At 32.4% G+C, this 72,089-nt stretch overlaps 2 protein-coding genes across 2 annotated transcripts; one reads left to right on the top strand and one right to left on the bottom strand.

Annotated features, from left to right (window-relative positions):
• Positions 1 to 18,173: 18,173 nt before the first annotated feature.
• LOC143053597 (large ribosomal subunit protein uL10-like) lies at positions 18,174 to 31,785 on the bottom strand. The gene is made up of 10 exons (XM_076226386.1): positions 31,750 to 31,785; positions 28,835 to 28,930; positions 26,002 to 26,101; positions 24,810 to 24,885; positions 23,992 to 24,079; positions 21,589 to 21,735; positions 20,837 to 20,945; positions 20,367 to 20,443; positions 19,259 to 19,399; positions 18,174 to 18,413 (listed from the first exon to the last, which is right to left on the bottom strand). The coding sequence occupies exons 2-10, from the start codon at positions 28,886 to 28,888 to the stop codon at positions 18,258 to 18,260; spliced, it is 948 nt and encodes a 315-aa protein (XP_076082501.1). The 5' UTR covers positions 28,889 to 28,930; positions 31,750 to 31,785; the 3' UTR covers positions 18,174 to 18,257.
• A 63-nt stretch (positions 31,786 to 31,848) lies between these two features.
• On the top strand, positions 31,849 to 47,613 carry LOC143053596 (putative thioesterase PNKD). Its single transcript, XM_076226385.1, has 10 exons — positions 31,849 to 31,945; positions 34,247 to 34,368; positions 35,562 to 35,668; positions 37,516 to 37,574; positions 39,697 to 39,789; positions 40,530 to 40,693; positions 42,499 to 42,585; positions 43,499 to 43,566; positions 46,773 to 46,820; positions 47,293 to 47,613. Exons 1-10 carry the CDS (start codon positions 31,875 to 31,877, stop codon positions 47,473 to 47,475), a joined length of 1,002 nt encoding a protein of 333 aa, XP_076082500.1. The 5' UTR covers positions 31,849 to 31,874; the 3' UTR covers positions 47,476 to 47,613.
• The last annotated feature ends 24,476 nt before the right edge of the window (positions 47,614 to 72,089 follow it).

The raw sequence follows: 72,089 nt of genomic DNA, 5'->3' as shown, positions 1-72,089 counted from the left end.
AATAATTTGAAATTAGTCCTTCTTTCATATCTTTTCCAGAAATTGTAGCACCCCATTTGTAACCTGACGAATCGGTTGATATTTCTAAAATGAAATGTCGGTCTGAGACCAATAAATATGGTTTATCCCATGTATCTAAAAATTCCCAGTACATGATTTCCGCCTTAATTTCATAGTCTATTAAAACATTAGAGGAATGTAGAATTGCGTTAGATATAGCTTGGTTAGCAGCGGATGTATACAATTTTGCACCTGGAATTGCAAGACACTATTAGTTACATAGTGTGCTAGTGACCTAATACGGTATATATGGAATTTTCTGACTCCATATATACAGTATTAGGTCACTAGCACACTATGTAACGAATTTATCTTACCGACTATCTTAACGTGTGAAATTTAGACTAGTGACCTATCAAAATGAGCAAGTCTTCAATACTGTTAGCATTTAGAAACTATATATACGTCCATTGATTCTACAAAACAGATACCAACAATAACAACTTGTTAGGTTTAAATGTGTTTTATGAATTTATTACAATCTTAATCATCAATTTCTTCGTCTGTTGAAACTTTTAGGATTTTTTCTCAGTACCGTTTTGTTTTTATAAAGGGACGTAACACCACTACTAACGTGTATGAAATAAGCCCCGCCTCCCTACTACCTTATATGGTATATAAAGGGACGTAACACCACTACTAACCGTGTATGAGATAAGCCCCGCCTCCCTACTAACCTAATATCGAATATACACGGTTTGCACGCGGACGCTTTTAACCAATCATATTCTTAGAAATGTATATGAGGTAAGATAAATAGATATACATAAACCTGTAAACTTCTGTATTGTGGTAACTGGAACCCTCTGACTCTGTAAAATTTCAATTCTAAGATTTCTTAATTTTAATTTTCTTTTTTGTGTGACAAAAAACGATTGCCTTTTTGAGTTAATTGTTATTCCAAGAAAAGTAATGCATTGTACTGGCGTGAGCACCGATTTACTTATGTTAAAAAAAATAGCCTAAGTTAGAGAATAAACTAACCGCCAAATGTATTGAAATCTTAGCCCGAGTCATGGGGTTATCTAACTCTTTGGGGAATGGATCGTTGAACTCCCCGACGAGACGGTCATCAATGTATAATAGACAGGACACAGATAACTGTCTTAATAACGATATAGCCGTCAAATTTAATGTGTTATATACGAAAGTAGAATTGTTCCACCCAAAAACCAAGGTGTTACATTGAAAATAATGACCCCCCCCCCCCCACTGAAAACCTAAAAGTGTTCTTGAATCTTCTGAGACCAGTACGTTGTCGTGACCGGAGTTATCGTCAAGTTTTGTCAGGAAACTATCTTTCTTAACCATCTTAGGAACATCCACTAATGTATCTAATTTAAAAGGTGTGTCTCTCATAAAACAGTTCAAATACATAAGGTTTATACATAGTCTTGGCTTTAATGGTTCAATGGTGGTAGGTGAAACTATATGGGGTGAATGAACTTCTCCAACTTTTCCAAGGTAAGTAACGGCACCAGATTTAATACGTTCAATTAATTCAGAATTCATAAAATCCACAAAGTTTTCACAATTGCAAGCATTTTTGAATTGCCATGCGGGTGGGAATTTGTCATCATAATGCATTCCCCAAAATTCTCCTTTGTAAGGTTGCATAAAATCATGAATGTTAACTCCTTTCTCAAGCCATTTCAATTGTTCACTATTAGAATCAGCAATTATAGAACGCCACTGATTAACATGACTATGTAAATTTCCTGCAACAAAGTAAGTTGGATCATAAGCAGCAAGGGATCTTGGAGAATCATATTTACATCCAACGGAGTTGAATTATGATAGAAGTTCGGTAAATAAACGACAATTTTATCATCTTCAGTTACTAGTCTTGGAGGAAGACACCGTTTCTCTACTGTCCATGGTTGAAAAGTATGCATATATTTCCATTCATTCGGTTTTACAGTCGTTGATGCAGATGAAATCTACAAAATAAGTCGTCACTATTTACGTAGACAGTCAACTCTAAAATGAGACAAATCGCCACAAATATGACACCCATTATAATTGAGACCAGGCCTCATTCTTGAGTTACCACCCCCTCTTCTGTTTTGGTTATAGTATGACCTTGGTGGTGCTAAGTTGGGAAAACGAGGCATAAAGTGGTGCATCATTTGGAACATAGGTGTGAATTGATCTAAAGAATTTGAAGCATTTTTCCTAACATTATTTCCTTCAACCTTTGATGTTGATTCATTCTCTTGATTGATATTTCCATTCAGCTTTAAAAATTTCTGTTCTTTTTCGTATATTTTTGACTCCGATGCGGAACATAATAAGAATGTAACAAGATGGCCAATTATGGGTTGCGATTTATTGCACACAAAAAAACGTTGCAATACCAAAGAAAATATCTCTTTGTCATTGTGGTCATATCTGCGACCCATCTCATCTAAATGCATGAGTTTCATTTGCAGACTATCAACATTTATCTCTCCCGCTCTAGCGGCGTACTCCTTAACTTCACGTAACGCTTGCGCTACTGTGTCCACACTTAAACTCTTTTTCATCTCGGGTTTTGTTAGTTTTATGGATTTGTATTCTGTAAAGCGGTTTATGACGGTATACTAATGTTGCTTTTATTTATGCACATTCCTTTTTTTTAATTTACCTTAGACATGTTAGAGTTTTGTAGGGACAATTTCCCAGAATTTTCTTTCATGATTGCTTGCAATTAGCTGTTCATAATGAAGCAATGAAACTAGGGTTTTAGATGGCAGTGTTGAATGTATTCTTTCAAAAGTTTTATCGATGCCATCATCATTCGGTTGACGGTCATCCACAAACTTTGTCGATTATTACCAGGCAATTGTCCCTTCACCTTTCCATCGTGTGATACTACGTACCTAATTTTATTCGAACTTGGTAACACAGCGGATGACAGTGATAAAGCAGATGAATGTACCATTATGTGATTCTGAGTTTAATCAATTATTGAACTCTTAAGCAAAGATTTTTTTATTGTCGCAATTTTAAGTTTCGTTTCAGCCATGACAATATTTGATTTTCCCCTATAGTATACTCCTGCTGAAAATATGAAACCTAATAAGAAAGATTCTCAGTCGTTTTATTAGGACTAGTAATTGAACGGATTGATATATGCACAATTAGTTCTGTTAGTTGTAAACATCCAGTGGTCGATATTGAAAAAATAAATAAAAAAATACATATATTTTCGAAACACAGTGACTGTTAGATGATCTATTAATATCTAGGAAAACAGTAATAAAGTTAGTGACGGACAAAAATCAAGTTGTTAGATAATACCAAGTGGCAAAGTCAACTATTTATAGATCATATAGACATTAAAATGGTAACATACTTTGAACGCACAGGTTATTCAAAACTAACAATTATGCCGATACATATACATTCTATAAATTATACCACGCTCGTACAGACGTACTCTATCTAGCCTTGTTCCGGTCCGGGCCGGTTCGCTCCTGTTAGCCATCAGGCCGCCTACAGCATTAGAAGTAGACTTTGTAAATTGTGTTCCTTAAATAGTTTTGTATCTGAATCTTTGAAATTGTTCCTTATGTGATGACATTAGGTTTAAGTTGTTCGAATGTTCAAAATATATTGACAATAATTTATCTAAAAGTTAAATGATGATGTTAATTAAGCTCTTTGAAATAACAAAATGTTCCGAAATTCAAAAATGTCTAAGCAAATGTTTACCCAAGAGTTTTATGAGACAAAGATTATTTTCTTAATTTTATAACTAATAAATAATATACTAGTAGTAATTAAGAGTCTATTCTAAAGTCATGTTAATTAATTTATGAAAAGATAATAAATTATGTAAATTGTTAATTCTATGATAAAATAACATAAAACTCGAAATATGTATTTTAATCTGTTTTATTTATTTTAAGTTATACTTTTTTAAACAACATTCATTTCAGGCTTTTTTAATTTTTTTTTACTTAAAATATATATATGCTTTTAAAGGCATAAAGATGTTTTAATTTTTTTTTTATTATATGAATTTTACTGTGAAACTATATTGATATGTACATAGCATTTGTTAAGGGACTCATAAGTCAAAATTGATTGTTTTATTTAATACTTTGATATGTAAATATTCTGTCATTCAATATGTGACACTATAATAAAATGAATATTTATTTATTATTAAAATATATCATTTTGTATATATTGATCTGCTTATCCTTCTGGAGCACATGATTTGATGTTTTCAGTTAATGTTTCACTAAATTAATGAGTTTCATTGCCCATAGAATCGTTCACCTTTTTTCATGTCTTTTAAACATGTTAAAGTAGTGTCTAGCAATCTTGTAATGTGATACGTACACATTACTTTTGTATTTACAAATAGCTCGAAGTTCAATCACAATTTACTAAATGTTTATCATGATTGGGTTTCGTAATTGAGTATCTTTTATTTCAGATAAAAAATGTCTATGTAAATCAATATTTTAAAAACATAGAATAGTCTTTTAATTTATAATTAAAGGACCGTATACAATTACTTCCTTACGTGCTAAAATTTACAGACAGTTTTGAATTCAAACCAAATGGTTCAAAGAATTGAAAACAAAACTCATCAAAGCTAATAATTTAGTACGCTAGACACGCTTTTCGTCAACAAAAGACTCATAATAACAAAAATATGAACTCGGATTAATTCAAGAACAAATATTTGCTGATGTACACATACAGTTTATTATGAGATTATCTTTTGATATATACAGTATATTATGATTTAACTTTTGTTTTATAATTGCTTTTTGAAAATTTGTAAATACTAGTTCCTTTTAATTCGTCTCTCATAATTCTTTTAGAATGGCATTAATAATTTTAAAAAGGTTTACTTTTATAATGTGAAATATGTATACTGTATTATTGATGGTGAGACGTTAATAAATTATTATTGTATTGTATTGTATATTGTATATAATAAACACACAAATTGCAGCGAGGTATTCTATATAAACATGCATGTGAATACTTTAACCTATTATAAGGTGTAAAAGTTTATCAAGAATATCGACATCAAATGTAAATTCAAGGAGGTAAAAGTTCCTTAAGGATGTTCGCTGTCATGTTTTGGATTTTTTGTCAGATTTTCGGAATCATCTGGTTTTATTCATTTGAATGCATATAAAATGTTTGCCCATTGACACCCATTTTTTTTTGTAAATCTTTTACATGTATAATTATAAGCCATCTGTCAAATTCTTAAAAACTTTTGGTATTTTTTAATCTAGTTTTTCTGCACTTTAACTTGTCAGTGTTAAAGCAACGAAAAATCACGAGAAAAAATATTTTCCCACCAAAATTTCAATGGCTAATATCTCGAAAACAAATAGTTGATTAATTGCTTATAGTATCTAAGAAACAAACGCAACCATGAAAACTTAACATTGACCAATGAACCATAAAAATGAGGTCATGGTCAAATTATACCTGCCACAGACATATACAGTTTACAATCCTTCCATACAACAAATAAAGGTGACCTATTGCTTATTGTTAAAGAAATACAGACTAAAACACAAAAACCCAACACTGAGCAATGAACCATAAAAATGAAGTCAAGGTCAAATAAAACCTACAAGACTGACATGTAAATATAGTTGACGTATTGGATATAGTATTAGGAAAAAAGACAAAAACTCAAAAACTTAACTTTGACCACTGAACCATAAAAATGAAGTCAAGGTCAGATGACACCTAGCAGCCAGTTGGACATGAACAGCTTATAATCATTCCATACACCAAATATACTAGGTTCATTCTTATAGTATTCACGATATGGATTTGACCAAAGTATGAAGCATCCAGGTCTTCCACCTTCTACAATACAAAGCTTTTAAGAAGTTAGCTAAAGCCACCACCAGATCACTATCCCTAAGTTAACTTTCTGTAACAAAAGTTGTAGGCTCATCAAAAATCCGACCAAAACACAACAAGAGTGCACACGCTGAAATGTCTCGCCTTCTATACTAATCATTGATATTATGTTGATAGTCCTAAGTATAAAGCTAAGCTTTATAACAACTGTACCATCAACTTAACATTAACCAAGATAACTAAACAAAGACCAATGAACCTTGAAAATGAGGTCAAGGTCAGATGAACCATGCCAGGCAGACATGTACAGCTAACAATGCTTCTATACAACATATATAGTTGACCTATTACTTATAGTTTAAGAAAAATAGACCAAAACACAAAAACTTAACACTGTGCAATGAACCGTGAAAATGCGGTCACGGTCAAATAAAACCTGCGCGACTGACATAAAGATCATAAAATATTTCCATACACCAAATATAGTTGACCTATGGCATATAGTATTAGATAAAAAGACCAAAACTCAAAAACTTAACTTTGACCACTGAACCATGAAAATGAGGTCAAGGTCACATGACATCTGCCCGCTAGACATGTACACCTTACAATCATTCCATACAACAAATATAGTAGACCTATTGCATATAGTATAACAACAGACCAAAACACAAAAATTTAACTATAACCACTGAACCATGAAAATGAGGTCAAGGTCAGATGACACCTGCCAGTTGGACATGTACACCTTACAGTCCTTCCATACACTGAATATACTAGCCCTATTTCTTATAGTATCTGAGATATGGACTTGACCACCAAAACTTAACCTTGTTCACTGATCCATGAAATGAGGTCGAGGTCAAGTGAAAACTGTCTGACAGACATGAGGACCTTGCAAGGTACGCACATATCAAATATAGTTATCCTATTACTTATAATAAGAGAGAATTCAACATTACAAAAAATTTGAACTTTTTTTTCAAGTGATCACTGAACCATGAAAATGAGGTCAAGGACATTGGACATGTGACTGACGGAAACTTCGTAACATGAGGCATCTATATACAAAGTATGAAGCATCCAGGTCTTCCACCTTCTAAAATATAAAGCTTTTAAGAAGTTAGCTAACGCCGCCGCCGTAGCCGCCGCCGGATCACTATCCCTATGTCGAGCTTTCTGCAACAAAAGTTGCAGGCTCGACAAAAACTTCCAACTATAACCACTGAACCATGAAATTGAGGTCAAAGTCAGGTGACACCTTCCAGTTGGACATGTTCACATTAAAAACCTCCATACACCAAATATACAAGACCTATTGCTTATAGTTTGGGAGATATGCACTGGAAAACCAAAACTTAACCTTGTTCACTGAACCATGAAATGAGGTCAAGGTCAAGTGAAAAATGTCTGACAGGCACATTCCTAATAGTTATCCTATTACTCGTATAAATAAGAGTGGAATTATTTTTTTTTTTCAAATAGTCACTGCATCATGAGAATAAGGTCAAGAAATGGTCATGTGACAGATGGAAATATAAAAAAAGAAGATGTGGTATGATTGCCAATGAGACAACTATCCACAAAAGACCAAAATGACACAGACATTAACAACTATAGGTCACCGTACGGCATTCAACAATGAGCAAAGCCCATACCGCATAGTCAGCTATAAAAGGCCCCGATAAGACAATGTAAAACAATTCAAACGAGAAAACTAACGGCCTTATTTATGTACAAAAATGAACGAAAAACAAATATGTAACACACAAACAAACGACAACCACTGAATTACAGGCTCCTGACTTGGGACAGGCACATACATAAATAATGTGGCGGGGTTAAACATGTTAGCGGGATCCCAACCCTCCCCTAACCTGGGACAGTGGTATAACAGTACAACATAAGAACGAACTATAAAAATCAGTTGAAAAAGGCTTAACTCATCAGATGGACAAGTATACAAGTGGACGTTACATTAGGCATCTATAAACAAAGTGGGAAGCACCTCATATGGTTCACCATTGCAATTAGTTTCTCCCAGTACTTTTGTTTAACTGTTAAAGAGCCGGACTGGAAATTAGGCTTGAACAGTTTGATCGCACTATTTGGTCAACTAGTATCAGAGAAGATCTTTGTGAAGTTGAGGGACGAAGGAAGACAATAGATGTGTAAATCTACTTTTTGGGCAAGGTGAGCTATTAGAGAATTAAATAAAACTTTACCGAAAGACCAAGGCACTTTTGTTATCATTCTCTTTATACTTTTTAAACTATTGATTATATGATCATATTATTTTCAGAAACGCACTGAAGACGAGGCTCACATGGTAAAAATTATGTGCATCTAGTTTTTTAAACTTATCAGCTTTTGTATCATCCATCCATTATTGCAATTTAACTTCTTTCCTAAGCTCTGACATTCACACCATCAACCAGGAACCTGTCAAAATGGATATTTGAATCGGAGAACTCAAAACCATCCATATACCAAATATACTTAATATTGCTTATTACAAATGTATCATACGAGAAACCAAATAACAAAACTAAACATTGACCAACCCGATGCTCCGCAGGGCACAGCTTTATACGACCGCAGAGGTCGAACCCTGAACAGTTGGGGCAAGTATGGACACCAACATTTAAGCTTGATACAGCTCTGAATTTGGATTGTGATTAAATAGTTGACACAACATAGGTTTCTGACACAGAATGAATGTGGTCTAAGAACTTAAACTTAAAAATTTTAAATTGGACATTTACCTATTATGGTCCAATATCCAAAATCCAAATACATGGTTAGATTCAGCATATCATAACACTCCAAGAATTCAATTTTTGATGAAATTTTAGACCCTTTAGACCTCAATGTGCACCAATTTGATAACCGGGCCCAAATATTAAAAATCTATATACATGGTTAGATTTAGCATATTGAAGAACCCCATATATTCAATTTTTGTTGAAATCAAACAAAGTTTAATTTTGGGCACCGATTTGGACCAACTTGAAAACTGGGCCCATAATCAACCAGATGTTCCGCAGGGCGCAGCTTTATACGACCGCAGAGCTTGAACCCTGAACGGTTGGGGCAAGTATGGACACAAAATTCAAGCTGGATTCAGCTCTAAATTTGGATTGTGATTAAATAGTCTCAATTCAAATTTCTAATGGAGTTTGCAACAATAACTACTAATTTAAATACATCATAAAATATTAAAATGTAAAAAAAAGTGTTTGTTATCAATGAATGGTAAAGATTGTTTTAATTTATCAGTTGGTAGTAAAAGTGAATATACATTGTATATTGTATAAAACAATGATTTAAGTTGATTCAACTACTATTCTGGACAAAGAAAGATAACTCTAATTGAAAATTTCTTGCTATTGCGCAATAAGATATTTCTTGCTATTGTGCAATACTGTGCAATTGAAATACTTGCTATTATAAGTTATATGGTTCGCTACTGACCCCGTACGGATCCATAGAGGGTTAGTAAAATTCATAGGGGGTGAGGCCGGAGGCCGAATCTCCTATGGATTTTATTCACCCTCTATGGTCCGTAGGGGGTCAGTAGTTAACCGTATAACGAATTTATCGCACGCTGGACTTTTTCTGCTGCGTTATGTTGAAAAATAAACAATGAAACACAACAACATCGATAGATGACGTCACCATTAACGCGTCATGAACCCCCTATGAAATCTACTAACCCCATACGGTGTCATAGGGGGTCACCACGTGACGGCGTAAAACCAATCACAACGTGATATTTTACCCGCGGTGCGATAATGAGCAATACTGTGCAATTGAAAACTTCTTGCTATTGCACAATACTGTGCAATTGAAGATTTCTTGCTATTGCTGAATACTGTGCAATTGAAAATTTCTCGCTATTGCACAATACTTAATATAATAATTTTGGATCCTGATTTGGACCAACTTGAAAACTGGGCCCATTATCAAAAATCTAAGTACACGTTTAGATTCAGCATATCAAAGACGCCCAAGAATTCAATTTTTGTTAAAATCAAACTTAGTTTAATTTTGGACCCTTTAGACTTTAATGTATACCAATTTGAAAACGGGACCAAAAATTAATAATATACATACACAGTAAGATTTGGCATATCAAAGAACCCCTATTATTCAATTTTTGATGAAATCAAACAAAGTTTAATTTTGGACCCCGATTTGGACCAACTTGAAAACTGGGCCAATAATAAAAAATCTAAGTACATTTTTAGATTCAGCATATCAAAGAACCATAATGTAGATCTAGACCAATTTGAAAACGGGACCAAAAATTAAGAATCTACATACACAGTTAGATTCGGCATATCAAACCCCCAAATATTAAATTTTTGATGAAATCAAACAATTTAATTTTGGACCCTTTGAGCCCCTTATTCCTAAACTGTTGGAACCAAAACTCCCAAAATCAATCCCAACCTTCCTTTTATGGTCATAAACCTTGTGTTTAAATTTCATAGATTTCTATTTACTTATCCTAAAGTTATGGTGCGAAAACCAAGAAAAATGCTTATTTGGGCCCCTAATTTCTAAACTGTTGGGACCTAAACTCACAAAATCAATCCCAAGCTTCCTTTTGTGATCATAAACCTTGTGTTTAAATTTCATAGATTTCTATTTCTATTTCTGTTTAGATTCAGCATATCAAAGAACCCCAAGAATTCCATGTTTAATAAAATCAAACTAAGTTTTATGTTGGACCCTTTGGACCTTAATGTAAAACAATTTGAAAACAGAACCAACCAGATGCTCCGCAAGGTGCAGCTTTATACGACCGCAGAGGTCGAACCCTGAACGGTTGGGGCTAGTATGGACACAACATTCAAACTGGATACAGCTCTGAATTTGGATTGTGATTAAATAGTTGACACAGCATAAGTTTCTGACACAGAATGAATGTGGTCTAATGAACTTAAATGTTTTTTTTTTGCTTTTGAGCAATTCAGTATATGCTGTTGAATATTAATCCTTGATATTTGAAGAAATTTTCTTTTTCATTTCTGAAGTCTGAAATAAGAAAAATTGAACCCCACCAATTTTTTTCACCTCCCCCTTAATTCCAACCAGATGCTCCGCAGGGCGCAGCTTTATACGACCGCAAAGGTTGAACCCTGAACGGTTGGGGCAAGTATGGACACAACATTCAAGCTGGATTCAGCTCTAAATTTGGATTGTGATTAAATAGTTGACACAACATAGGTTTCTGACACAGAATGAATGTGGTCTAATGAACTTAAAATATTTTTTTTGCCTTTGAGCAATTCACTATGCTGTTGAATATCAATCCTCTCAAAAAATGTTTGAAGAAATTTTCTTTTTATTTATGAAATCTGAAATGAGAAAAATTTACCCCCCCCCCAATTTTTTTTCACATCCCCCTTTCCCTTTTTCCAAAACTGATCTCAATTCAAATTTCTAATGGAGTTTGAAACAATAACTACTCATTTAAATACATCATCAAATATTAAAATGTAACAAAAGGTGCTTGTTATCACTGAATGGTAAAGATTGTTTTAATTTATCAGTTGGTAGTAAAAGTGAATATACATTGTATATTGTATAAAACAATGATTTAAGTTGATTCAACTACTATTCTGGACAAAGAAAGATAACTCCAATCAATTGAAAATTTCTTGCTATTGCACAATATTGTGCAATTAGATATTTCTTGCTATTGCACAATACTGTGCAATTGAAAATATTTGCTATTGCACAATACTGTGCAATTGAAGATTTCTTGCTATTGCGCAATACTGTGCAATTGAAAATTTCTTGCTATTGCACAATACTTAATATAATAATTTTGGATCCTGATTTAAACCAACTTGAAAACTGGGCCCATAATCAAAAATTGAAGTACATGTTTAGATTCAGCATATTAAAAAAGCCCAAGAATTCAATTTTTGTTAAAATCAAACTTAGTTTAATTTTGGACCCTCTGGACTTTAATGTAGACCAATTTGAAAACGGGACTAAAAATTAAGAATCTACATACACAGTTAGATTTGGCATATTAAAGAACCCCAATTATTCAATTTTTGATGAAATCAAACAAAGTTTAATTATGGACCCCAATTTGGACTAACTTGAAAACAGGGCCAATAATCAAAAATCTAAGTACATTTTTAGATTCAGCATATCAAAGAACCCCAACGATTCAATTTTTGTTAAAATCAAACTAAGTTTAATTTTGGACCCTTTGGATCTTAATGTAGACCAATTTGAAAACGGGACCAAAAATTAAGAATCTAAATACACAGTTAGATACGGCATATCAAAGAACCCCAATTATTCAATTTTTGATGAAATCAAACAAAGTTCAATTTTGGACCCTTGGGGCCCCTTTTTCCTAAACTGTTGGGACCAACACTCCCAAAATCAAACCCAACCTTCCTTTTATGGGCATAAACCTTGTGTTTAAATTTCATTGATTTCTATTTACTTATACTAAAGTTATGGTGCGAAAACCAAGAAAAATGCTTATTTGGGCCCTTTTTTTGGCCCCTAATTCCTAAACTGTTGGAACCAAAACTCCCAACATCAATCCCAACCTTTCTTTTGTGGTCATAAACCTTATGTCAGAATTTCATAGATTTCTATTGTCTTAAACTAAAGTTATAGTGCGAAAACCAAGAAAATGCTTATTTGGGCCCTTTTTGGCCCCTAATTCCTAAAATGTTGGGACTAAAACTCCCAAAATCAGTCCCAACCTTCCTTTTGTGGTCATAAACCTTGTGTTAAAATTTCATAGATTTCTATTCACTTTTACTAAAGTTAGAGTGCGAAAACTAAAAGTATTCGGACGACGACGACGCCGACGACGCCAACGTGATAGCAATATACGACGAAAAATTTTTCAAATTTTGCGGTTGTATAAAAACTAAGTATATGTTTAGATTCAGCATATCAAAGAACCCCAAGAATTCAATTTTTGTTAAAATCAAACGAAGTTTAGTTTTGGACCCTTGACCTTAATGTAGACCAATTTGAAAACGGAACCAAATTTAATAATCTAAATACACGGTTAGATTCGGTATATCAAAGTACCCCAATAGTTCAATTTTTGATGAACAGGCCTCGACAGTAACGCTTGTCCGATACCAGAGGGAAAAAAGGTCGGACAAGTAAAAGCTGTTTCAAGCTTGTCCGTCGGGACAAGTTCAATTATTCTGCAGAAAATAAATCTAATCCAGCTTTGATGAACAAAGTAATTATAAACAAAAAACAAGAAAAGAAATATCAATTTGACATGTTTCTGTATTCTGTGTTTATTCAAGTGCAAAACCGTTTTATTCAACATGTTTACTTGAAATCTATAATTTTTAACTGGTTCTTTGTTAGGTACGTTTTAAAAGGTAAATGGTATACTATTCTTACTGATCTGAATCAATGATGCGCTTTGTAGATAAGGTAACTCAACAGGACAGTTCGTCACCTCGACAGGTTTAGCTCCAAGTTTAGTAGACAGTTTGGCACCGTAGGAGACATATTTAGTACACAAGATAAATAGACATTTCGGAACCAAGACAAATCAGTGCCCGACATTGCTACCTTCTGTTCCTCATAATTAATACCATACCGGTAATTTTTTCACAACATTTTTTTGTTTTTATTATTTACCATAAATATTAACAAAATTATATTTGATCACAAGTAGAATCAAAGCGCTGTAAGCGCTGAAGGCAGTTAACCAAAAACCAAGGCAACCGTAATTATGAAAACTGTGGCAATGTTGCCTCAACATTAAACATTCATATATAGTACATTCATGTTTATCTAATGATTTATTTATTAAGGCAAATAATTTATATGTTATCAAGGTTTCAAAAGCAATGCATATATCAATGTATATTTTTATGGTGAGTCTGCAGTGTACAAGTTCCCAATGATTGCAGTTGTTCTACTTGGTAGTTAACCTTGGTTTTATTTGACTGTTAGAAGTTCAATTTGACTTAGTATGAAAATGTAATAGTATGAATGGACTGGTTTCCCTGGAAAGAAAACTGAGTTTGTGTTCTATAGTACAAAAGTTATGAGACACAAATCAGACAAATGTTCACTACAACAGGGATCAAAGGTGAGGTCTGACTGACTTGCCCATAGTAAATGTAAATGATTTGTTATTTTGTCCCATACATATGAATATATATATAATTTAGGGGTGGGGATCTCAACGGTTTTCAAGTTCTCAAACAGGTAGGGGTAGGCAGAGGATTTAGGGGGCAGGGGGCCTGGCCCCCCTTTTGGGGGAAAAAATTTGGTTGCTTATATAGGGAATCACTGAAGCGTGACTGGAGTGGGCCCCTCTTAGGTCAGTCAGTGGGCCCCACTTATGAAAATTTCTGGATCCGCCACTGGGGGTAGGGTGACCTTAGGGACTTCCCCTACATTTCATTTTATTTGTTATAGTGTCCCATACATGAATATATATAGTTTAGTGGTGGGGATCTCATTGGTTTCCAAGTTCTCAAACAGGAAGGGTATAGGGTGACCCAAGAGACTCCTCCTATATTTCATTTAATTAGTCATATTGATCCATACATGAATATATATTGTTTTGGTGTGGGGATCTCGACCGTTTCCAAGTTCTTAAACAGGAGGGTTGGGATGACCACAGGGACTTCCCTTATATTTCATTTGATTTGTTATATTGTCCCATACATGAGTATATATGGTTTAGGGGTAAGGATCTTGACCATTTCCAAGTTCTCAAACAGGAGGGTGAACAGTGACCTCAGGGACTCCCCCTATCTTTCATCTGATTTGTTATATTGTCCCATACATGAATATATATGGTTTAGGGATGGGGATCTCGACCATTTTTAAATTCTAAAACAGGAGGGGTGGGGTGACCCCTCGCGACTCTTCCTATATTTCATTTGATTTTTCATATTGTCACAAACATGAATATATATGGTTAAGGGGTGTGGATCTGGACCGTTTCCAAGTTCTCAAACAGGAGGGGGTGGGGTAACTCCAGGGACTCCCCCTATATTTCATTTTTTATTTATTATATTGTCCTATACTTGAATATATGCAGGGGCGGATTAAGACGGGTGAGGGTTGCGGGCCTGCACCCCCTTAAATTTGCAAAGCATGGGTTGTTCTCAGCTTAATAAAGAATATTCCGATAATATTACCTCATTTTTTTTTAGCCTCGCTCTGCTCGACGAAAATTTAAGTTTGCGCCCCTCCTAACCTAAAATCCTTGATCTGCCCCTCATATGGTTTAGGGGTGGGGAGCTCGACCGTTTCCAAGTTATCAAACAGGAGGGGGTAGAGTGGCCCAAAGAATGCCAACTATATATCATATGATTTACTTACATTAAGGTATATATAATATAGTTGCATTATTTGTGAAAATAAAGAATGAAACTTTCAGCTACTTTAATTGACCCTTCAAAATTGAGAAAAAAACAAATAACCCCTGGAAATTGCAGTAATATGTTAACACTTTAAAAACATCTCACATGCATTATCATCATTTATCATTTGTAAAGAAAATTTAGACTGTGACCATGAACATGTATATTGTTAGATATATTGTTCCCAGCTGTCACGTTGTATTGGATTTTTAAATTAAAATTTGTCAAAAAGTAATTTTGAGTTTCTGAATAAAATATTTTTCTGCTTTTTCTTTCTTTTACATATATCTTTTGGTTTACAATACTAGTGTTTATATTCATTTACCATGCATAGATGTATTTTTTCACCTGCTTGGATTTATTTTGTAAATGATCGCCAAACCCGGAATTACCCTTATCCGCTTCCGGAATCGTATCCGATTTTGTAAAATTTTGTCTTCACTGCCGCCATTGTTATGTGTTTACAATGTTGTTTTTGTCAATCAGATACGATTTTACTCAATTTATAGCTAGCGGTTGAACAAAATGAAAATCGCCGTCAAGAATAATAATGATAAAAATAAGTTTTTAGCTCGTTTAATTGGAGACTTTGGTGAACATTGTGAAAAGGGTTGCAAAGTAATTTCTTATTTTCTTTCAAATGTAAGGTGACTACGTCGGGCGTAGCTAGAAACCAACTATCCTAGTCGAAATTCCGCTTGCAAAAGTGGAAGGTCGCGGACCTCGGACCACCGCTAATTTGCACACCTGCCTTCAAATTGAAAAGCTACGAAAATTTTTTTTTTCTAATTTGAAATTGCCGCCAACAGCATGAACTTATTATATAATAGACTACTGACGTAGTTGTACTACGTATTGATGACAAACAATATTCCTACGACTTTTGTCATTTGGGAAATCTAAACTACTTGTCTTAAGAGATTTTCGGCGATTAAATATTTCATACAATTGTTCTTTGACATCTTAGCTAAAAGCACAAGTCATAATGAACTACACAAGGATTCTTAATAAGCACTACTTCCTATGTGTAACATTAAAACTTTTGGATAAATCGACGATCATTTAAGGTTTTTCTGGTCATTTTTTTTGTAATCCAGAATAAAAAGTATTAAAAAAGTGTTCAATTAGTTATATATAACATAGTAGCAAGCTAGATAATAGCAATGGCAAGTATTTCAGGATTTATTGGGTAGAACACAAATCTAGGGTGCTCGCATAATGCAGCTTAACTGCATAAAAAAAACAATACTTGCAATATGGTGACCTATAGTTGTAAGTTTCTGTGTCATTTGGTCTCTTGCAGAGAGTTGTCTCATTGGCAATCATACCTCATCTTTTTCTTTTTATTGACTTTTTTCAACTTAAAAAAAACGAGTGTACAGGCCTATCAGATGGTGCCTAATGTGCAGAGTCTGATGAGACTAGCATTGATGAAAACTAGAACCTAAGTCCTGCGACATGACTAGATTCAGTTGTACTTGACTCATATTTTTGAAAAGTAAATTCTTTTCTATTGTTTAAATTCGTTTTGTTCCTTTAATCAACTTAAGATGTAAAGATTATTTTTAATAAAAAAAAATTGGACAAGTAACAATTTCATTCGGACAAGTAAGTTACCGTATGTACTTGTCCTATTGGACAAGTTGAAAAAAAGTTATTGTAAAGGCCTGATGAAATCAAACCAAGTTTAATTTTGGCCCATTTTTGCCCCTAATTCGTTGGGACCAAAACTCTTAAAATCAATTCCAACATTCCTTTTCAGGTTATAAACCTTGTGTTTAAATTTCATAGATTTTTATTTACTTATACTAATGTTTTTGTGTGAAAACCAAGGAAAATGCTTATTTGGGACCCTTTTTTGGCCCCCAATTCCTAAACTGTTGGGACCAAAACTCCCACAATCAATCCCAACCTTCCTTTAGTGGTCATTAACCTTATGTTAAACTTTCGTAGATCTCTGTTTAGTTATACTAAAGTTATTGTGAGAAAACAGAGAAAATTACTTATTTGGGCCATTAATTCCTAAACTGTTTGGACCTCAACTCCCAACCTTCCTGTGTGGTCATAAAACCTTGTGTTTAAATTTCATAGATTTCTATTTACTTACACTAAGGTTATTGTGCAAAAACCAAGAAAAATGCTTATTTGGGACCTTTTTTTTGGCCCCCAATTCCTAAACTGTTGGAACCAAAACTCCCACAATGAATCCCAACCTTCCTTTAGTGGTCATAAACCTTATGTTAAAATTTCGTAGATTTCTGTTAACTTATACTAAAGTTATTGAAAACCAACAAAAATGCTTATTTGGGCGCTTTTTGGCCCCTTATTCCTAAACTGTTGGGACCAAAACTCCCAAAATCCATCCCAACCTTCCTTTTATGGTCATTAACCTTGTGTTTAAATTTCATAGATTTCTATATTTACTTATACTAAAGTTATAGTGCGAAAACCAAATGTCTTCGGACGATGACGACGCCAACGTCATACCAATATACGACAAAATATTTTCTCAATTTTTGCGGTCTAATAAAAAGGTATGAATCATATATACACCACATATAGTCAATCTGCTTGTAGTATTTGATAAACTGACAAAACCATGAAAACTTGATGTTGTCCCAAGGATCCAAAAGATCAGGGTGATACAAAACCTACCAGACAGATATACCATACCTTACACCAAATACAGATGATATTTCCTGGATAATATCTAAGCACCCAACTGTAAAATCTACTGAACCATCAACATGAGGTCATATCTGATAATCCTGACAGTCATTTTTTTTGCGGTCCTATAAAAAGAGACTGGACCATGAAAAACTCAACCATGATCGCTGATCCCTGAAATCATTAAAACAGCTAATAAGGGAAAGCAAATTGCTATTATTTTTTATTTCATGAAAAGCACTGTTGTAACTTCTTTCGCATTTTGACTGTCTTAGAAAGTAAATTCCTAGACATTTAGTCAAAGAGTCCAAATCCCATGTCGTCATCAGATTCTTCTTCTGGCTCTGGCTTTTTCTCTTCCTTCTTGCCACCACCAGCGGCTGGGGCGGCGGCAGCAGCAGGTGCAGCTGCAGCAGCAAACTTAGATGGATCAGCCAGATACTCCTTAGTCTGAAAAAAAAAAGAAGAAAAAAATTGTTAATTTCTTAAAGACAACAATTCTGTTTTAGATTGATCCATTGGTGTTCAACCTCACATTTATCGTTAAGAAATATGTTGTTGTGACAAGCTTTTAACCCTTGGAGGAGGTGGTAGTGCCTAATGAACTTCTGACCATTTGCAGGAAAACTTAGTCCTAGTTATTAAGATTAGGTCAAACGTTTTCATTTATAATATATAAATATTCATTTTTTTTGCCAAGATTCTCCCCACTGCTGGAATTTCAATGAATATGAAATTACATCCGATTTAATACTATTATGTGACTGTACCTCACTGCGAGGTATATCTGTTGACATTATTTCTGTAATGGACAACTGACAAGTGTTGTCCTGATAAAGACGGAAAAATGACTTGTACATAAAGCTTTTGAGAATATGTTCTTCAAGAAGGTACACCAGTGGCATGAATATAAATTTTACTGGTAGCCCAAACCAGGAACATCATTATAAAATTTCAAAGCAAACATTCACAGTTACATTAATTAATCTCCTTGTAGTTTTTACTGGTTATAATTATTATGTAAATTAGGGCCAAATAAAAATATATTCATGTTTCCCATTTCCCTACCAACCTTATATTTTAATCTTAGAAATACCTGAAAGTTTTTTGGTCATTTTTCAATAAGCACTGTTATAAAATCAGAATTTTTCTCCCATAGATTCAATGTAAAAAAAAAATATTGTAAAATAAAAAGAATTCTCTACCTGCCTACCATAATATTTTCAAAGATGTTATAGGAAACACACATATTATTTTATTTTGCCTAGGCTATTAAGATACTTGGATAACTTTACCTTCTCTGCTTGTTTGAATGTGAAGTCAGTTCCTACAGCAATGGCCAAGAGTCTCTTGAATCCATTGACCATAGAATGAGGAGCTGAAGCTACAGTTGGGTATCCAATCATTAGAGATAAGGCAGCAATATTCCTTACTCCCTGTAAAATAAAATCTATATTTAACCAATCATCAGAGATAATGCAGCAATATTTCTTACTCCCTGTAAAATAAAATCTATATTTTATCCAATCATCAGAGATAAGGCAGCAATATTCCTTACTCCCTGTAAAATAAAATCTATATTTTATCCAATCATCAGAGATTTATAAGGCAGCAATATTCCTTACTCCCTGTAAAATAAAATCTATATTTTATCCAATCATCAGAGATAAGGTAGCAATATTCCCTACTCACTGCAAAATAAAATCTATATTGTATTTAACGATAAGAGATAAAACAGCAATAGTCCTTACTCGCTGCAAAATAAAATCTATATTTTAACCAGTGACAAGAGATAAGGCAGCAATATTCCTTCCTCCCTGTCAAATAAAATCTATATTTTAACCAATGACCAGAGATATGGCAGCAATATTACATCTAAAGACCAGATAAAACAGCAATATTCCTTACTCCCTGTAAAATAAAATCTATATTTATCCAATGATCAGAGATAAGGCAGCAATATTTCTTACTCCCTGTAAAATAAAATCTATATTTATCCAATGATCAGAGATAAGGCAGCAATATTCCTTACTCCCTGTAAAATAAAATCTATATTTAACCAATGATCAGAGATAAGGCAGCAATATTCCTTACTCCCTGTAAAATAAAATCTATATTTAACCAATGATCAGAGATAAGGCAGCAATATTCCTTACTTTCTGTAAAATAAAATGTGTAGTGTGGTACCTCCAGGTTAGGTGGTGCTGAAGCTTACACTATATTTTTAGTTAGTACAGCAGCAAATAAAAATTTCGTTTAAATAAAAGACTGATGAAGTTTGACCACTCGTCAATGCTATATCTTTTTCTATGAATATTGATCAGTTGTACCATTGATCTTAAAAGTTGTGTTGTATCTTGTTGATCCCCCAACAAGTTTTCAGCAATAAATTATTACACATACCAGCATGAATCTTTCACGAAGATCTTCATCTTTAATGTCCAAAATTGCTGGTTCAAAAATTGTACCATTGTCATACACTACAAAAAAATTTAATCTCATTATAAAACAATGTTTAAAATATTATACCAAAAACAACAAAAAAAAATATACCATAAAAAAAAAAAAATTACATCTAATAAAACTGCTGACTATACGTGAAGAATCAACATTTCAAAATGTTGTTATGTTATGTTTGTACATGTTGATCTTGTGTGTTTTATTCTTGTTTGGGTTGCTTTCTCATTTTCAATTCAATATTCACGTTTACATGTTTTTATTCTAACAAGATTTACAAGGGCTTCTAGTGGAATTTTGTTCAAGTTAGAGAAAATCTATCAGATGAAAAACATAACATATATATCTGCTTTCCTTGTAGTTCTGATATTTGTATGTAAATTTATAAATTGAATAAGAAAACTAATTATATTTACCATTTTGAATCCCCAATCCATAATAGAAAGGAGAGATTTTCAACATGTTGAGTAAGGTGGATTCGGAAAGTCCGACTTTGTCTCCTTCTTTGATCAAGTTCACTTCATTCTACAACATTCAAAAATAATTACATTACACATATAATTCATTATTATAATTGGCTAACATCAATCTGGCGTCATTCTGAAATAAACCTTCATTTCATAAACAATGAAACTTTTATGACACAAGCTTCGACAATAAAGCGCACAGGTTAATTATAGAAAAACTTGATAGAAATCATGTTTTTATGGTCCTAGCAAAATAATGTAATCATAAGTATTGAATGCCTATTTTTGTAATTTTAATGTGTTAGAAGTGTTGAGTGTGTCCACATTTTTAGAATCTAGGGCCACAATTAAAAATATTTTGGTTTGCCCAAACCCTACCCAAAGGTTGAGACATTGGGTAGGTAGGTAGGCATTTTCTTTCTTTTTTTGAAAAAGAGAAATTGAAGTATCGGGTGTTTATTAGTCATTTAGTCTTCATGCCTATCTGATTAAAAAAAAAAACTTCCTCAAATCGGGACAATAAAAGAATTTGAGTTGGCAGCTTTTTTCTGGGTAGGTAGCGTTTGGGCAAACAAACCTATTCTTTTTGATGGCCTAGTCATGGCTATTCCCAATAATTTTCAAATAAAACTTTCAACAACATTAGTCAGGATTTAATATTTAGAGTATAAATGCTTCCCATGGAAGATAATGTAACTTACCAGAATTTCAATGGTTCCTCTGGTAATCTTGGTTGGAATCTGTAAAGCTTGGAAGAAAGAAGTCTTTTCTGGTCCCAACTGTGTAGCCTGTGCTGGGATCTTTACCTCACAGGGAGCAACAGCTCCTGCCTTAGCTGGGGCTTTTACCTAAAATTAAATAGTCCCTCCATATTAATCTACATATATATCTTAACTCTGCAAATATAATGACCTATATTGATTTCAAATTTGTTAAGCGACACAAATCTTGGTTGCATCAGCAAGACTATGGGCTGGTCTTGCATGCGACTTTAATAGTTTTATTCCCAATTGTAGTCATGTCGTTTAAAAGTCTGTCATTTGCCTTTCAGAACTTCTTAGAGGATAAACATCATAACTCAGACAGAAAATGTTCATCATTAATGGCATATGGCAACAAAGATCAAATAAAAAACCCTCCAAAATCATATTTCTGTGCATGTAAAAACTTTTGTTTTAAATATAACCTTCATCTGGGTTGTGTTCAATATCGTAACTTCTATCAATATCTATGTAGAAACTAGGCTAGCTTCACGTTCAGTAGTCATAATCTATGTAGCACTATGTAGCCGTAACGATATTGAACATAACCCAGGTAAGCTTGATACCAAAAAAAGTTTTGAAATAAAAAATGTACAGCAGTGAACACGTGATTACACACAGGCTTTAACATAACAGCTAAAATGTTCTCAAGTTATCTTTGACAGAGCATATTGCAACATCAGTAACGATTTTTTCTATTTTAATGAACTGGAAATTTAGTCGGACACCTATGTTATTTATAACAAAACAATATTAAAAGCATTAGCTACTGGAGAGAAGATAACCTTTAAAAGAGGCTGCTATTTATCATTTGAAAATCTTCCATTTGCCTTTCAGAACTTCTTATTAATACATCATAAGTCAGATACTACTGTTCACCATTAAAGGCATGTGGCAAGCAATATTTTCACTAACAAGACATTTTTACATTAAAACATGATGGCTTCCAACTCTGATTGACAAGAAATATAAAATATTTTGGACTCTACCAAAATATTTTTAAATTTAAGAATAATGCTCTCAAAGACTGATAACTGTTAGGTTTGAAAGATCAGCAAAATTATACATATAGATGCATGGTTTTACCCCGTTCTTCATTTCTATAAAAAAAAAAACCAATGTAGACTGTATTTTTTTAGGTGTTAAGTAATATGTTTTTGGAAAGTTTGCAACTTGCCTTTCAGAACTTCTTAGAGGATTCAGTAATGAAAACATCATAAGTCAGACAATCACTGTTCATCATTAATGGCATTGTGAAAATATGATATATCATGATACTTTAGTTATTTTTTGCATGGCAGAATTTGGGGCAAGTGTTGAACTGGCCATTATTAGAACATTATAACACATCCATTTAAATAGTCAGAAAGCCCACAATTAATCTGACAACAACCCTTTGAAATGTCTGTGGGCAGACCAAGTCACCAATTGCAATTTTTGAATTTCCACATCCATTCCAATAGATTAATTTGTTTTCTACCAGATATAAAATGGCTATATACTTAAATGTTATTTTGTGACCATGATCCCATTAGAAAGCAAAAACTCAGCTGATACGATTTCATAATTTCCAACATGTAGAAAGGCAAAAAGTATTATCTAATATTGATCTTGGTTTTTAAAGAAATTTTGAATCCGGCAAAATAACAAGGATTCCCCTCCCTTATCATTGTTATTCAAAAAAATCTGCTGCTTAACTAGTAACCTAATAGCAGGTTATAGAGTACGATAGTATCTCACTCAGACATCCCTATTGGGAGAGTTATTGTTCTTGGCATAATGTCAGTGTCAGTGGGTTCAACCATTGCTGGTTCTAACACTGTTGTACATTACACTCGCAACATGTTATGTCTTCATCATAGTGAGGATGTTAGAGAAGGGAGATAAATCCAGAATGATATATTGTCAGTTAAACAGTCTTTTTTTTTTTAATCAGTTGTTTCCAAAAGTAAAAAGATACCAAAGGCAAACCATTTGTTTTTACACGATGCCTTAACCAAAAAAACATAAAGGAGGCAATCCATCACCAGCATATATGATCTTTGTTGGAACTTGTGTACATTTTAAAATGAAACAGAATTTGAGAATCAAAGAAGTAAAAGAAGCAAGATTGATATTTAAAAGATGTTTGAAGACAGAATTCAGCGGTTTTAGTAAACCCTCATACAGGCACCATAATTTAATGTAAATTCATTCTTCTGTTGTTTTTTCACCCTGTTTTTGCATGCAAATTTATTTTATCACCATAAAATCACAAAATGATCACATGCAAATTAATAAGTTAAGAATGTTCTCCATACTTTGCTTTATTTAAATGTGAGTAATTGTGGTAAGCTTACAAACCTTGTTGGCCAGTAAGATGTCTCTGACTTCAATCAAATCACCTTTCAAGAAAACAATTCCTACATTCTGTTTGATACAGGGAAGTAATCTGAAAGAAGTACGATACATTTTATAATCAAAGTAATGCAAAGTCTTATCTAATACTGTAAACTTTCAACTTTAGAGTCAGAACCTTTTGAGTTCTGGTTACCGGTACCATCTTGGTTGATTTCTGAAAAAAATCTTTCATGTTCAGTCTTGCGCAAGAAACAACATATCAATAAATTGGACTAATGGACTACCTTTCCCCCCATTCTTTATCAAAAATGTTATAATGTGAAAAATCAATATACCAATGAACGCAAATTGTTTTAACTTTTTTTCTCCAAACAGTTGCATCTACACATTACCCTGTTCCTGTTCAATTGAATGACAGACCTTGCCATATGTATTGTAAGTCACATGATTTCATACAAATTTGTATATCCAAGTACCAGAAAAAAATATGGTTATACTGACTTCATCCTCTTTCTATATGCAACACTTGCCTCACATTCGCCTTAGCTTTCCGTCTATTAAACTTCAACTTTCTTGGGTTCAAACTTGCGAGGACTTACTTCTTTAAACAAAAACAAGGTTTATATCATAATGCATCTAAAAGTTCTGTATTCAAATGTGATTAAATTTTTACTTAACTTTATCTATCCGATTGGATAATAAATTTTCCTTAAAAAAACCTCTTGGACATCAAGTTTTTAATTAAACCTCTCCTCTTATATTCATTTATTGAAAAGTCAACAAAATAATGTTTTTTCTTCTTCAAATGCAAATAAAGCTACCTTTCCAAGTCTGGGTTCTTTTCAAGATGAGCTCTGATGGCTTTCCTCATCATGGTGTTCTTACCCATAAGTACAACTGAAAAAAGAAAATTAAATGATGTATGTTGACATCTTATTGGTTAATCTACTGAACACATAGTGCAACTGAAATATACCTTTAATTTGAATAAATTTATTTATAGAATATTATATAATTACATGCCCGAGCCTCCAAGATGTTATTGGAAATATCGCTCTGGTTTCATATCAATGAGATCCAAGTATTTATTCTTTTCATCTTCTGACTAAATTTCTTGCAAAACATTTTTCAAGACTTATAGTTCAAAATCTACCACGCATTGTTTTTTTAACTAATCAATTAAGGAATTAATTTCATAATTATTTTCATTATTACACTGGTTGCAACAAATTACATCGATTTCCTAGTGAAATAAGAACCGATGATTTCACATGCGAAATAAACGTGGTTATTTCACTCCTCTTGACATCAATAACGTCGGATCAAAACAAATTGTGAATGCGTAGCAAAAGATATTATTCCTTACATTTTCTACTTTAATTTCATAAAAAAAAGCCATTTACCAATGTGATAAAAAATAATCAAAGAATTCAAATATCGAAAAAATATTTAACTCGTGAGTGACCAAAAAAACACTGATAATTAACTCGTGCGCATTTGTGAACTAATGTGTTGTTCCGTCACTCGATGAATATTTTTCTTTATTTGAATTCTTCGATTAGTTATTCTATAATTATTTATTATCCCACTCAAACATCCCTATTGGGAGAGTTATTGTTCTTAGGGTAATGTCAGTGTCAGTGGGTTCAACCATTGCTGGTTCTAACACTGGTGTACACTACACTTGCAACATGTTATATATTCATCATAGTGGGAAGATTCAAGAATGATCAGATCTCTTGCAGGGTTTTTAACATCTTCAACAGGTTATAAAGCCCTTGTACGATCAGTGTAATTCAGCCTCATGTCTTTCCTTCTTAAATGAATTGGTCCAACTTTGACAGACTATGTAGGGTTTTTATAATCAGTAACACGGCTATAAATGAATTGGTCCAACTTTGACAGACTATGCAGGGTTTTTATAATCTGTAACAGAATATAAAGCCATCACATAGTCAGTGTTATTCTATCTTTGCTGTCTTCCCTCTTATATGAAATGATTCAGTAACCTACCTCCTTTTCCTCGGAGAGCTGCACGGATCAGCTGCATCTGTTTGGAGCCGACATTATCTGCATTGACGATAAAGCATTTTGGATATTCATCCAAAAGTTGCTGAAAAAAACCAGAAGAAATGTTATTTAATAAGCAGAACTCAAACTCAAGTCAACTTTATTCTTTACATAATCAGATAAACACATTGTAAGCATTACTTTTTTTATAAAAGCATCTGGCATGTCTGGAAATAAATTGGAAACATGAACATTGTAGGTCAAATCAAATAAAATAAACTTAAAGTGTGTTTCATTTGAAATATTAAAAATCTGTAGAGAATAAAATTATGATATTAATCATGCAAGGTGACATGTTTTAAGGCAGCGTTTTTTTTGTCTTTATCCCTTCTGTATATTTATTACAAATATTTATTACAAAACAGTCTAATTACTGAGTTTCAAATTGGCTTTGTTAAAAAGTCCAGAACATTTGATCATATGTTTTTGCTTAAAAATCTGATTGACTCGGTACTTTCCACAGGTAAAAAATTGTATGCCTGTTTTATAGATTTTAAAAAGGCGTTTGATTCAGTCATACATAGTGGTATTAAATATAAACTATTACAGATGGGATTAGGAGGAAATTTTTACAACATTATAAAGAACATGTACAATGTTAGCTCAACTTGTGTCAAAGCTGGGAAAATTTTAACTGACTCTTTTAGAGTTAAATTAGGGGTTCGACAAGGTGATAACCTAAGCCCTAATCTTTTCAAAATTTTTATAAATGACTTTCCATCATATATTGATAATGTTGATGATGATCTGATTTTGGGTGATATTAATATTAATTGTTTAATGTATGCTGATGATATTGTTTTGCTCTCTACCACATCATATGGTCTTCAATCTAAGTTAAAAAATGTTGATAAGTTTTGCTCTGACTGGTGCTTAAACATAAACACCAATAAAACAAAAATTTTAGTATTTAATAAGCAAGGTAGACTTATCTATGAAAAATTTACTCTTCAGCAAGTTGAACTGGAATGTGTACAGCACTACAAGTATTTAGGCCTTATATTTTCGGCTTCAGGAGTCTTCTCTCATGCAAGACAGGAATTGTACAAAAAGAGTCTAAAAGGCTATTATAAATTATGCAAAGATGTTATTCGTTCACATCCAAAAATTACTACCAGTCTACATCTATTTGATCACATGATCAAACCTATTTCTTTATATTCCTCTGAAATTTGGGGTACATTTAACCCAAAGAGTAGTAAATTTAGAAATGATATAGTCTTAGATAAAATTTATTTAGATCTTGAACCAGATAAATTACACATGAAAATAACAAAATTTATTTTGGGTGTAAACAGAAAGAGCAGCAATTTTGCTGTACTCTCTGAACTAGGTAGATTTCCTATTTATATTAGTATTGTGAAAAATCTACTGAATTATCATTTTAGAATTGAAAATATGCCTGAGGACTCTTTATTATATAAAGCCTTACAAACCTCTAAAGATTTAGATGATAAAAATCACAATAGTTGGTATAGCAGTGTCAGACACTTATGTAAAATTATTGACCTGCCTAGTAACTTCATTAATTTTAGTAAATACAAATTCAGAAAATGTTTACTTAATTGTTTAAAAGTATCCTATGTCAAATCTTGGGAAAATGCTTATAGCCAAAATAGCCAAGGAAAACTAAGAACATATTGTCAGTTTAAAACATCATTTTGTAAAGAAAATTATTTAAATATCTTGAAAAATTTTGATTTAAGAAAAGCTATCACAAAATTCAGGATTTCATCTCATAGACTTAAAATTGAAACTGGGAGATATTCCAAATTAGAAGTTCATCAAAGAATTTGTGATAAATGCGATTTGAATAAACTGGAAGATGAACTTCATTTTCTTATAGAATGTCCTGTATACTCTAAGGATAGAGATATGTTATTTGATCTGATATTTAAAGAATGTAAAAATTTTTACTCCTTGGATATGGTCAATAAATTTATTTGGCTATTAAACTGTGAGTCTATTAATATTTTAAAACAACTTGGCTATTTCTTATCAAAACACCTGCCTTGAGTAAACATTTATAATATAACACTGGGATACTGTAAGTAATATTTAAAATGTCTAACTTTTTAAAGCATACTGTTTTGTTGTTTTGCTTTATTGTATTTGTAATTGTTTGTAACTATATATTGTCATGAATGTATATGCACTATGCCCCTTGAGGGTACCTCTTATGGAAATAAAAGATATTCTATTCTATTCTGTATGAAAATTTAAACCTACATATTTTAAATACTCCGCCCTTGGATTCATTATTATTCGTTGGATACCAATTTTTGTGGGAACAGGTTATTGTTCAGCATTACAAATTTTCTATTGGGTTGTATGCAGACTTAGGCAAATCCATGAAGTCACATATCCATAAAAAACGTTAGTTTTCTGTAAGTTGATACCCTCAAAAATAAATGAAAGAAATCTCCTTGTAATTTGTTAAGTATGTATATGTTAATCATGCTCAGAACTGTTAAAAGATAGGACATTAATTGATCACCTGGAAGTAATTGGGACGGAATCTTGACGACTCAACATCAACAATTATTCTATCAGAACGGACGTTATTTCATCACAGCATGGAAAACTAATACAGAAATTGTTTAGGACTCCTTCTCAAGTCTAGACCAGAGAAATTAGGTTACACTTGAACCTTGCGACTACAGATTCAACTGAATAAGATCCAGATTTTAATTCAGCGCCCTTTGCAGTCTTGTATTCACTGCTCTGGATTTCAATTGGGATACCAGGTGTGATTACTGTACAAATTTATACTTACTGCTATTTTCAAAAAGTAGTTGGACTTCCATGTTGATCTATCTTCCTTGACCATCTTGTGGTTCAGGGATTGTACCGATTACAGTTTAAAGACGGACTAAAAAAGAGAAGTAATCATAGACTATAGCTATAGTTTAAAAAGGATTGTCAGGATATCTATCCAACCATACATGTATTTACTAGTTGTACATTGCAATGGCCAATGAAGGACTTCAGTTGCATTTATATGTTTTGTAGATTGTTTTTAAGTGCACAGATTTGTTTTCCAAGGCTTAATGCATTGCTTAATGAGTAAATGTGTGGTACTAGTTTAATAGTTACATCCTGAAATAAAAAGCATTGGTACACTTGGCATTTTTTATATCTTCAATATCTAAGAAAACGTAATCAATGGTACTGTGTTTTTCAAGTAATTCCTACAGTTTTGGTTATAAAATCAACAGATTGCAGAAGTCTGAATTAAATTGTTGATATGCACATTCCACAAAATAGGACTTCATTTTTATTTATTTTTCAGAAATTGAAAAAAAAATAATTGAATATTCGGGTCTGTCTGGTAACTGTTCTGGCATATATGCAATATATCCATCACAACTTTCGAATTGACAGTACAATAATTCTTGAAGACCAATACTACAATGCAAAGGTGGATTCAGAGGGTTTTTCAAGGAGCCCTGCCCCCCCCCCCCCATTTTCTGGGAAAAAAATGTTTAATAGGGCTCTTCACAGTTAGTTCGGCCATATTTGATAGGGGGCAGATTTTCATAATTGAGGTAAAAATGTTGTGAAAAATACAGGAAAACATTATTAAAACAGAGCAGTTGCATGGAAACACATAGGATTTCCCATAATTTCATACTATTTCCACCTCTTTTCAAGAAATCTGCCCCCTATCCAATATGGCCGCACAAACCATGAAGCCTATTATATCACTACATAATAGGGAATCACTTAAGCATGACGGGAGTGGGCCCCCTCTTTGGCAGTCAATCGGTCCCGACTTTTGAAAATTTTGGAACCCCCCACTGCAATGGGAGCTACTTTTTGATTTTGAGGGGTTGGAGGGTAGGAAGAAATAAAAAAAAAAATTCAGAATGAGAAGCTGCAAAAAAAGTCGGGATGACAATTTTTAAAGTAAAAAAAAATATGTAAGGACAACAGGCACTTGTCTGAGAAAAAAATTTCCTATATACCTCAATATAACACAAGGTACATAACTTGCATTTTAGAAAAATGTCAGGTGGTGACGAAGTACCGTTATATGCTGCTTTATAGCTATAGGCTGTCAACCCTACTAAAACTTGTTATATCGTAAATCTAAATTTATTTATCTTTACAATGGTGTATAACATGCCTACATTTGTTGTCGGAATCATCCGTAGCAATCCTACCAAAGTATGTCAATCGTAATAATTTTGCAAACCGCTGAAGAATTGGCAATAAATGCATCACGTCTCCTTGTATATCTCGGTTTACTATTGGTCAATTTTATGGGAAAGTCTAAATGATTCTCGAAGTTATCTGATCTTCATTTCATACGTAAAGTCAAGAGAGAGTCTGCATGACACTGACATCATGGAAAAATTTGAAACTTATTAGACATACCACAAACAACACTTGTTAGATTTTTTTCACTTTATATTATACAATTTTACTAACAGTATGATAAATTCTATTCATACGAAAACTAACAGTTTTTTCTGAAACAATTTTTATAATTAATCATTTACTGCGAGACGTGTATTGCCAATTTTGAGTACGTTGACGAAATAATTACGATTGACAAACTTGGGTAGGATTGCTACGGATGATTCCGAAAACAACAGTAGGCGTGTTATAAACATTGGCATTGTGAAGATAAATCAATTTTAATTTACGGCATAACAAGTTTTAGTCGGATTGACAACCGAGACACGGAATTTTTAATGGAATTTTGTCACCACATGACATTTTTCAAAATCATGAGTTAAGTACCTTGTGTTATATAAAGGTATATAGGGGGGGAAATTCTGAGACGAGTGCCTGTGATAAGGACCTAAAACGAGTGGAAAATATTAAAATGCATGATACAATTAAGATTACAACAAAAGAGATTCAAGGCAAAATTTTCATTTCTCCCCTCCCTTAAAATAATCAAATGGTAGCTTTTTATCAAGTCTCAAATCATTATTGTCAGCGATATTGTTGGCTTTTTTCAAAACTACCTGTACCCTTTTAATTGAGAAAATATGCGCAATTTTCATCAAATTGGGTATTGTAGAATAAACCATGAACTTGACTGAAACTTAAATTTACAGACCTCATTTCAAGTGTCAAACCTCGCTTTGAAATAAGACCCCTTTTTGTCAGTGATGATACATAAATGGACCCTCAAATCTGCACACATAGTAATTTTAGGCATGAAAAAAGTATGAGTGTTTTTCAGTTTGAATTCATGCAGTTACTACTGAAACTGCATCGTTTCGGGAAAAAGTGGTCTTTTGGGGAATAATTTTAAGCCCTTGTTTTTCAAATTAGGATTCTTCTCCACCAGTTGCACGAGTTGGAGAAAAAGACCTTTATTCTCCATTTATTTAAGGCAAACAATATCACTGACTGTTGTATTAGAATGGCAGTCTCTTTAGATAGGATGAACTGCTAATTTTGAGTTTATAGTGGTTTCTTTATGCGTAATACCATTTATAAATATGACAATTACGGCTCATGTCACCCCCCTTTTTTTTAAGTGTTACGAACACGTGGTTTCCAAGTCTAAATAAAATACCCCAATTTTCAATGAAATTTTGTAATCGTTAACATAGTGAAGGAGATAGACTGTTAGTTAATAGCAAATGAGAACTTCTTAACAACTTTTTGACATAAGTTGTATTTGATAAATAATTATTTAATCAGAGCTGTAATTTCTGACGTCCGTACCCTGATATAAATGGCGAGTAAGAGAAAAACACGTGGTTTGCAGCGCACCACTCCTAGATCAATACAAGGGAAATAATTCTAGAAATAAAAAGCGGAATTTTCATGACATACCGTCGCAGTTTCGGATGCTACATTTTCAAGACAAAATTCTCACAAAAATGACAACACAAGAAGGCGGTTGTTTATTTCAAATAGGGTAAACGGAATATATATACCTTAGATACGTATTGTCATTTCAAATCTGAAAAGAAACTGTAATCTCAGTGTCTTGTTTCTGTCAGATAAAATTGAGAATTGAGGAGTGTGTCAACAGTCAGGGGACTTACTTAAACAAGTGATTTTCTAAATCACTGATTCAAGTAACATTATTTCCATAAAGGTTGGAAGTTAGAGTTGTCTTTCTTTAATAATCACCTATTTAAGTAGTACAAATTAATCACTAGAAGAAGTGATTTAATATTAGTGTAGCTTTAAATATAGAATACTAATGATCCAGGGACTAATTATGTTTCTAAACTTATCAGAACCAACATCTGTGTTGTCTAGGATGACCAGGTCATTTCAGGTGATGACCTTGTACTGAATCTAGGATAATGACATAAAAATCACTTGTTTAAGTATCAGACCTCAATTTCCTTATCAAAAATCACTTCTTTAAGTATCATTCTTTTAATAACCCCCACTAATTTCAACACCCCCGAACAGTGAAATTTTTATCGCGAACAGTAGAATTTTATTACATAATATGAAAGATGAAACCTTGAACTTCACAGGAAAAATACTCCCACTGCTGTGAAAAATCTTATAACAAAGTATCAGTTCATTATGTAAAGCCATTATTATAGCATTTTTTCAACTAGAATAGAATTTTCAGGTAAATGATAGCATCAAAGGCATAAACCTTGCTACTTAAAAGAAGCAAAAAGTTCATATTTTTTAATTTTTATTAATTTAAAGATGTTATTAAAACATATGTGTTTAAAATTTTGAAAAAAACTACCAAATCCCAATTTGTGACAAAACCTCGAATTTGCTACTCAAATAAGTGATTTAAAAATCACTTACTTCAGTAAGTCCCCTGACTGGTCAAAGAGACAACGTCATTGAGTTGATAATGATATCCTTTCCTGCAGTCCATTTATCTGTTTATTTCATGATTGCATTTTATACAAATCCTTGATAAATAATGAGGGTATTAACAGATGCCTTTACCGTCATTTTCAGCATCAATTTGTTAAAATTTTTACCGTGATTTTCCAAATAATAACCATTACTCAATACACCTTATCGCTATCTGTCCGGCATTACTGGATATCACACAGGTTCCCGTAAAATTATGACATCATAAAACAAAATATCTGACGCCACTATTGAAAAGTGAATGTTATATGACGTCAAAAATCAAGAGGCTGGGTCAGCCTGTTATAGCGATAAGGTGTATACTGACACTGTCAATGATTGATGTTTTTGGGAAAGAATCGGTCATTTTTTTTATCGTCTTTTAGAATGAGTAACTTTCTAAGAGTTTGAAATACATGTAACATGCATGTAGGTTATCTGTTGATAACTGCTTTCCAAAAATATTAAGATACTATCAGATTATTACATGGCATTTTTCATATCGCATGTATTATCAGCCCTAGGTTCAATATCAGCCCAAGAGCCGCATGGCTCGAGGGCTGATATTGACCGAGGGCTGATAATACATGCGATATGAAAAATGACATGTTATGATCTTTTTATCATATGCTTCAACAATGGAGAAAAATAACAGATTCATATATTGATCCTTTTACGTGGTTCCCAAATAGAAGTTCAAAGAGTGAAAAGTTCACGGACGTCGGATCCCAAATTTAGTACATTCGATATGAAATCTTACTATCAGATGCCTCAACATTTTGATATGGACGAAAGGACAAAAGAAATGATTCAAAAATATACATAATGAACACTGTTTGAAAAAGTAAACTTTTTTAACGTAACTTTCTAATTTATGTTTGAAACTTTAAAAAAAAAACGCATTTATTTAATAATTTGATTTTTTTTTATTATTATTATTTTACAAAATATACTTTCCAGTATCCAAATAATTGTTTTGTTAATAAAATTGAGATTGTACACTACTTTGTAAGTTTTTTTAATGAAAATGTAGCATTGAGGTATATTTTCCGGAATTTGCCGAGTATCACCGGAATGCCATGCGATAACGTTACGGAAAGGCATGTGATAACACTCGAAGCATGTGATAAACTTTTCATATCAGCCCGCTAAGCACCAATTCGAAAAATATGGAATTTAAGTTGATTTAATGCTATAATCATACAGTAAAAATCATATGTTATTTAGTCTAAGTATATGATAAATGTATTTATAACATGTATATAATGTATATATATATAACTAAAGACAAACACATATAACTTGTGTTTTCAGTCATTTGATTTAAGTTTATTGTTATTCATATTTCCTACTTACATTTTTAATATTTGATTGACAGGTATTGGTTCTACACTAGGACTTGTCTTGGTTATATTTATCACAGGAGAGATGTTAACAAAGCTAGGGAAAAATATGGAGAAGGAGAAAGTCATTCTGTCATACAAACAAAAACATATAATGGTACGTAAATACATGTATAAAAAGAAGATGTGGTATGATTGCCAATGAGACAACTCTCCACAAGAGACCAAATGACACAGAAATTAACAACTACAGTCTACAGGTCCCCGTACAGCCTTCAACAATGAGCAAAACCCATATGCACAGTCAGCTATAAAAGGCCCTGAAATGACAAATGTAAAACAATTCAAACAAGGAAGCTAACGGCCTTATTTATGTACAAAAAATGAAAAAAAAAAACAAATATGTAACACATAAACAAGCGACAAACAAAAGTAGGGAGAAGGAAAAGTTAACCAAAAATAGGGAGAAATGAAAGTTGTTCAGTAATATAAACAAAAACATACAATGGTATATAAAGTTAACCAAAAATAGTCAGAAGAAAGTTGTTCAACTTCAGTCATACAAAAAAAAAACACATAATGGTGCATAAAGTTAATTCAAAATAGGGAGAAGGAGAAAATTATTCATTAATTACAAACACATAAAATGGTGCGTAAAGTTAACCAAAAATAGGGAGAAGGAGAAAATCATTTAGTAATACAAATAAATCATATAATTGTACTTAATGTTAAACAAAAATACCCACCATTGTCTGGCATGTTTGGAAAGGAAGAAAGTTGTTTAATTATACAAACAAAAACATACATATATATCATATTAAATGTTAATAACTAGAAGAGGAAAGCTTTGTATGTTATTAGATATATATTTATTGCAAACAAAAATGTAAAATAAGCTAGGGAGACAACTAGTAAATAATTAATTGTGCAGATATTTTGTTGTCTTCTTTTTCTGATTGTGAGACAATGATTATGTCATAAAGGTAAAGATTTTATGACCAAATGTAAGGCCAAATAAAAAAGTATGTGTGTTTACTGTCCCATGCTGAAAAAAAGGGTAGGTACTAAGGTAGGTAGTGAATTTTATTTATATTTTAAATTAAGTCTATGGGAGCAACATTGTGACTTTAACAGTGCTTAATCAAAAATGGTCAAAATAACTTTAGGGTAGGTGTACAGTAAACACACATACTTTTTGTTTTGCCTAATATATATAAACTTTATGGTTACGCCATTTTGCCATTTGACTTGTAAACTTCAGTTGTGATAGTGGCACATTTGCATTATACTGATATACATGTACATGTATACTGTGAGAGTTATTTCCTAATTATTCACTTTGTTTTGCAGATTTGAAGATAACACCTGTCCCTATGTCCTTAGACAACCTGGCATATGTAATAACAGATGGCAAAACGACAGTAGTTATAGACCCTGGAGATCCAGAACCTGTTAATGTAAGTAACCACCAGGTGGAGCTGTTCATTAAATTTATTTCACCCTCTCTTTAATGTTTGAACTGTTTAAGGTGGTAGTACCGTGGAACCTTACACAACAGGGAGATAACTCTGTAAAATCAGCTTAACTTTTTAATCACATTGTATTGTTAAGGAAATATTCAGCTTCTCCATTATCAAAATTAGTGCTTTCCAAATTACTATATATATCCAATGGAATTTTTCTTTATATTTTTGTCAAATGGTCAAAGTAATTATTTTGTCAAAATTTTAGGAAAATTAAGCGAGCCAAATTAATTTTAGTCAAGGTGTTAGGTACCACCTTAAGAGAGAATGTCATCAGTTGCCAAACATCTTGTCACAATAAGTTATCCTTGTTGTAAAAAGGGCTGGAGGATGCACTTTACCAATATGTTGAAACTATGAACAACTGTCAAAATTACAAACGAGAGGTTTAGCTAACTATAAAACCAGGGTTAACCTTCCATTTTCTCTTGTTTATATTTTTCTACCTCATAATATGATTTATTTTTCAACAAGAATTATTAGTTGAAAAAAAAAATGCCATTTATACCAAAAGAAAAATGACTGAAAGAAAAATAACATGCAAAACACCTCACAGAAGAAACCTTTATGTGTAACAGTACAGCCTACATAATTAACTCAGAATCTGTACACTTACAAATATATATGAAAGCAAATTTACAGATCTAACATTGTTGGGTTGATGTTTAGACGAGTTGTATATACATTATACTATATATATATATTATAAATATAATTATTTTCTGTGACTGTATATTACATTAATTTGTAGGATCCTTTACTATAGATAATTTAGCTGATCTGTAACAATAACATCTCCATGCCTTATATATCATGTACTGTAGTACGCCGCTAGATTAAAACTGACGAGGAAAGGTAACACACGGCCAGCGAAAGCTCTTTTTTTGAGAGCCCAGGTGGTCGTGTGGTCTAGCGGGACGGCTGCAGTGCGAAAGCAAATTTACAGATCTAACATTGTTGGGTTGATGTTTAGACGAGTTGTATATATATACATTATACTATATATATATTATAAATATAATTATTTTCTGTGACTGTATATTACATTAATTTGTAGGATCCTTTACTATAGATAATTTAGCTGATCTGTAACAATAAAATCTCCATGCCTTATATATCATGTACTGTAGTACGCCGCTAGATTAAAACTGACGAGGAAAGGTAACACACGGCCAGCGAAAGCTCTTTTTTTGAGAGCCCAGGTGGTCATGTGGTCTAGCGGGACGGCTGCAGTGCGAAAGCAAATTTACAGATCTAACATTGTTGGGTTGATGTTTAGACGAGTTGTATATATATACATTATACTATATATATATTATAAATATAATTATTTTCTGTGACTGTATATTACATTAATTTGTAGGATCCTTTACTATAGATAATTTAGCTGATCTGTAACAATAAAATCTCCATGCCTTATATATCATGTACTGTAGTACGCCGCTAGATTAAAACTGACGAGGAAAGGTAACACACGGCCAGCGAAAGCTCTTTTTTTGAGAGCCCAGGTGGTCATGTGGTCTAGCGGGACGGCTGCAGTGCGAAAGCAAATTTACAGATCTAACATTGTTGGGTTGATGTTTAGACGAGTTGTATATATATATATACATTATACTATATATATATATGATGATATTCGTCTATTTTATTTGTAAAATATAAACTTCTTTTGAAATGTGCGAAATAAAATTCAGGGAAAAAGTAAAAACTATCTACATTTTAAAAATAAATAACATAATGAAGCTTTTCTAAACTTAATATTAATGTTATTTTTCATTAAGGAATACCTTGAGAAGAATAACATAATACCAGATGCTGTTTTGGTGACACATAAACATTGGTAAGTCTGTATAGAAATGAAAATTTCTCAGTTTACATCTTTTAATGCACAAATATTAATAATGTGGAACATTTTCTTATTTTATTAGAATATAATATATTTTGTTTTATTTTCCTTTCATTTAAGGTGGGTCCTAACAATGAACTCTGTAGTATCAGCAGTGTTCTCCCCAGGCTACGCTATATTATTTCCCCGTGATGCTATTATGATTTATTTGAAGATGCTATATTTTTGTTTCAATATATCACAAATCCATGTCCTAAATTTTGAACTTTCAACTAATTACGCTTATGATCATAAAAGTTATATCACCTTTAATTGTAATCCCTTCAAGTAGGACAATAGAGGCAGAGTGATTGAATAGGTGTTAATTGCCCTTTGGGTGATTTGGATGCGAATACCCCAAGCTGACACTTTTGAAATGACTTATACCATGGGTTTGCAATCGTCAATTTTGACATGAAAAGAATGCATCATAAAATCATTAAACAATTTGAAATCTATTTTTTTTTTAATACGGAATTTCAAAAATTGAAACAAGGTTTGGTCATTAAGTTTTGCAACTTTGAAAAAAAAAATTCTGTCTCTTCCACCGGTACTACTATCATGACTATGGAGAGTGAAAATTTAGAAATTACTCATTTTCACGATAGTATCTACAGATGCACAAATGGTCCAGTAGACAGAAAAAAATATACCAATAGAGAAAACTACTCATAAACAGACTATTTGTTAGATAACTTTGTTAAAAATATATATTACAATGAATTTCATAGACTTGATAAAGAAAAAAGTTTTTAAATTGAAATTTTATTGCCAATTATGATACTTTCTCTTCGATTTTGTCTTCACTTTTAATATAAAAAAAAACAGTTCTTTTTTGTACTAGATATATAGTATTGTATATATACAGGTTACACTATAATAAACCATTCATTCATTTTATATTGGGACGAAGTCCCCAATAACAGTAGAAAATTCAATAAAAAAAAAAAAAAAAAAAAAAATTGGGAAAATTTTCCCGGAATTTCCATTGTACTAATGAACTCAAAATCGTTCAATTTTTTTTATGTCATGTTTTGAATTCCCACATCTGCGCAGAAATCAACAATGCACTTCCTTTTTCCGGTATCATTTGCTTGAAATTTTGAGTAAAATATATATTTATCAGTCTAGTATAAAATAGGAAGGAACGCAATATCAATTTCATTCTTAATAATTCCTTGATATGAAAAAACGTTATCTAATGATAGCGTTTCTTTGATTACATTGCATATGACGTCATAACTAAAATAACATCACAACTAAAATTCCTAACAACAGAACCAAAATCGGAAACGTTACAGTTTTTCCGTTTTGAAATTAAGATATATTTGAATTAGAAAAATATCATAGACTTCGTCCCCTTTCACAGGTAATGCCTGCCTCATATTAATTATAGTTGGGTATAGGTAGGGTAACTGAAACCGCATATTTTTTTATTTGGCACAAGAGGAAAAAAATAATTCTGTAACTATAAATGAATAAAGAAAACATTAACTGAAACAACTGTTTTCCTGGTTATAGTTTAATTGTATTCTCAGTATTGAATTGAACAATATAAACATATATAACATAAAGGAGATAGAGCATGACCATGATGTGACAAATAGACAAATTACCGTAATGTTAAGTTTTTTTTACGCCAAATGTGATACTATTCAAAATTTCTGGGGAGAACACTGATCAGCTTAACATTTTAGTCACACTGTATTGTTATAGGGATTTTAAGCTTCTCAACGATCAAAACTAGTGTTTGTCAAACTGCTATGTAACCAGTGTAATTTTTGATAAAATGGTTGGTTAAAATTTAAAATTTTTATATTTTTGTCAAAAGGTCAAAGTAAAAAATTTTGTTAAAATTTTATGTGAAAATTAAAAGAGCCAAATTAATTTTAGTGAAGGTGTTGGGTACCACCTTAGACAATTATTTATTTATTATTTATAAAGTTTGTGGTATTTTTATTTCTACTATTGAGGTGCAAACCAAACAGTATTTATTAATTATATATATTGTATTTCTTAATTTATTCCTTATGCAAATTTTTTTTAATTTAGCTTTTATTTCATTTCTCTTTAATAGGGATCACAGTGGAGGAAACTCAGAGATGAAAAAGAAATACAGAAAAATTAAAATATATGGCAGTGCTTCAGATAATATAAATAATGTTACCAAGTAAGTCATTTAAGGAGGTAGACCTAGATTAAGGGAAATAACTCTTAAAATCATCAGTACGTTTGTGTCAACCATTTTCAAAAATATATTTTAAGCTTCTAGGTTACATAGATTAATTTCAATCTGTTTCAGGTAAATGCTTAAAATACATTGATGAACTTGACTTTTACAAACGCTTAACTGATTTAAAGAGTTATCTCCCTGAACCAAGGTCTACCACCTTAAGGTACAGAAACAAAATAGATATAGAAGATTGTAATCCATCATAGTCTTTGGCAGTTTGATGCAATATACCCATAAAATTTCAGCTTATAAATTTATTTTGGGACTTTTAAGTTGGACTGTATTTAATTTTCTAAATGGTTGATAAAGGCTTTTGAATGGGGGAGGGAAAGTTGGCACCTGCTTCTAGATTTTTGTTTTGTAAGACAGGACTCCCTGCTAGCTGGTTTCAGGGGGGACTGAAAAGATAGATAAATGTTGCAAATGTAATTAAAATATTCAATCATGGGAAGATGCCACCTGCAGAATTCCTACAACAATTATTGCAATGACAACAAAAACAGCATACACATTTAGCAAATTTCAGAAATTAAGTTTTATTTATTATTGTAATACTCATCTAGTCACATTATTTGCAATAATAAAACCTGGCATTAATTTCTGAATTTACAGTCTTTTTTTTTGTTTTGCAGGATTTTCCGGGATATTCTGTATTTTCTTTTTTTTCTTCTTTTCAGTGGTGTAACACATGGCGAAGAACTTATATTTGAAACAATGAAGTTTACCTGTCACTTGTCACCAGGTCATACAACAGGTCACATGTACTTTGTTTTAGATGGTTCCCCTTACAGAGCCCCAGATTCTGTGTTTTCAGGGGATCATTTGTTCCTAGGTGGTTGTGGTAAGTACACTAAGTCTGATGTCTCTCTTGTTTTTATAGATTAGACCGTTGGTTTTCCTGTTTGAATGGTTTTACACATGTCATTTTTGGGACCCTTTATAGTTAGCTGTCCAATGTGAACCAAGGCTCTGTGTTTAAGACCGTACTTGACCTATACTGGTTTACTTTTATAAATTGAGACTTGGATGAGAGAGTTGTCTCATTGGCACTAGTACCACATCTTCTTATATCTATATTATGATTTTATCATTAGGCAAGGTATTAGTATTTGTGGTTACTAATATTTGTGGTTTTAATAGGTGTAGGTGAGTGTCCAACAACTAGAATTTCATATAGGCATGTACAAGGTTACAAAAAAAATTTTGCACTCAATATCAGAACTTATTTTTTGGACGTTAAAGCTAGAATTTAGAATTTCAAACTCCAACTCACACCAGATATATTAAACCAATCTTTATCAAGCTGAATCTAAAAGTTAGATTATGTCAAATAACAATCATTTTCATCATTACCATAATTACTATTATTTAAATACACATTACACTATTGTACCCTCAAAAAGAGGGAGACACTAACATATATGCATAATCATTGATAAATATAGGCGTGTTCAACTGAACCTTTAATTTCTTATTTTACCAAAGACACACTGAAATTCATATCAGAGACCTTTAATAACAATATGGCACATCCGTAAAAAAATTACCATTTCTGGATTCTGGGGCATCTATGAAGATTATCTCTCAAAATTTTATTGAATTTTAGTTTTGTTAAACAAAACTATCTTATAAGTCTACAATGGAAAATTCATATATGATTAAAAAAATTGTGAACAAGGTTTAACAGTAAGATTTATGGACTAATGTAAATCATTACACTATGATATGATATAGTGTCTGACAGATGAAATAGCACACTGTATATGTTCCAGACCGTATGAGTATTTGGACCGTACGCGTACGGTCTGGACCGTATGCGTACTTTTTCAAAATACGCATACGGTCGGACCGTATGCGTACTGTCCAACTAATAATAAGAAGATGGTCAAGTTTATCAGATACAAATGTAAATAACAGATAAAAAAATCTTATATCTCAAATTAATATAAAAAGTTCAATTGATATTGAAATGAAAACTTAATATTCTAACTTTTTAAAAAGGTCACGCTAGTTTAATCTGTTTATCTCCATTAAAGGCCAGTATGCTCATTGAAATTGAGGTTCACAGATGTAAACAAAACGTACAAGGACAATTGTTTTATAATATTTGTGAACTTTAAAAAAAAAAATGCATATGCAAAGGAACATGAATGGACCGCAAACATGTAAATGTAAATTAATAAAAAAACATAACATTCCTTGTGGTAGTTAGTGACAACTGGAGCAAGAGTAAAAAAATGGAGATATAGAATTAAACAAACATTTAATTTCAATTGTACGCTTATTCACTTACCCATCTAATGAAAAAATAGCATCTTGGAGAACTAAAGCTACAAATTTTTGGTTATTGTGTATTTTTTTAATTTAACCCATATGATACCAAAACATGTATGGTCAGCTGGACCGTACGAGTATACTCATACGGTCCGACGGTACGAGTATGGTTAGACCGTACAAGTATACGTATACAGTCCGGACCGTACGCGTACGGTCCAAATACTCGTATGGTCTGGAACATATATACATGGTATACTTAAGTTTGTTTATTTTATGATTTACTTTGTCACATGAGAGGAATTTGTTTTTTGAAGTCATTGATTAACATCCATCAGCTTTATATTGTATTTCATATTTTCTATTTTTTAGGGAGGATGTTTGAGAAACCAGCATTTTCAATGTTAAAGTCCCTTGATGAGATTTCAGATCTACCTCCAGACACATTGGTCTGGCCAGGTGAGGCATGCTGTACACAATACAAATAATAACACGATAAAAGCTACCTTGTTATATCAAATTGGTTATTCTAGCTGTTGACAAAAGTTACTATAATTCAAAATTGAGACTATACTCATTTGAAATACTGTATGTCTTACATAGTTATTCAATATAAAGTTATAATAAATAGAAAAAATAAAACTTTCAAGCTTTTTTTTTGAAAAAGAACAGTGTTATTTTAGCATTTTTAGTGTGAATTGTTAATATTTATAGATTATCGTTGATCATCTCAAGTTTGATTGTCTCGCCCAAGCCGTGACCGTGACAGTGAGAAAGGCAATCAAGTTGATATGACCAATGATAATCTGTTTATCTCTATTTTACCTATGACGACGTTGTCACATTCATGTCAATTTCATTGACAAGGCCACATGATCCCTTAATTTGTAGTGATCATTTTTCATATCACTTGACTCTTGTAAGGAAATTATCAGTTAGCAAGATCAAAAGAAAATCTCGTAATGTAGCGATAATACTACAAGTCAGTAACTTTTATAGCTGACTATTGGGACATGCTTATTTTTGAAGACTGTAACTGTTTGTCATTTGAAATCTGTTGGATAGTTGTCTCATTTTAATCAAGCCACCTCGAGCTCTGCTTCAGACCTGATATTTATATTAACATGAATTTTGGAAGTCAGTATACTGTTCAAGTCAGAAATTATTGCAATCTTTTAAGAAAAGATAAAAATGTAAGATTAATTAATGCGCTTTCAGGAAAATCTGAAAACCGATATTTGTATAAAATTAAAACTTGCCAATAGTTTCAGAATTTACAGTATTAAATATCAACAGATTAGTTTGGCATAGTTGAATAAATTAAGTATAATGTATAAACAAGTGGTAAACATTTCCTGTATTTTCTTTACAGGTCATGAATATGCATCAGATAACCTTGAATTTGCCTGCCATGTGGAACCCAGCAATGAAAAAGCAAAGGTAAATGCTATACCACACTAAACATATGAGCTGCGTCGGATAGAAATCGACCTTATGCAAATAAATATCCAAACCTCTGTTAACTTATTTTGGGTTGACAAAAAATTTTATGCAAAGTCTGTAACTGTTTGAAAATTGACGCAATATACAAATACCCTCAAATCAGACCAAAATACATCTTTAATTCCGCATTTAAATGTCACAAAATCAATCAAAGTGTTAACAATGAACATGTATACGTGCACTTGCATTAGGTCGATTTCTATCTGACGCAGCTCATATATTAATCTTTATTCAATTGATTGTTGGGCGATGATTATAAATATGAGAAGTATGTAAATCGTCATGTCATATGTTTTCGTATGTCATATGTTTTTGTATCATCAATATTTCACCGGTTTCGATTGCACACGTGTATATTGTGACAGGTTTTTCGGTTTCTATATTTGAACCAACAGCAACACTACAACTTGACAAATTTAAATCATATTCAAAGTCACTTTAAAAGAAGATAGAACAAATATGATAAAACTGACCAGATTAATTAGCCATTTTTATTTAATGTCAAAAATATGCATCACTAGAATAGTTGTTGAGAAAAATTCTGAAGGGTTACATGAAGAACAGATATGTCATTTGCCTGTCAGACACCTTGAAGGCATAAAACTTTGCTCAGTGCTCGGAGCACAAAAATCATGCTAGAAAACATGAAATCAAGCAATTTGATTGGTTGATTTTCGAGTCTGAGTACAAAAATCATGCTCGAAAGTTCTATGACCGTGAGGCCAGATCTTCAAGACATGAGACTGTCATTTGGTTTATGTGTCGATTTTATTACAAACCAGCGAGTTAAAATTAACAGAGTTCTAATATATAAATGGTTGTTCAAACTCAATTCCTTCAATAATTTATTGACAGGTCTTTTTATACATCCTTTATACATACATATAGATGAAAACAGTCTTAGCTTTTTACATTTAATCACAAATTTGGAAAAAATTGAAATTAAAAAAAGGAATGTCTTTTGTAAAAACCCAGTGCCAATCTGAAAAAAAATGACAATGTTAAAATTTCACACATGAAACATCAACCAAAAACAATTTAGTTTTAGTACCAGAACCATGACTTTAGAAAAAATTTTAAGTGAATAAAACTGAGGGGGGATAGGACGGGTCTTGATCCCGAAATCCTGGACTTGAAAAAACGAAATCCCTAGCTCCAGAATTTAAATAAAGCAAATCCCGACATCCCGAAATCCGAAAAAAAGGATTCCCGGATCCCGAAAGGGTCAATCCCGAAATCCCTAGCTTAAAAACACCCGATCCCGGAGTCCCGATAAAGGTCCTATCCCCCCTTAAAACTCAACAAAACTGTAAAGAATGGAAATTGTAATTAGTATGAAAACACATCATTAGAGGATATACCTATATATATATATACAACTCGTCTAAACATCAACCCAACAATGTTAGATCTGTAAATTTGCTTTCGCAAATTTTTGGTTCTTCCCTCGCCGGGATTCGAACCCATGCTACTGTGATATCGTGACACCAAATCGCCTGCACTGCAGCCGTCCCGCTAGACCACACGACCACCTGGGCTCTCAAAAAAAAGAGCTTTAGCTGGCCGTGTGTTACCTTTCCTCGTCAGTTTTAATCTAGCGACGTACTACAGTACATGATATATAAGGCATGAAGATGTTATTGTTACAGATCAGCTAAATTATCTATAGTAAAGGATCCTACAAATTAATGTAATATACAGTCATATCATGTACTGTAGTACGCCGCTAGATTAAAACTGACGAGGAAAGGTAACACACGGCCAGCAAAAGCTCTTTTTTTTTTAGAGCCCAGGTGGTCGTGTGGTCTAGCGGGACGGCTGTAGTGCAGGCGATTTGGTGTCACGATATCACAGTAGCATGGGTTCAAATCCCGGCGAGGGAAGAACCAAAAATTTGCGAAAGCAAATTTACAGATCTAACATTGTTGGGTTGATGTTTAGACGAGTTGTATATACATTATGTACACAGCCATGTATCACCATCATTGATGGCGATCCGATGGATACTTCTGTTGTAGAGTTGTCACTGACTCAGACGTACCTATATATATATATATCACTAAAGATTCCACAACTGCAACAAGTGTGTTATAATGTTTCTCAGACATTTTAATTTTAATATTTATAGCCCAAGGTTTGCAGATTTTTTATTAAAATTAAGCAAAATTTAACTGTTGAGAGTGGAGTAATGTCATAATACACGAGTTATAGCTGTGGAATCTATTTCTCTAATGATTTTTATCCCTTTTTTTCCGATCATTGGCAGAAAGATGTGTTCTTTTTATGTGACGTCATCAGACAAAGTCGCCTTTATTCAGGACGTCACAATAGGAAATTTAGAAGAAATTAAGAAAATCTTCCTTCATAATTAAATTTCGACAGATCATTTGCTAAGAACAGATTTTGCACTAGCGATGAGAAATATTTTTTACACCACCCAGGGAATGTGTAAATAGCACAAAAATTAGAGAAAGTTATTTCTCAAGATTATGATACGAGTTTGTGTGAAAACTTGACAAACAGTACTGATTGAAAAACAAATAAAGGTCCACTTCAGAGTCTCATCAACCATGTTGAACTCACAAATCTGGCTTCTAAACACAGGATTCATATGTCTCCTTCATTCTTAAAAAATACCAATTTAGTCTCCTTCATTTTTTAAAAAAAAACCTTTTAGAAAAGAAGTATGATTTTGTCAGTTGAGAGTTAAAAATTTGGATATTGAGAAAAATCCTATTTAATTCATATAAAAAAAAATCAAAATGCTAGTTTAAATCATTGCGATTATAACCTTGTCACATTTTTCTCAATAATCAAAACATTGCAATAATTCCTTAAATTACAGTAGTATACCAATGAATACATCCATTGGTAGATCCAGGGGGGGGGAACCCCCTTTTCTTTTGACGATCAATGCATTTGAATGGGAGCATATAGTTGGAACCCCCCCATTACTCTGGGTTGGTAATCCCCCTTTTTAAAATGGCTGAATCCGCCCCTGCATGTTATGCAACACCTTCTTAAATGGTTCATTAATGCCATTCTGTTATCAATTGTAAAAAAAACCTTTCAGAATTTACAGTAGTCATAATATGAAATGAAATCAGGTTATTTATGCAGTTGTTATATGTAATTTTTTTTAGGGAAAATTATCATGGGTGAAAGAACAAAGACAAAAGAAAATGTGTACTGTAAGTAAATTTTCACTTATTTTGTATTTATTCTTTTTCCTATGTCATTTGAGTTTGAAAATGCATTGTGCCATTTCAAATTTTCAATCTTATGTGTTTCTCAGCATAAGGAGAAGGTTTACTTGTATTTTGAAACATATAATTGAAATAACTGCTTTTTGAAAATCATGTTTCTGAGAAAAATTATCTCTAAAAACTAAGGATGCACATGTCTGTTGTCAATGAAATAAACAACGGGGTCATTAGTAAAAAAGCGATGAACAGATTATCATAGGTCACCTCAACCTGTACAGGCTCAAGTGAGAAAATCAATCTTGTTGAGATCACTAACTATAATCTATAATTATCGCAATTTTATAAAAATAATTTACATCCAAAAAACTTCAATTTCAAACATACATGACATATATCTCCTAACTAGTAAAGGTCAACAAAGGTAACTTTCAACTATCACAATGCTCTAATATTTCAGTGTCCGTCAACAATGGGAGAAGAATTAACGTATAATCCATTCCTGCGAACAAAAGAGAAGACAATAATGGTTGCTGCTGGTGCCCTGTTTGAAGGAGAATATAAAGTACCAGATGATGAAGCCAGAGCACAAGCTTTGTTTGAACTAAGACAAATGAAAGACAAGTACAAATACAAATTATGATAAAGTTTTATGTATATATTATATCTATGTATAGATTAGAGGGTTGTAAGGTATATTTTACATGCATGATGAACAAATTTCACAAGCGTTGATACTTTCAGCTGCAAAGTGGTTGATGAATACCGGTGTCAAATTATCATGTACATGAATTTTTTTTAATTTCCATTTAAGAAAAAGAGAAAATACTTGTGATAAGATATTCATAAAAAATTCATGTTGAATTTTGTGGTTTCTTAACCTGAAAAAAATGGAATATCTATTCAGCTGATATAGATTTTCATAACTAGTAAATGAAGTTATTTAAAATTTCACAACATAAAATGTTTTCTATGTTCACATCAATTCAATAGAAAATGTAAACATTTTAGTGCAACTTTAAAAAAAAAAATGGTTTGAAATTACTGGACATTAATAATAGCCAATTCAAGCACTTCATTATTTTTTTGTGTTTTGATTTATTTAAGGCCTAAAAACAAAATGTTGTGTTTCCGGTCACCCGACCGACCGTCCTTCAGACCCCGACTCAAAAGTTTTTAAAGTTGATGTGGGAAAAAAAAATTTGTATACCTACCGACCGTTTTTTCTGAAAGAAAATAAAAAATTCTAAGTCCCTCGATCTTTTTATCGCCCCAAAAGAAAACAATGCTAATTTTAAACTCGAGGCTTATGTTTAGAATGTACTGGAAAGTGGAATCTTCTTGGCTAATTATATATGCGGGAGCATGCGCAGTAGTTATTTTCGTTTGTCAGTGTTTGAACATGGCAACACAACGCGTCCTATTCAATGTTCAACGCGGAAAGTTTGACCATTTCGCGGAGAAAAAAATATTTCTAAATTTTACAGAAAGTAACACCTTTTTTGACATTAGCAATGAAATTCATCCAATGTCTAACATCGATGAAAAAAAAAATACACAACACAAATTTTGTGCTCGGCCACCGGCAAAAATGACTGGACCGAGATTGATGACAATAACACAAATGTTGGAACAATGCAATCTTTTGGAATTAAATTTATCAAATTTTCATGCCAGACCCTTCTTCAAAATGAACCTGATATTAATCCATCTGAAACTGGTCAGCCAATCAACGCTTTAGACATTCTGCATTTTCTGATGAAAAGCCACAGATGCTTTGCCAAAAGAAAGTGTCCTGCCAGGTACAGTGTATATAATATATTTGTCTATCTGTAGGTTTGGGATGATGTTTGGTTCATGTTTCTATAAACATGATAAATGAATCTGCCCCACATCTTCTCAATTTCTTTCTCTGACAATCCCAAACTTTTGGTCCTGAAATAGGGGAATTGGGTTTAAAAAGCTAATTTCCTAGGGGAAGTGCTGCCCAATTTTTTTTTAGGTTTGGACTTTAGTTTTTTTTTCGGGGGTATTTTAAAGGGGGGTAAACTAAAGTTATTTCAGGGGGATTTTAAAAGGGGTAAACTAAAAGTTATCTCAGGGAGATTTTTAAAGTGGGTAATCAATCTCTTTCTATTAAATCCCAAACTTTTGTCTGGTAACTGGAAATTGAGTTTTATATAACTTAAGCTTATTTCATAATATTATAAAAAAAAAAAAAAAAAAAAAAAAAGAAATCCCTACCTACCGTCCCTTCAAAATTTCAAGGGGGTGATCGGAAACACAACATTATTTTTTTTAGGCCTAAGATACTTTTTATGCCCCTGCAACAGTTATAACCCCTAATGACACTCTATGCCAGGGGCATTATCTGTATCTCATAGACGCGTTCATTAATTATTTTTAAATATTTTGTTTACTCATGAATATTGTTAGAAATAATGGTGCATTGTGGGAATGTGCCCGTTCAGAACATTTTTAATTGATTTAAGTGCCATTAACAGAATGACAATGTTGAGTTTCTGTATAAGTGTATTGTCTATTCTGTGATATATATGTATATGTTAACTTTTCACAGAGTTTACAGGTTTAGTAAAATCATTGTAAAGTGCTTTTGTTAGCTTATTTGGTAACTTATTTATTCTAAGTATCTAATAATCAAGCTGCTTTTGTTGTACTATAACTGCAAGACTTCTTTAAAGCAGATTCATTTTCTGTTTCATATAAAGAAAATTGGAAAAATTTAGTACATAACTATCAGCAATACTATTAGGGATTGATTGATTTCTCTTCAACTTTGTACTTAGTTGGTTTTATAAATGTTTTGATATGAACGTCACTGATGAGTCTTATGTAGACGAAACGTGTGTCTGGCGTACTAAATTATAATCCTGATACCTTTGACAACTATTCAATACAAACTATTATTGTGACATTTTAAAAGAAGAATATAACAGTTCAACTGTCTCGCTCTTGAATCAAATATACCAGTCAGTCCTCTAGACTTGAAGATGAACAATTGTTTATTATTTATATCTTTATATTGCTTACCATAGCTCATTGGTTTGAAAATAAAAATTGTTTATTATTTTGTAATTTTGTTATTGCATTATATTATGTTACCCGATTATATTTATAAAACTGTTCTTTTTAACATACAAGAATCAAATTGAAGATATTTAAGCCAGGGTTTTTTAATTTGTTGGTTTACAGATTTTTCCAATGAAAAAGTTGGATCGGTCGGTAGGGAAAAAAAAGAATTTTTTTAATTTTTTTCAAGACAGAAAAATATAAAAAAAAAATAATTCACCTTTCTAACAATATGTTTGGTATGCTTTTTCGTAATTGTCGAGCCTGCAACTTTTGTTGCAGAAAGCTCAACATAGGTATAGTGATCCGGGGGCGGCGTTAGCTTACTTCTTAAAAGCTTTATATTTTAGAAGGTGGAAGACCTGGATGCTTCATACTTTGTATATAGATGCCTCATGTTACGAATTTTCCGTCAGTCACATGTCCAATGTCCTTTACCTCATTGTCATGGTTCAGTGACTACTTAAAAAAATAAGTTAAGATTTTTAGTAATGTTAAATTCTCTCTTATTATAAGTAATAGGATAACTATATTTGGTATGTGCGTATCTTGCAAGGTCCTCATGCCCATCACCTGACCTCGACCTCATTTCATGGATAAGTGAACAAGGTTAAGTTTTGGTGGTTAAGTCCATATCTCAGATACTATAAGCAGTAGGTCTAGTATATTCGGTGTATGGAAGGACTGTAAGGTGTACATGTCCAACTGGCATGTGTCATCTGACCTTGACATCATTTTCATGGTTCAATGGCTATAGTTAAGTTTTTGTGTTTTGGTCTGTTTTTCTTATACTATATGCAATAGGTCTACTATATTTGGTGTATGGAATGATTGTAAGGTGTTCATGTCTAGCTGACAGGTGCCATCTGACCTTGACCTCATTTTCATGGTTCAGTGGTCAAAGTTAAGTGTTTGAGTTTTGGTCTTTTTTTCTAATACTATATGCAATAGGTCAATTATATTTGGTGAATGGAAATATTTTATGATCTATATGTCAGTGGTGCAGGTTTTATTTGACCTTGACCTCATTTTCATGGTTCATTGCTAAGTGTTAAGTATTTGTGTTTTGGTCTGTTTTTCATAATTTATAAGCAAATAGGTCAACTATTTTTGTTGTATGAAAAAAAAATGTTAGCTGTACATGTCTGCCTGACATGGTTCATCTGACCTTGACCTCATTTTCATGGTTCATTTATCAATGGTTAAATGTTGAGTTTATGTGACAGTTGTAATAAAGCTTTATATTTAGGACTATCAACATAATATCAATGATTAGTAAAGAAGGCGAGACATTTCAGCGTGTGCACTCTTGTCATTTCTTAAATTTAAGTTCGATCAAATATTATTGCTCAGCTGTCAATTCATAAACACCGCATGACATTGTCTAATAATTTTCAAAAGGGAGGTTCTTAGGGTTGGCTGGAATAAAAAATAAAAAAGCATGAAATGTCAATTTTATTTTTATTTTTCAAATTGGTAGAAAATAGAGTCAGTGGATCTGTAAACCAACAAATTAAAAGACACTGGCCTCACTTAAGGCTATTATATAAAAAACATGCATGGGATCCAGGTAAGGCACTTCGAAATCTCAACCATGGGTGAGTGTCATCTATATTTTTGGAAATGTGGAAATGTAAGTGAATGTAAATGTATGATTATCCTGGAGATCATTATTCATTGTAGATATAATCATGTGGATGTATACAATTAAGTACTAATGATATTAAGATAGCTACTGTGTTTTTGAAGTTGAACATGCTGCATCAGGTAGTTAGTTGTGTTAGACTCTAATCTTATTAATCCACTGTGAAGTTTTCCTGTCGATTGGTTGATGTTTCTTCTGTGGTACTCAGGCTTCCTTTGCCAATCAAAACTGTGTTTCATTTAATAAAAATGTTTACTTTTTTTTTCTTATTGCCTATTTATATTGTAATTTATTTGAATGGTATTTATTGATATTTTTATGTCTTTTGAATAATAAATATATTTTAAAACTTAACGTTTTATTTTACTATATGGATAATGACTGATTATACTTCACATGCTTAATATGATGTTGTCATTTAAGTGTTATACTTAACATTGCCATTAAAGAGGGAGGTTTGGCTAGCCACAAAACTAAGGTCAACCCACTATTTTTTCTTAAAATGCCCTCTACCAAGTCAGGAAAATGGCAATTGTTATCTATTAGTTCATTTCTGTGTGTGTTGCATTGTTGTTTGATATTTTATTGCACTTTAGTATTTCTGTTGTTTCGTTGGTTTGCTCTTATATTGGATGTGTTTCCTTAGGTTTGGATTTGTAACCCAGATTTGTTTTCCATGTTGCCTTTATTTAAGATAAACTTGATACAAATTAATCCTTACAAATAACAAACTAAAAAACTGCCTCATTGATACATGTAAGAATGAAAAAAGTTTTGGGGATACGTTTATAATATGATAGCTTATCGGACAGAAATAAAAACTTCACACACATTCAAAGTTCCAACTTATCAATCTATCAGCGGACCGAATTACAATATGAAGTCATTTGTTCAGTAATTTCTGAGAAAAGTGAGACAAAAAAAAAGTTTGAGAGAAAAATGGCTAAGTAATTGCAGCATTACCTCTATTCCTATAGCACAGATATAATTGTGCTAAGATTACTTTAAGAACAATTTGACATATATAAAATACACTGTAGGAAAAAGAAATAGCAAACAGATTTGTATTCAATTAACCAATATGTTGTACATGCCTGTGAAAAGTCTGGAGTCAGTTTCACCAAAAAACATATGACTAAGGTTGATCCTAAGTCATTTACAACTCCTTATACTTACAATCAATCTTGGGTCATAAGGTCATTGTGTGAAACTGCTTCCAGTAGCATGTAATTCAGTGGTTGTTGTTTGTAGCTGTGTAACATATTTATTTTTTGTTCATATTAAATTGTGTACATAAATTAGGCCGTTAGTTTTACGCGTTTGAATTGTTTTATATTTTTCGTTTCGATGTCTTTAATTGATTAATATGCGGTAGAGGTTTTGCTAATTTTTGATGCACGTACAGCAACCTATATTTTTTTTTCTGTTGTCATTTGGTCTTTTGTAGAGAGTTGTCTAATTGGCAATCATACTACATCATTTTATTTTACAGCTATTAGCTAGTGGCAAAATATCTTGTAAGGAATCATGGGAGAACATTTCTTCAAAATCATTTCGATTCGTGTTGCTTAGTCTATAGTTTTCTATGTTGTGTCTTGTGTACTATTATCGATCTGTTTGTCATTTTCTTTTTTAGCCATGGCGTTCTCGGTTTGTTTTCTATCTATAAGTTTGAATGTCCCTCTGGTATCTTTCATTCCTCTTTTTGAGTCATTTTCTTTAAAAAAAAAAACCGGATCAATAATAATCGCTGACTGATGAAGGGACACCAGATAGAAGACAACTATTTGATGTTGATAGATAGCTGGAGTAATGCAACAAGACAATAAGTAATAAATTCTCTTTTTATCTTATAATTTTGATATCATATCAACTCATTATCAAAAATTATTTTCTTCATAGTTCTTTATATACAAAATAAAATCATAACAAATGCTTTTTTAAGTCCGAGCCTGAACTATCGAAATTGAATATATCCGATAATACACAAGTAACTATGTGAGTCTGTTTCTCTGATTGTTATCAAATAATTTTTCATTTTTGATAAACAAAAATCCCTTCGAGGATTTCCACATTCAAACAGGTTGTCATTTACACCTGTTTGCATATTTTGATTCATTCAGTGAGCTAATAATGGTGACGACCTGTAAACTCATCCAATCATCTTGTGAGCTTATGGATAATCACATGCTGATTAAATGTTTTATACAATGGGTCCGGAAATGGTTAAATTGCCACTGAGTCAGAGAAAAGTGAGGAAGAGCGTAAAACTACCTGCACATTAACAATACCGGTATATAGATAACATGGGTTAGAACCATCTGTATTGTTTTTGATGAGATATATTTGCTGTATTATAGAGTGAGATTTGAAAGTAACATGTATCGACTGTATCGATCAGAATAACGTCATTCGGACAACTCAGAATAAAGGTGCTATGCGAGGAAAATGAGTTGTAATTTGAATTTTGAAACATATATGTAGGACTTGGAGATGCAATTGGGACGTTGAAGTGCGATGATCACGCTGAAGTACAATAGTCCACGCCAAAGTGCGATGGTTCTTTTGCTGAAGTGCGTTGATTAAGCAAGATGTTTCAATATTGTGATTTTTAAAAAAATAACGTCATTCAAATACAATATCAATTCGCTGGCAGGAGAACAGGTTTTGTAGGTTTCATGCTAACAAAGGAAAGGAAAGGGAAAAAGTAACGAACGATGGAAGTCCCGAACAGTTTTGAGCAGTGCAAGTGGAGTTTAATCAAAATATTTTTAAACTCTGCAAGGCTGCAAATTATTGGGAACAAAGCAGACAAATGATGAACTTGGTTTGCAGATGAGTTTACCAGTGTTTTCGGAAGTAGGCTGTAAATATTAGTTTTGACTATCTTCAAGTATGATTCACACGATTTTGTGTGGACAATTTAATAATTAAATAACTTAGTAGTATTATCAATGTTTTTGTTTTGCAATATCAAGTTGATATAATGTTGTTTTACAAATTAAAAACTAAAACTTTTCGTTCGAAGATAAATTCTAATTTGTAAGAAGACCGTCACTCTATCTTTATTTCATTGTAGTTACAGTGGTAATTGTCTACAAATTTTACGCCGAAATGAACATGACTGGTCTCTACGTGTATTTTCAAATTTATTTTATACTCCTCAGTGGGTTATCAGCAAATGTCAAAGTTTTTGGTGGGAAACGTAACAAGTGCTGTTATATAGACCTACAAGCGGAATATTTTTTTCACCCTTGAACACCATATTTTCTGTTTTAATACTAATGCGTACTAATCGGAAGTTTGACAATTTCAAAATAAGATTAAAACATATGAAGATTTTAAAGTCTTTGGTTTGGACTGAACAGAAATTAAGAGCTACTCTGGAAACATCTTATTCATGTTTTTTTTATATTATCATCTCATGTATATTTGTTTTTATTCAATCTTTCAAGCAGAACATCGTAATTCAGTGTAGTTATCAACAAAATAACGTCACAATGTCACCATCGCAAAAAACGTTGCAAAAAAGGCAAGTTCAACCCTTGGCTTCCTCGAAGGAATTTAAGATACTGCCAGCAGGAATGTAAGAAAACCGCTTACATTTCCTTAGTTAGATCAACAACGGAATATGCAGAAACAGTATGGGACCCCTACAGTATAATAGATTCAAACAAACTGGAGCGAATACAACGACAAGCAGCACGCATTATAACAGGCGACTACAAAACAAGAGAAGATGGCTGCGTAACAGACATGCTCGCCAAACTGGAACTTCAAGAACTAAAGGCCAAACGCACTAGCCAAAAACTCATATTTTTGTACAAGGTGGTTGAGGGATTGGTACCTGCTCTCGATCCAGACGACTTTTTAAAATCAGCCAGACCAAGATGTAACACAACACATGGTTATTTGGAACAGTAGTTTATTAAAGCCGGTCTGGACCAGTGTCCATAACGGACGGTCTCCTCTGTACAGTCAAATACATAAGTATATATACAGAATATAAACAGTGTCAAGGTTTCTATTAATTTGACCATTATAGTCTTAAATCAAAAGATACAGGGATGAATATCTATTAAGTTGACTCTAATTGACATGTTTTGACCATCTGGAAATTGATGTTTGACGAATACACGTATGTCCAGTGTTTTAACTAATTGCTACATGTCACCACCTGGTCTGCATGTAAAATATGTTATATGCACATGCGGTCAATTGAACAACCTTTTACAAGGTCATTATTTTCTTAATAGATATTCCCCTGTATTTATTTTATTCAATTTAATAAACATTTTGAGAATATATAATCATAAATATAAATATAAATATGTATTATATATATTTATATATATATTTCAAGCCCATCATATTGTCACATTCCTCCCTTTCTTAAGAAATATAATTTTATATTTTAGTTAAAATCGGTGACAATATGAATGCTTGCAAATTTCCCTAAAAACAACAAAAAATATTCATAACAAAAATCATTTCAAAAGTTCAACAACATCTCAATGTTCAGCAATGTCTAGTTCATACAATTTTTGTGTGAATAACTAAGTTCGTAACAACAATTATCGGAACTTCTTATTTCTAGAAAAAGGCGCAACCATCAACTGCGGACCGTCTTCATAACCCCAATTCCAGTGAACTGCTCCTCTGATCGTCGTTGTCAACTCCAACAATCCATTTGTTTATCTGCAACGCCAATTCCCGTCATTTAGAAGTACTGCAATTACTCCGACCTGCATGTGATCCACCATTCGTTGTTTATAACTCCGACCTGCATGTGATCCACCATCCGTCGTTGAAAGCTCCGACCTGCATGTGATCCACCATCCGTCGTTGAAAACTCCGACCTGCATGTGATCCACCATCCGTCGTTGAAAACTCCGACCTGCATCTGATCCACCATCCGTCGTTGAAAACTCCGACCTGCATGTGATCCACCATCCGTCGTTGAAAACTCTGACCTGCACGTGATCCACCATCCGTCGTTGATTTACTCCTAACTGACCTAGCTTACCTACTCTGTTGATTCAGAGTCCCTGACTAGGTTGCTCAGTTATCACCGGCTGAAACATTACAGGCAAATCTACCTGTGATGCTGTAGAACGATTCCCTCTACCAATATAAAGTTATATGATCGTATAGTTTTATGTACATCTAAACGTCTGCGTTGTGTCTAATGATCAAAGCCAATATCCAATACTGGATAATGATCCTTAGTGGCTGGTTCTAGTAATGGTGCAGAAGCTATTTTAACATCTCTGGAGGCAGTACCATCAACATTAGTTGACACCACTTCATCGCCACCAAAGTATCGTGTGACTATTTGAACCTCTCTATTACTAAATTCTCTTGGCTAAACACCTATTATTAAACTTAAGAATATATCAATAAAAAAAATACCTATAAATATAGCAACAAAATGAATTAATGCATTTACTAAATTTGATAGTTCAAAGTCGTCCTCAAGTTCTAACTGCTTTAATTTTGAAATTATCAATGTGTGTTATCTATTTTAAATAAGAACACAAAAAATTAAACTCTATAACTTTATGGAATAAAAAAAATAAGAAATACTTCCCCTTGGAAGGACTACAATTTGTTTTTCAATAAGGTTAGACATTTAACCAACACTTTCCTTCCTTTTTCATAAACAAAGCTGTGATTCAGAGATTACTTCAATTAATAGGATTTCTAAACAATCAGCAATTTTTCAGCGATCAATCTGAAGCAAGAATTAGAATGATTAATCAAAACAAAATTATCTTTTATACACATATATTTATTTAAAAACAATCATCACGAAGCCTACGTCTACGACATTTTAGTTGTTCATTTTATTAAGATAACAAGAAATGTTTGAGAGAAAGTTTAACATTAATTGATCTTTCTTTCAGACTTATGAATTTTCGTTTATTTTCTTTGGTATTTTGATTTTATCAACAGGTATGTCTTGACTACTTTCTAAATTATATCTATCAGAACTATTACCATTTGTCATATCACTTAAACTGGAAGTTATAGATGACCTTATGTTCCTCTATGTTTTCTCGTTTTTTCTTTGTTTGCTATTTTCTTTTAATTCTATCATCATCACATTAAAATATTTGCGGAAGATGTATCGCGTTATTGTTTATAACGATTAATCATATGATACTTATTTCCATATTTTAAGCCCTAAATTGTTTTTATTATGAAAACATTTCCATTTTCAACCCTTAGTATAGATTTATGTACTCTATAAATAATCCTATATTTCATCTATCGCTATATACTTTTATAACTTATAAAACCCTATATTTCCCTAAGAGTGGACTTAAACAATTATATCAATTTTTATCATTTAAGTGCTATTTTTCGAAGATAGTTCCGCAATTCTTTAAAAATACCACAATAACTGTGCGAAAATAAAGCTTTGGATTCTAAATACCATAGAATATTTTGTTTCTCTAAACAAATGTGCTTACGCACTTACCCAACTGCGTCAACCATATTTCAACAACCATATGGTTATAACATCGCAGAAATACCCTTAAATCCGTCGCTAAAAGGTTCTTATGAAACTTTCGTATACCAATGTATATAGGCGCGTATATTCTAGAATTACGAATTGTATCTTCAGAAAACAGCTCAAAATATGAATCAAAAATTAAATTATTATATTCAAAATCAAGATATATTAAATGTTTTAATATTATCATTATTCATGCAGTTAAATACTTTAAAATATAACCAACATCTTTAAAATAGTTTTACCTATTGTTATTTAATTCTTTAAAAAAATTATATTAAAGTGTTGTTTTTTTTCTTATTTAAATATCTATTCTGTCTTTTAAAACGCAGCATATAAAAACTTCTCATTATATCATTACAATGTGTACACAAATCTTATATATTGCCTTATACTATCAAATACCTAACAAAGTTGCCAGTCTTTTATATTGACTAAAACAATCAAATACCTATTATAAGTACCTTCACCCTTATGATAATGATTACATAAAAAAAATATCAATAAAAAAATTAAACCTTCACCATTGAATCATAAAAAAAAAAAAAAAAAAAAATATCTACATTTTCGCTTAAAAAAACCATTATTTGATAAAACATTTTTTGATGAGTTGATCTGCATCTTTATCATGAACACTTGTGCTCACATCTGATACACCTATTCCTAATTTGTCTATTTTTGAACCATCAAAGCTTTCAATCGAATTAATGCCTTTTTTTAAATACCTTTTGAGTGAAACTTTGAACTTGTGTACTTTCTAAATTTTGAAAAACAGACCCTGCATTAAATTCTTGTCTAGCCATTTTGAGAAATTGAATATATTAAAGAGTATCAAATAAAAAGTCACTTTACCGTAATATCCTGGTCACGGCACCAAAAATAACCACATGTAACACAACACATGGTTATTTGGAACAGTAGTTTATTAAAGCCGGTCTGGACCAGTGTTCATCACGGACGGTCTCCTCTATACAGTCAAATACATAAGTATATATACAGAATATAAACAGTGTCAAGGTTTCTATTAATTTGACCATTATAGTCTTAAATCAAAAGATACAGGGATGAATATATATTAAGTTGACTCTAATTGACATGTTTTGACCATCTGGAAATTGATGTTTGACGAATACACGTATGTCCAGTGTTTTAACTAATTGCTACATGTCACCACCTGGTCTGCATGTAAAATATGTTATATGCACATGCGGTCAATTGAACAACCTTTTACAAGGTCATTATTTTCTTAATAGATATTCCCCTGTATTTATTTTATTCAATTTAATAAACATTTTGAGAATATATAATCATAAATATAAATATAAATATATATTATATATTTTTATATATATATTTCAAGCCCATCATATTGTCACATTGACGAACCATCACAGCGAAAAAGTTTGAAAATTACCAGGCAACAAACATAGTGGAAAACAAGTGAGAAACAATACTAGGTGCTTTGACATTCCCACCAGTAAAACTCAGCAAAACTCAAACTCATTCTTTGTGTCCACAGTTATTAACTGAAACCATCTTGAGGACACTATTGTGCGGGAAACAAGCGTTGAGAGCTTTAAATCTGCTCTCACGAGACGTCAGTGTATCGACGGCGCCTTCACCCCGTTGTATTAAAGCCAGAATTGGCAGCTACGACGTAACCATACAGATACAGATCGCACTTCAGCGTGTTAACCAATGCACTTCAGTGTGAACAATCGCACTTCAGCGTGACCATCGCGGTTCGGAGTACCATCGCGGTTCCGAGTCCTACATATATATCCAACACTATATACTTTCCCTCGTCACGTTATAACGTATTAACCCATATGATTAATGTTTATCGTACCTTTCATTCATCGTCTGTCTATCTCTTGTAAACGACATTAGTAACTAGTATAGTTTGTTTCCATTGTTACTTTTCTAACGACGTTCATCCCTCAAATTTCAGCTGAAGTTTAACCCTTGACACTTTACTGGTATTTGATTAATTCTAACGCTTAATTTTGTTAGTTTGTAATGATTTTTTACATCTTTGAATTTACCTTGTATGTCGATAATTTTTATAAACTTTTACACCCCAATAGGTTAAAGCATTCAAACATTTACATGTTTACATTAGTACATCAGCTGCAATTTGCGTGTTTTTTAGATACTGTACATCAAAAAGTAATCTCATAATAAAGACCTGTACTGTATAAAGTAAAATCACAAAAATACTGAACTTAGAGGAAAATCAACTCGGAAAGTCCATAATCACATGGCAAAATTAAATAACAAAACGTATCAAAAACGAATGGACAAGAACTGTCATATTCCTGACTTGGTACAGGCATTTTCAAACGTAGATAATGGTGGATTAAACCTGGTTCTATAGCGCTAACCCTCTCACTTTAATGACAGTCTCATCATGTGTCTATCAGCAAATATTTGTCCTTGAAATAATCCGTGTTTATATTTTTTTTTATTATGAATCTTATGTTGATGAAAAGCGTGTCTGGCGTACCAAATTAATAGCTTTGATGAGAAGTGTTTTCAATTCTTGGAACAAGTTGGCTGGAATTCAGAACAGTCTGTAAATTTTAGTACGAAAGGAAATAATTGTATTCCGTACTTTAATTATTACCTTGCTATGTTTTTAAAATATTGATTTACGTAAAGACAATTTTATCTAAAATAAAACATACTCAATTACGAAACCCAATCATGATAATTATTTAGTAAATTATGATTGAACTTTGAGCTGTTTGTAAAGACAAAAAGTCAAATGTACGTATCATATAATAAAATGTCTAGACACTACTTTAAAAGACATGAAAAAAGGTGAACGATTCTATGGGCAATGAAACTCATTAATTTAGTAAAACATTAACTGAAAACATCATATCATGTGCTCCAAAAGGATGAGCAGATCAGTATATTATACAAATTGATATATATGAATAATAAATAAATATTTATTTTAAGTTAGTGTCACATATTAATAGACAAAATATTTTCAATATTCAATAAAACAATCAATACCTACTCATAAAATTGACTAATGAGACACTTAACACATGCTATGTACATATCACTATAGTTTCACATTTAAATTCATATAATTATGTATGAAATAAAATAATTAAAACATGTTTATGCATATATGTTTGAGTAAAAAATAAAAATCTGAAAGGAATGTTGTTTAAAAAGAATAACCTGGAATAATTAGCAAAGAATGAAATATATATTTTCAGTTTTATGTAATTTTATCCTAAAATTAACAATTTCCATATCTAATTATCTTATCTTAAATTAATCATCATGACTTTAAAATGGACTCTTACTACTAGCATGTTATTAGTAATAATCAAGAAAATAATATTTGTCTCATTAAACTCATGTCTAAACATTTGCGTAGACATTTTTGAATATCGGAACATTTTATTATTTCAATTTTTTGAATTCAGTATTTTAATGATTTAAAAAAAAATTATTATCGTTATGAATTGCTCGTTAAAATTAAAATGAAGAATATTCTGTATAAAAGTCTACAATTTAAATCACCCACTAAAAGGGTCTTCATTAGTGTGTTACATATTCAATACACTTGTTTGATAATGTAAATATACTTCCTTATATTTAAAGTTTTATTTTTCTGGTATGACTGTGTATTAACTAGAATAATATTTATCACAAACATTTAGAATTTGTCATAAATTATGAACATCTAGTAATAGACCACTTTCGAATTTTGTCCTTTAAATATATGCGCCATTTTGACGTCATCTACCAGTTACAGTGTCATGTTTGTATATTTGCACTATTAAAATTACAAAGCACCTTCGTGGTCGTCATTATGCAGGTTTAACCAGAAATAATGTTTGTTCAGTGGGTGATTAATCACAATTCTTTAATGAATCAGTCCTGACTATCAATTATTAGAATTTCACTTACCAAAATATTCTTGCAAAAAAGCATCATTTTTTTTAACCGCTCTCTCTCAATTGATAGATAGTGATGATGTCACTAAAGGCACGGGTGATATTAACTAAAAACAAATTTATACTCGGCTATAAAATGCCAGGACATAAAAAAATGCTTAATTTGTAATAAAACTGATAACGAACAACCAATACGACAGCCATAAACAGAAGACAACCACTACATAACATGCTCCTGATTTTGGAAAGGCACATACAAAATATGGCGGGGCTAAACATGTCTGTACAAGACTGTGTGTGTACCTTGTCTTCTCTTTAATATTCATTACCTAACTTGACAACTAAAGACGTCATTGTGGAGGCTTATTTCAGATAAACCAATCTCCAAATATAACTTTATATCTATTGGTTGAATTTTGTTTTATTGATTTTTATTTTAATATCTATATTATATACATACGACAAACATTGAAGCATTTTTTTTGGGCGATTCCGCATGCTTGTATTATTGCGTTTACATTTTTTGTTTCAAATGCAAAAGCTATAAACAAGATTATTTACTGTGAACAGATGATCACATTGTATAATAACAATTATTATTCGTGTTGTTTATTCTTTAGTTTTCTATGTTGTGTCATGTGTACTATTGTTTGTTTGTCCTTTTCATTTTTAGCCATGGCGTTGTCAGTTTGTTTAAGATTTATGAGTTTGATTGTCCCTTTGGTATCTTTCGTCCCTCTTTTAATAGTAACGAAACTTGCTTGGGTAGTAGTCATAACTTTACAAATTCATTTACATATGAAAACACAACAAAAGTGGAATCTCTTAACATTACTTCAACAAATGACATAAAATTCCATGCTCAAGCAAAGGTTTTGCAACCGTATGAATATGTTTCATTTGTTCTTGCAACAGGTAGCATTTCAGTATTTGTGCTAGTAATCATTTTTGCATTAAAGAAAAACGGGAAAACATTTTTCAAATGGAAAAGGGCTCAGCGTTTGGTTGTACTGACATCAACCTGCAATATATTGCTTTACGAAGTGCAACTTATATTTAACATTCATGTTTCGGCATCAGGTTTTCAGTATCAACTTCCGCCCGCTATTTGTTCAATTTATGCGGTATTTTTACTGGAGTTCGCATATGCTCAGAGCAACTTGGACAAAATTGCGGCAGCAACAGCTTGCTACTATATTCGAAAACAAATAGAATTGGATTTAGGGAAGTACGCTTGGGAGATGTTTTCATTCATGTTTGTATACCCAGCTATTGTATTGGTAACATTAAGTTTTAATGAAGGAATGGGCCATAATGGTTTATAGTAAGTTTATCTGTCACTATCATATGCAACCATACAATATCCCGTAGGGACCTCGCGCTGTTTATAGAAATGTGAACCAACATTAAAATGTTGCATGCAGTATCCAGAAGTTAAGAACAATAAAATTGTATATGCATCTCAATTCAATTTTGTTAATGAGGCGCCTAATTTTCAAGGAAGTGAACATAATTTCTAGGTTTTCACCGCAAAGGTACCCCATTTTTAATTGTTTTCAAGGATCGATCGCTAATGGGAATGTTAACATGTAATCTTTACAACCCTGTCCAGTTTTATTTAAATGTGTTAAGTATTGGAAAGACGCCAGTGCGCCAAAGTCGGGATGGTTCTGCAACAAAAGAGCCCCCAAAACGCCGTTGCGTAAACGTGATGCCCTGTTCACCCCATTGTGCAGTTGGGAAACTGCAAATATAGTTGTAATTTTAGTACATGCATAATGGTTCAAAATTTTCATTGAAGAAGGTACACATTATTTTTAAAACATTGTTGTGACGTCATTCTATTGTTGTACCCGTTCTTTATTTCAGTGATTTGACTATCATTTACCTGTAAGAAACCATTATGTTACATTTAGCTGTCCAATATTTTTAAGAATAGGCCTCTTCGATCTTTCTTAAAAATATTGGACAGCTAAAGGTAGTATAACTGATTCTTACAGGTAAATGATAGTTCACTTACTGAAATAAGAAAAAAAACAATATCACAATTGTTTTCATCATGTAAACAAAATACAACCAAATAACAAATGACATTTAAAACAAACATTTTAGTAAAGTCACCTTCCAATACAATAATTTTGTCACTCATCAAAACGGTTTCTTGAGGAAAACAATCACTTTCAAATTGATTTTTAAAACTACCAATACTCATATCACAGTCATTTTTCTCATGTTTGTGGATTGTCTCTTTTAGCACTAATCAAATAAGTTGATTATGCTCGTTGTAAGTCTTGTTTTTGTAGCTTTTATGAATTTCTTTTTTCAAAATATGTATCCTCGTCCGTCTTTAGGTTATTAAAATTGACCTCTGGTGTTGCTCTTATTCTTCCTAACATCGGTTTCAACTACAAGTTAAATGAAAAAAGCAATTGAGTAATGCTTCTAAAATTTGATAAATCATTCCGCATTACAAGGTCCATGAACTACCTAAACCTTATCCTGTGTACAAAGTGCGAATCTAGAATTTCCTTTATGAACTAGGGGACTATAAAAGGTTTTTTTTTTATAATTTTCAGGTTTCGGCGTTGATTTACAAGTTGTTGTTTTTTAAGTCTAATATAATTGCTTATTTATTAATATAACATGTATAATGCAATACTTCGCTTATGAACGTCGATGAATATGGGAAGCAGAATAAAAAAAGGCATTACCGCGTTTTATCTTTCAAACAAACCAATTGTATGTCCGATTCGCAGTGATCGTTTTACAAAAGATTTATTTTCAAAAGAAAATCGAGACAAAATTTCGTTTCGGTAACATTTAAAAAAGACAAGGGACTCAATCCGCAAATAAACGAAAAATGAGCCAGACAACCTTGCAGACAGAAAAACAGAAAAACAGAAAAGGGGGAAAAAGGGGGGTATTCAGGTGGTACCGTTCGGGTAAACAATAACAGTCTCTTGAAAATTCAAAACAAAAGAATATAACTGATTGCATGTTGTTATCTAATCATTTGTTCATATTATTTATATATTTGACATAAAATCGACTGCGGTGCACTCGATATATGGTTCAACAAGAACCTGTCTTCATTTTTCTCATTCACCTTGTAAAAAATAAATCCCGAGAAGAAGCAAGGAACTAATAGCAGAGGACTAAATTTTGAAAAATTAATATTTATATAACTTGCCATTATTAGCTGCTTTGATTATATGCTCTTTGTAATCCACACTGAAATAATGTATCTAAATAGATTCTGAATTTTATTGATGGGACATCTGAGAACCACCTCCGGGTGCGGAGTTTTCTCGCTGCGTTGAAGACCCATTGGTGGCCTTCGGCTGTTGTCTGCTCTTTGGTCGGGTTGTTGTCTCTTTGACATATTCCCCAATTCCCTTCTTACTTTTATCATACTCTGAATGTAAGTATTGTTGACGACTCTTTGAAAATGGTCCGGATATCTAATATATATAGGAAAGTCTTGCAGTACCCTTTTGAGTTGAAGATATTAACATTTTACATTTTATTTATAAATGCTATAATGAAAGTGCTAGTGTATTAGTTTTCAAATTCATCTGACTCTTTTTTAGCACGATCTTATTAAATAAAATTGAATCATGAAATTTAATGGAATCGTTCATATCTTCAGTCTATATTTTGAACTGAATGTACGAAAAAGTGACTGCGCATTGAATCTCATTCTTACAGGCCATAACACTCTTACCAAAGTGGGGAGTCCGTTTGGTGGTGTGGGATATATAAATACGCAGCCACGTACCGTAAGAATTGGGACGTTAAATTAGAGGCCTCATGTACTGTCACGCTCATTAAAATGTCCTCATCTAAATAACTCTCATTTTCCAGTGACTGCCCAAATGCCCCTACCCCTTTTCATCCAGATTTACCCTTATTACAGGATCTAATTTTTGTTTTTATTGTTCTCGTCCTGAACATGCATAAAATATATGCTGGACGTTATGCTTCATGTTATGATTGGTAGTACGTAATATTTTTATAGCTGCCTCATTTCTAGAAAGTCTCTAAAATTGATTTTAGAGGCTATTATGTGGAAAGTTTGATTTACGCTATTTTCCTTTGGATATCTCAATATAAAAAATGGGAAAAAAAGAGTAGTCCTTCTCCCCGGACTAACAACCCGCCGTTATTATCCACCAACGGTAGCCACTGCTAGTAGCCGTAGTAAATACCTTTATATACTTATCAAACCGGACACTGCACTTTGTTAAAATCAGTTTTTCAAATAGTACATGGAAGTTAACATAATAACAAATTGGTAAAGTTTCTCATGGTATCCTCTGAGAAACAAGATTTGTACATACATCATAATACCCTATTCAAATACGTTAGTTGTTTTCATCATTTCGACTCATTTTGTGCATGACATTTGCTGCTGTAATCATATATTAAGTAAATACTCAAGTGTCCGTTTATCGTGAATTAAAATGCTGGCAGAAGAAATGTAATTATTTATAAAAATCGGGCAGATGCTTGGGATCAAAGGTCAAAGAACAAAAGAGACGATTTCAGCTTCCCAATTGTACACTTTCCTTTTTGATGTAGCAACATTCCAGCAGCACCTGCATACGGAGTATATATCTCCCAGTTGATACGATACTCAAGGGCTTGTATTTCCTATCACGATTTCCATGATAAAGGATTGCTGCTCACAAGGAAACTATTTAACCAAGAGTTCCAAGTGATGAAGTTGAAATCATCCCTTCGTAAATTTTACGTCCCCTTTTTGCGAATGTGACCTACCGAACTAGACCTATTACCGGGTTTGTACTAACATGAGCAACACGACGGGTGCCATATGTGGAGCAGGATCTGCTTACACTCCCGGAGCACCTGAAAGTAACCCCAGTTTTTGGTGGGGTTTGTATTGCTTAGTCTTTAGTTTTCTATGTTGTGTCATGTGTACTATTGTTTGTCTGTTTGTCTTTTCTTTTTTATGATGTTTTTGATCTTCACTAATACATTATATGTTTTTCACTTCAAAAATACCTAAGGTCTATAAAACTCGTGGAAATAATCACTTTTGGAGTGTCAAAAATTCTTGGAAGTATTTGATAAATTACATGCTCAAATCGGTGATTCCGAATCTGTTAACATTTTTGATTATTCTAGCCTATATACAACTTTGCCTTATAATCACATAAAGCAAAGAATTACAAACCTAAATAATAGCAATTAAAAGTCAGAATGTGAATATATATATGATTAAACTCTTTCATGTATTTTTTTAGGAACAAGAAGATAATTGGACTTAAACCTTCACTAGAAAACTTCGTTTGCTATGAAGACTCCGTATATTCTCGAGTTATCAGAATTCCAATAGAGTGCAACCCTTATTTCTGACTTGTTTTAGTATTGTTACAAGTCACATTATGTATCTAAAATTAGCAAAGACCCACCGAAACAACATATGATACAACAAGTTAATAACAATTTTAGATTTTGGGATGTTATTTTGGCTCTCAAAAAGGACGACTTCAGTATGTACACTAGAAAGATTTATCCTGTTGAAAGTACTTTAAATAAAGCTAACATTAACATTGAACATTGACCTTACCTCTATCAGGCAATCATATCTCTAACGAGAATTTAATACAAAAATTTACGATAAAAGTGATGACTTTTCATCTCTTATTGGCATTTATTTGTTTTTAGATGATGACTTTCCTTTGGCAAGATCTGAGGGTGTTTATATATCCCAACTTATTCGATTTGCTAATGTATATGTAAATAAACTCATCATAGATACCAGGACTACATTTTGTATATACGCCAGACGCCCGTTTCGTCTACAAAAGACTCATCAGTGACGCTCGAATCCAAAAATGTTAAAAGGCCAAATAAAGTACGAAGTTGAAGAGCATTGAGGAGCAAAATTCCTAAAATTTTTGCCAAATCTAGCTAAAGTAATCTATGCCTGAGGTAGAAAAGCCTTAGTATTTCAAAAATTCTAAATTTTGTAAACAGTTAATTTATAAATATAACCATATCAATGATAATTCATTTCAGCACAAAAAGTGCTGACTACTGAGCTGGTGATACCCTTGGGGAAATAAATCTCCACCAGCAGTGGCATCGATCCAGTGGTTGTAAATAAACTCATCATAAATACCAGGACTAAATTTTGTATATACGCCAGGCGCGCGTTTCGTTTACAATAGACTCATCAGTGACGCTCGAATCCAAAAAAGTTAAAAAAAAAAGCCAAATAAAGTACGAAGTAGAAGAGCATTGAGGAACAAAATTCCTAATAGTTTTGCCAATTCCAGCTAAAATAATCTATGCCTGAGGTAGAAAAGCCTTAGTATTTCAAAAATTCAAAATTTTGTAAATAGTTAATTTATAAATATAACCATATCAATGATAATTAATGTCAGCACAAAAAGTGAACTCCACCAGCAGCGGCATCGACCCAGTGGTTGTAAATAAACTCATCATAGATACCAGGACTAAATTTTCTATATACGCCAGACGCCCGTTTCGTCTACAAAAGACTCTTCAGTGACGCTCGAATCCAAAAAAGTTAAAAAGGCCAAATAAAGTACGAAGTTGAAGAGCATTGAGGATCAAAATTCCTAAAAGTTTTGCCAAATCCAGCCAAGGTAATCTATGCCTGAGGTAGAAAAGCCTTAGTATTTCAAAAATTCAAAATTTTGTAAATAGTTAATTTATAAATATAACCATATCAATGATAATTAATGTCAGCACAAAAAGTGAACTCCACCAGCAGCGGCATCGACCCAGTGGTTGTAAATAAACTCATCATAGATACCAGGACTAAATGTTCTATATACGCCAGACGCCCGTTTCGTCTACAAAAGACTCTTCAGTGACGCTCGAATCCAAAAAAGTTAAAAAGGCCAAATAAAGTACGAAGTTGAAGAGCATTGAGGATCAAAATTCCTAAAAGTTTTGCCAAATCCAGCCAAGGTAATCTATGCCTGAGGTAGAAAAGCCTTAGTATTTCAAAAATTCTAAATTTTGTAAACAGTTAATTTATAAATATAACCATATCAATGCGATTCATGTCAGCACAAAAAGTGCTGACTACTGGGCTGGTGATACCCTCGGGGAAATAAATCTATAACAACGTATTGGATTTAATTGAAAGAAACCTCTGTATTACTGAAAATTATTACACCATCATTAGTTAATGTAAATCAACGTGCAGAAATCTTATACGTTCAGTTTACATCCCATTTTTTATGGTAACATTATATACAAAGCACAAACATGTCGTCACTCACCTCAAAAGCTAGCCAAACCTTCATACAGACTTATTTATGAGGGATATAGTTACGATAGTGCTGTCATTGCATTAAAGCTGGCCTTTTTTGGAATTGTTATTGATTCACTCATAGGGTTTTTGAAATGAAATAAACACATTTGTTTTCTAAAACCAGTTGTTGGCATGATGCGAGTTATGTTCTTCTTGTTTCATTTATGATGGCATGATACCAAACCCCTAACGAAATGGATTGTGCTTGTTTTCCATATGATGAAGACATATTATTTCAATAGGTTTAATTGAAGTGTGGAGCTGTCATGTCAGTAACTGCTAGTAGTCATTTGATAATTAATGTTTCTCTAATTCCTCGTCAATTTATCCCTTTCTGCACCCATTGTATAAAAAAAAATTAATCAACGTGTGGTTCGTTTGATCTGAGTTCTTCATTGGTTAAAACCCGATTATGTCGTCGACTTTTCTTGTTTTCCTCTGAATTTCCTATTGTGACGGCATGAAAAAAGGAGACCATGCCTGATGACGTCACATAGAAAGAACACATCTTTTTGCAGATCAGTCGCAAAGAAGGAATAAGTTTGCCTGCGTATTGTTGAAAATCATTACAGAAACAGATTCCACCACCAAATCTCGTGTACATTGTAATATGATATCTATCTACTACCGACAGTTAAATTTGAAAACTGAACTGTCTCGAGTGGATAAATCTCGTATCACACTCGATGCAGTGGTAGAATCTACATTGATCATAGTCATTTTGCTTAGTTTCCTTTGTTACTTAATCAATCATCGGACTCAGAATTCTTTTAGAAAAGTATAACACAAAAATACCGAACTATAAGGGAAATTATTTAAAAAGAGAAAGTCAATTAAACAAAACAAAAACTAATCAGACGGTATCAATCAACGGAACAAGTGAAAAACAACTGTCATATTCCTTTCTTGGTACGGGCATTTTCCGAAGAAAATGATGGATATAACCTGGTTTTATAGCTAGCTAAACATGAAGACCTTCTACCTTTGTTTTTAGTTCCGTTATATTTAGAAAACTGGGTGAGCAACCCATACAGACATAATAGATTAATGCGACATTTATTTGGACCCAGCAGCAAAAACTGTTTAAGCTTATATGATAGTCATACAACACAAATGACTAAAAAAAAAATAAAAATATACAACTTTATCTTACAAAGACGCAAACAAAAAATGTTTAGTATATAGTAAATTTTAAATTTGTCAACGACGTCAACAAATAAACGTTTTTGTCGTTGACAGTACACACAGTATATAGTATAAACACTTTCTCAAAATAAATAACTACCGAGTCACTTCAGGCGACCAAAAGAAAAATAATAGCACGAAAACAAGTAACTGGAAAATTCAAGTAAAAAGTTTTATTTAAACTGAGTTTTACTGTGCTTTTTGCTGTGTTTACAGTATATACACCTGATGACTAGTGTATCTGAGTACAAAACGAGTCACATTTGAATAAATATCAAATGAAAGAACGTCTGTGACTTATTTTTTTTTTTAGTTTGAATTCGGCGAAAATCATATGGGAGACCAAAATCCTTGTTTGATCAATAATCGTTTAATCTTTTGTTTAAGATTTACGTAATGACATGTTGCAATGAAAATTAACATCATACTGTAAATGCAAACATGAGTAACGTTAAATTTACTTGTACGTCATGTCATTATTGTTTGTGATATTCTCGTATTCTTGTCTTTCGTTTTTGCTGATGTGCTTTGTCTGTATGCCTTTTGGTGTTACTTCGAAGCATGTAGCGTAGCTCTGTGCTTATACATCCCGTTATTATGCATTTATAAAATATACTTTATTATAACCAGATGATGTTACAGCCCATTGGTCAATTGTCTCTTCTTTTAAAAGATTCATTATAAAAACAAGGGAATGGGGTGCGTTTGTCAATTCGACAACTATCCCTCAAAGTTCAAATGAAGTGGACGAAAGCAATTACAGACAAGCGTACTACCTTTAACAATGAAAACAAATATATAGTAGGCTATAAAATGCCCCGACATACAAAATATGAAACATTGTAACAGCTTAATTTGTAATAAAATAATTTACGAACAACAAATATAACAGAAAGTAACCGACGACAACCACAACACAACAAGCTTCAGTTTTTTGACAGGCACATACAAAATGAGGCAGGGCTAAAAATGTTTGTCAAAGACTGTTTGTGTCTTCACTTTCAATATTTTTTACCTGACTTGACAACTAAAGACATCATTGTAGAGGTTTATTACAGATAAATCAATCTACAAACATAACTTTTTATCTATTGGTTGAATGTTGTATTATTGATTTTTCTTTTAATACATATAGAATATACATACGACAAGTATTGAAGCAATTTTGGTTCAACTTTTCAGCGACACCGCATGCTTGTATTATTGTGTTTACTGTTTTGCCTCAAATGCAAAAGCTGTTAACAAGATGCATCACATTGTGTATTAACAATGTTTAATAGTAACGAAACTGGCTTGAGCAGCAGTCATAACTATACAAATACAACTATATCTGAAAATGCAACAATAGTGGAATCTTTTAACACTACCTTGACAAATGCCACTGAATTTCATGCTCAAGCAAGGGTTTTGAAACCGTATAAATTCGTGTCACTTGCTCTTGCGACATGTAGCATTTCAGTGTGTGTGCTTGTAATAATATTAGCATTTAAGAAAAACGGAAAAACATTTTTCAAATGGAAAAGAGCTCAGCGTTTTGTTGTAATGACATCAACCTGTGATATATTGTTTTACGGGGTAC

The sequence above is a fragment of the Mytilus galloprovincialis genome, chromosome 12, assembly GCF_965363235.1.
Source record: "Mytilus galloprovincialis chromosome 12, xbMytGall1.hap1.1, whole genome shotgun sequence".
In the NCBI taxonomy this organism is placed as follows: domain Eukaryota; kingdom Metazoa; phylum Mollusca; class Bivalvia; order Mytilida; family Mytilidae; genus Mytilus; species Mytilus galloprovincialis.
This window is presented reverse-complemented; position numbering and strand designations above follow the sequence as displayed.

Coding starts and splice junctions, on each gene's coding strand:
- LOC143053597 (XM_076226386.1), bottom strand. CDS start 28,888: ATGGTCAAGGAAGATAGATCAACATGGAAGTCCAACTACTTTTTGAAA. Junction 20,444..20,836: donor TGGATTGGGGATTCAAAATG/GTAAATATAATT, acceptor ATTTTTTTGTAG/TGTATGACAATGGTACAATT. Junction 18,414..19,258: donor CATTCAAACAAGCAGAGAAG/GTAAAGTTATCC, acceptor TTTTTTTTTCAG/ACTAAGGAGTATCTGGCTGA.
- LOC143053596 (XM_076226385.1), top strand. CDS start 31,875: ATGCTACATTTTCAAGACAAAATTCTCACAAAAATGACAACACAAGAA. Junction 39,790..40,529: donor AATATAAATAATGTTACCAA/GTAAGTCATTTA, acceptor TCTTCTTTTCAG/TGGTGTAACACATGGCGAAG. Junction 46,821..47,292: donor GACAAAAGAAAATGTGTACT/GTAAGTAAATTT, acceptor CTAATATTTCAG/TGTCCGTCAACAATGGGAGA.